The 60,948-nt window shown below is 35.2% G+C and overlaps 5 protein-coding genes across 18 annotated transcripts; 3 read left to right on the forward strand and 2 right to left on the reverse strand.

The window, feature by feature from the left end:
* The first annotated feature begins 7,896 nt into the window (after positions 1-7,896).
* LOC18421440 (YTH domain-containing protein ECT4) lies at positions 7,897-14,797 on the forward strand. 4 transcript variants are annotated; one of them, XM_020669083.2, is made up of 9 exons: positions 7,897-8,447; positions 9,789-9,917; positions 10,060-10,216; positions 10,537-10,613; positions 10,719-11,303; positions 11,793-12,374; positions 12,757-12,969; positions 13,382-13,528; positions 14,126-14,797. In XM_020669083.2, exons 1-9 carry the CDS (start codon positions 8,379-8,381, stop codon positions 14,336-14,338), a joined length of 2,172 nt encoding a protein of 723 aa, XP_020524742.1. In that variant the 5' UTR covers positions 7,897-8,378; the 3' UTR covers positions 14,339-14,797. The 4 variants fall into 4 exon arrangements, with proteins under 4 accessions (XP_020524742.1, XP_020524783.1, XP_006826301.1 ...); XM_020669124.2 differs by having other exon boundaries at positions 10,114-10,216; XM_006826238.4 differs by having other exon boundaries at positions 7,897-8,406; positions 9,841-9,917.
* Positions 14,798-27,224: 12,427 nt separating this feature from the next.
* LOC18421442 (HNH endonuclease) lies at positions 27,225-33,977 on the reverse strand. 8 transcript variants are annotated; one of them, XR_016052024.1, is made up of 7 exons: positions 33,538-33,977; positions 30,984-31,072; positions 30,708-30,782; positions 30,492-30,583; positions 28,358-28,439; positions 27,994-28,077; positions 27,225-27,445 (listed from the first exon to the last, which is right to left on the reverse strand). XR_016052024.1 is itself a non-coding variant. In XM_006826240.4 (7 exons), exons 1-7 carry the CDS (start codon positions 33,870-33,872, stop codon positions 27,320-27,322), a joined length of 849 nt encoding a protein of 282 aa, XP_006826303.1. In that variant the 5' UTR covers positions 33,873-33,977; the 3' UTR covers positions 27,225-27,319. The 8 variants fall into 8 exon arrangements, 4 of the variants coding, with proteins under 4 accessions (XP_006826303.1, XP_011622763.1, XP_088718000.1 ...); XR_016052025.1 differs by having other exon boundaries at positions 27,947-28,077; XM_006826240.4 differs by having other exon boundaries at positions 31,018-31,072.
* A 7,489-nt stretch (positions 33,978-41,466) lies between these two features.
* LOC18421443 (branched-chain alpha-keto acid decarboxylase E1 beta subunit) lies at positions 41,467-48,118 on the forward strand. Of its 2 annotated transcripts, none has more exons than XM_006826241.4 (13): positions 41,467-41,732; positions 42,343-42,454; positions 43,202-43,237; positions 43,438-43,497; positions 44,381-44,438; positions 44,580-44,677; positions 44,972-45,061; positions 45,320-45,388; positions 45,731-45,817; positions 46,540-46,635; positions 46,750-46,827; positions 47,299-47,385; positions 47,930-48,118. In XM_006826241.4, the coding sequence occupies exons 1-13, from the start codon at positions 41,584-41,586 to the stop codon at positions 47,963-47,965; spliced, it is 1,056 nt and encodes a 351-aa protein (XP_006826304.1). In that variant the 5' UTR covers positions 41,467-41,583; the 3' UTR covers positions 47,966-48,118. The 2 variants fall into 2 exon arrangements, with proteins under 2 accessions (XP_006826304.1, XP_020517224.1); XM_020661565.2 differs by having other exon boundaries at positions 45,731-45,796.
* Positions 48,119-51,841: 3,723 nt separating this feature from the next.
* LOC18421444 (NADPH-dependent aldehyde reductase-like protein, chloroplastic) lies at positions 51,842-53,094 on the forward strand. Its single transcript, XM_088861877.1, has one exon. It carries the CDS (start codon positions 52,077-52,079, stop codon positions 52,899-52,901), a length of 825 nt encoding a protein of 274 aa, XP_088718003.1. The 5' UTR covers positions 51,842-52,076; the 3' UTR covers positions 52,902-53,094.
* Positions 53,095-53,356: 262 nt separating this feature from the next.
* LOC18421445 (Pentatricopeptide repeat (PPR) superfamily protein) lies at positions 53,357-58,002 on the reverse strand. 3 transcript variants are annotated; one of them, XM_088861876.1, is made up of 4 exons: positions 57,452-58,002; positions 56,331-57,348; positions 55,256-55,650; positions 53,357-55,124 (listed from the first exon to the last, which is right to left on the reverse strand). In XM_088861876.1, exons 1-4 carry the CDS (start codon positions 57,563-57,565, stop codon positions 55,101-55,103), a joined length of 1,551 nt encoding a protein of 516 aa, XP_088718002.1. In that variant the 5' UTR covers positions 57,566-58,002; the 3' UTR covers positions 53,357-55,100. The 3 variants fall into 3 exon arrangements, with proteins under 3 accessions (XP_088718002.1, XP_020517481.1, XP_088718001.1); XM_020661822.2 differs by having other exon boundaries at positions 53,357-55,650; positions 57,452-57,844; XM_088861875.1 differs by lacking the exon at positions 57,452-58,002 and having other exon boundaries at positions 56,331-57,223.
* Positions 58,003-60,948: the final 2,946 nt, after the last annotated feature.

Here is a 60,948-nt window from a genome sequence, read left to right on the forward strand (position 1 = left end):
GCATTTCAATTACTCGGATTATACTTAGTATTTCTGTTAATAGATCTCCTTTTTGAAAATATTGATATCTTTCAATCATGATTATTTTTAGGATTATGATGATCACTTACTGAGTAGCCAAACTCATCAAACTATGGTAAACATTTTTCAGGATAACTGCGGTTTCATTTGTGTCCTCGTCAAGATCAACTTTGGGAAGATATTGTAGTTTTGCTTAAACTTTCTTTTGTTACTTTGTAAGACCTCGCCACTGTAAATTTGTCCTATCAATAGATGTATATATGTTTTGTCCGTCACATCTCAGGAATAATAGTATTGTAAATTCTTGGGGTGTGATAATTATGGTATCAGAGCAATAGGTTTAAGACTTTTAGGAAATTTAAAAATATTTTTCAATAATCAGGTACACAAATTTAGAGGACTAAATTTCTTTAAGGAGGGAAGAATGTAACAATCCTAAAATTTCAAAAAAAAAAAAAAAAAAAAAAAAAACAAAAGGAGAAAATATGCTTTTAAATAGGTGATGTTCGGTTTGAATATGATGGTCTTTGAGGACCATCACTATTTTCAAAAGATTTGCCTTTGCCTTTATTTTTTTTCTTTTGCCTGATTTTGCCTCCTGCTGCTTGCAGCTGGCAACGTCCTTTAGCGGACGTGGTTTTCATACGATAAAAGTCTGCTTTTAACGCGACACCTCAGGTATGAGGTAGAGCGTAATAAAACAATATAATAATACGTTATAAGAATTTAAATAGGGGATGTGAGCACTCCCACCCTAAAACAAAATTTTGAGATCTCTCTCTCTAGTCGAAACACAGTGAACTTCTCTCTCGAACCGAAATTTTTTATCGGAAGCTCCCTCTCAAATAATTGTGGGTAAGTGACATCGTCTTTCTGAAAAATAGTCTATTTTTAATAAATAGTGACATTTCCGTCTAGGATCTTTATTTTATCAGTTTTGTGTGTAAGTGACCTCATTGTCTCGAAAAATAATCCATTCTTTTTAAAAATAAAATGAAATAATTATTTCTGCTTATTATCATGAATTTTAGGCGCGATAAATTTTATGCGCACGTGACCTCATTATCTTGAAAAATAACCTTTTTAATAAAAATTGTGATATTTTATCTATGTTATAAATTTTGAATGCTGTAAATTAGAAAAATAAATTTATTTATTTTTCTTGTCTATTGTTAGAAATAAATGTGATATTTCTGCTTTTAGTAAAATTGTGATATTTCTTTCTACTGTTTTGAATATTTAGACATTGTAAAATTCATGTGCAAATGACTGCCTTATTATTTAAAAATTGACATTTTTGCAATTGATTATAGTATTGTTGTGAAATGTTTATTTGTAAATTGATATTCCATAAATTGTGATAATTCCGTATTCTTGAATGTTTATAAGAGTTTTTTTTTTCTATACATATTAAATTGACAATTATGCTAGAATGCCTTTACAAACTGCTACCTTTCTAAATTTGAGCCCAAAATATTTGATTGGTTATTTTTGAAATGTTATAGAGAGTGACTGTTATTAATGGTTTAAGTGAAATTCATATTAATGGTTTCAGTGATATGTTGAGTACATGATATTGCTGCTTTCGAATGTTTAAAGAGATTTAGAAATAATTTAAGTATGCAAGTGGACTCATCCGGTTCACCGGTGAGGTATAAGTGGACCTATCTGGGACACCGATAGGGATTAAGTGGACTCATCCGGTACGCCGGTGAGGTATAAGTGGACCTGCAGGGATTAAGTGGACCTATCTGGGACGTCGATAGGGATTAAGTGGACCCATCAGGACGCTGATGGGGTATATAGGTGACCTACTTGAGACGCCAGTAGGGTATTTTGTGAAATCCTTTGAATTATGTAATGCCGTTAAAAGTGTTATAAGCATTTCAATTACTCGGATTATACTTAGTATTTCTGTTAATAGATCTCCTTTTTGAAAATATCGATATCTTTCAATCATGATTATTTTTAGGATTATGATGATCACTTACTGAGTTGCCAAACTCATCAAACTATGGTAAACATTTTTCAGGATAACTGCGGTTTCATTTGTGTCCTCGTCAAGCTCAACTTTGGGAAGATATTGTAGTTTTGCTTAAACTTTCTTTTGTTACTTTGTAAGACCTCGCCACTTTAAATTTGTCCTATCAATAGATGTATATATGTTTTGTCCGTCACATCTCAGGAATAATAGTATTGTAAATTCTTGGGGTGTGACAATTATGGTATCAGAGCAATAGGTTTAAGACTTTTAGGAAATTTAAAAATATTTTTCAATAATCAGGTACACAAATTTAAAGGACTAAATTTCTTTAAGGAGGGAAGAATGTAACGATCCTAAAAATTTTTTTTAAAAAAAAAAAAAAAAGGAGAAAATATGCTTTTAAATAGGTGATGTTCTGTTTGAATATGATGGTCCTTGAGGACCATCACTATTTTCAAAAGATTTGCCTTTGCCTTTATTTTTTTTCTTTTGCCTGCTTTTGCCTCCTGCTGCTTGCAGCTGGTAACGTCCTTTAGCGGACGTGGTTTTCGTACAATAAAAGTCTGCTTTTAACGCGACACCTCAGGTATGAGGTAGAGCGTAATAAAACAATATAATAATACGTTATAAGAATTTAAATAGGGGATGTGAGCACTCCCACCCTAAAACAAAATTTTGAGATCTCTCTCTCTGGTCGAAACACAGTGAACTTCTCTCTCGAACCGAAATTTTTTATCGGAAGCTCCCTCTCAAATAATTGTGGGTAAGTGACATCGTCTTTCTGAAAAATAGTCTATTTTTAATAAATAGTGATATTTCCGTCTAGGATCTTTATTTTATCAGTTTTGTGTGTAAGTGACCTCATTGTCTCGAAAAATAATCCATTCTTTTTAAAAATAAAATGAAATAATTATTTCTGCTTATTATCATGAATTTTAGGCGCGATAAATTTTATGCGCACGTGACCTCATTATCTTGAAAAATAATCTTTTTAATAAAAATTGTGATATTTTATCTATGTTATAAATTTTGAATGCTGTAAATTAGAAAAATAAATTTATTTATTTTTCTTGTCTATTGTTAGAAATAAATGTTATATTTCTGCTTTTAGTAAAATTGTGATATTTCTTTCTACTGTTTTAAATATTTAGACATTGTAAAATTCATGTGCAAATGACTGCCTTATTATTTAAAATTGACATTTTTGCAATTGATTATAGTATTGTTGTGAAATGTTTATTTGTGAATTGATATTCCATAAATTGTGATAATTCCGTATTCTTGAATTTTTATAAGAGTTTTTTTTTTCTATACATATTAAATTGGCAATTATGCTAGAATGCCTTTACAAACTGCTACCTTTCTAAATTTGAGCCCAAAATATTTGATTGGTTATTTTTGAAATGTTATAGAGAGTGACTATTATTAATGGTTTAAGTGAAATTCATATTAATGGTTTCAGTGATATGTTGAGTACATGATATTGCTGCTTTCGAATGTTTAAATAGATTTAGAAATAATTTAAGTATGCAAGTGGACTCATCCGGTTCGCCGATGAGGTATAAGTGGACCTATCTGGGACGCCGGTAGGGATTAAGTGGACTCATCCGGTACGCCGGTGAGGTATAAGTGGACCTGCAGGGATTAAGTGGACCTATCTGGGACGCCGATAGGGATTAAGTGGACCATCAGGATGCTGATGGGGTATATAGGTGACCTACTTGAGACGCCAGTAGGGTATTTTGTGAAATCCTTTGAATTATGTAATGCCGTTAAAAGAGTTATAAGCATTTCAATTACTCGGATTATACTTAGTATTTCCGTTAATAGATCTCCTTTTTGAAAATATTGATATCTTTCAATCATGATTATTTTTAGGATTATGATGATCACTTACTGAGTTGCCAAACTCATCAAACTATGGTAAACATATTTCAGGATAACTGCGGTTTCATTTGTGTCCTCGTCAAGATCAACTTTGGAAAGATATTGTAGTTTTGCTTAAACTTTATTTTGTTACTTTGTAAGACCTCGCCACTGTAAATTTGTCCTATCAATAGATGTATATATGTTTTGTCCGTCACATCTCAAGAATAATAGTATTGTAAATTCTTGGGGTGTGACACCACCTCTATACTTTGCCACAGGATTTAGTTCTGGTGTAGAAAACCTTACAATTGCTTGAAAATCTATGTTCAATCCTATAATTAAATTTAAAATTTCATAACCGTGCATATGAATCGAAACACTTGAAAAATCTTGAAAATAAATTATCTATATAACCTATTACAATATGCACTATTTTTTGGACTTGGATTTTTTTTCTTAATATTGATACATCTCAAGATTGAGATGACCAATTTTAACATTTTCCAACTTCAGAACACTCACTTCTACTAGATTTTTTATGTGCACATTACTTATATGGTATAAAGTTGCAATCTTATATAGACTTTTGTATGTAATAAAATCGAGTTGTGATAAAACAAAAGTATTTTTTATTTTCTAAATAACTATTCTATTTGTGACATGCAATAATATACAATTTTTCATATATTTAATTATTATTCTATTTTTTTATGAACTTATGAGATTGTAAATGAATTCTATCTTTCAGTAAAATTATAAAAATTCCTATTTATGACAATCACTTACTAAATAATTAAAGGAAATAACTCGTGAATTTTAGTTGCTTTATAACTAGCTACCGCCACTTTTACGATAATTGAAATGTGAGGAAATACGTGCATAGAGATTGAAAATATATTTAGTAGAAACTAGAAAGATAGCATGAAATTATAAACTAACTCATTATCAGAGGAATATATTAGGATCTTTCTAGGAAATAAGGTGTTCGATAATCTTAAAAGGAAATAGATGGTATAGGAATTCTAAACAAATTTTGAGTGTGATTTAAAAATAAAAAGTAGGAGCTAGAGATAAAGACACTTTGATTGAATGTGCATATGGATTGATACAAACAATGGAATGTGGTGAAATAGGTGATCTAGTATTCCTAAACTAAATTCATAGTATTAGGGACGATTTTAGGAAAATTAGAGGGAGAATATTATTAATAATGAAATATGAGCAAAAAGATGACTTGGTAATCTTAAAGTGCTCACGGCATCGTACAAATATATCAAGAAAATTAGAGGAAAAATAGTGCATAGAGTATTAAAAAATTACCAATGTATTTATTTAACCCAAGCGGTCGATTTATACATTGCGTCGTCACATCTTTCAAATGTGAAATCGGGCAGCTAGGGTTATGTCACGAAATTTAAAAGTAACTTAAATAGACTTTGTAGTACAGTTGACACACAAATTTCAAATGCGATCGAGAGTATTATGACCTTCTTGTATACTGCTTAGCTTCATCCCTCATATGTGAAATCGAGCACTTAGGGTCATGTTACAAAGTTCCAAAACAACTTTATTGGGTTTCAAGTTCAGTTGACACACGGCGAATCAAATGTGATTAAGATGATAGTGACATTCTTGTACCATAAAAATTTTTTTTGGGTAAATTGTAACATAAGTTAACAATTGTAATCCTTAACATGGCTTGAAAATTTATCTTCACCCATAATAATGAAATTTAAAGTTCAAAATATGATTCTTATCGAGCACATCTATAAACCTTGAGAATATTCAAAATGAACGATCCAAATAATATATTACAAGATGGACTATATTTAAGATTTAAAATAAATTTTTTTTCATGTTCATACATCTAGAAGTCAAGATGACAAATCAGGTGATTTTTTTAGCGTCCTAACAACTTGTTTCTATTAGCTTTTTGAGGGTTGCCTTACTTCTGTATAAAGTTAAGGCCTTATGTAAACTCTCTCCTTCCTATTACTGGTATTATTTTTTATAATTCAACTACATTTTTTATAATTCAACTGCACTATTACTTCTGTATAAAGTTAATGCCTTATGTAAACTCTCTCCTTCAAATTAATAACTACACTAACTAAACTCTGTATCATTGAATTCGTTTATATTTTATGGCTAGATCAATGGAGAAGGGGTCCGTTATCTATAGTAGGAATAGAATTCAAGACGTCATATTGTGGCACTTACTATCCTGACTACCTATGCCTTGAGTCATGCCCTTACTAAATCCACTTACCTGTGCCTTTAGTCCATTCCTTAGTAAATTTGTTTCATTAGGCCAAAGACGTTGAAATCTTCAAATTTTACGATCAAAACCGGATGCAAAGCTAATATAAAAATAAAAAGTTCTCCAATTTTGTAAGGAAAAAGTTTATATAAGGTTGCAACCAATGTGAGACATACAGACTGAGTCAAACCGGACCCTGCTGGGGTACCTAGGATCAGCCCATGGGTGGGTCCAATTAAGCCTGGTTTTGGTAGTGAAGTTCCCAAGTTTGAAAAAGTTCACATAAAAATTAAAAATCCAAAAAATAAGAAATTTATTTCAATATGGTTTATATGTTTTCTCCCTTTTTGACAAATATTGTAAAGTATTTTGGTTCTAAATACTCATTTTTACATTTTAACTTATTTTTTGGATTGTTTTTAAAAGGGTGGGATTTATATAGAGCCGATGCTCTAAACAATCAAAGTAGATCACACCTTCAAATAGTGTTGAGAAATGTCGTTTTAATATTAAAAATCTTTGTGATAGCCTTAAAATATATTTTCATATTTAATTATAAAATTTAAAGCTTAAAACATAGAGTAGATCGAGCAAATCTATGAAAACTTGAAAATCTTGAAAATTTACCGTAAAAAAATGCATTATAAGATGCACTATTTCTAAAACTTGAAATCCATTTTATTTCATGTACATGCATCTTGATGTATAAAAAATGTAAATTTGGTATAAAAAATTCTTTGAGAGGCTTAAGAATCTATTTCTATATTTAATTATAATTTTTTAAACTCTAAAAATAGTTCAAATCAAGTACATTTATAAACACATGAAAATTTTGAAAATGGACGGTCTGTATAATGTGTTGCAAGATACACTATTTTTAGCACATGAAATACGTTTTTCTTTTCATAATCATACATGTCGACATCGAGATAATCAATTAGAGAGTTTTCCGACGTAAAAAATACTCTTTATGATATATTTTTGGAGTGCACGTTAAATCTACATTTTAATGTTGCAACCTTACGTATTTTTTTTTAATATATTTTCTACTGAACAATAAAATGAGGGGAAAAGTTTATATAGAGCCGAGGCTCTAAACAATCAAATTTGAGCCTACCTCAAAAATTTCATTGGAAGAGGTTGTTTTGATGCTTAAATATCTTCAAATTGATTATCTCGATATAAAAGAAAAAAATGGATCTCAAGTGTTAAAAATAATGTATTTTTCAAACGCATTTTTGTACTGTCAATTTTCAAGATTTTTAAGTTTTCATAAATCTATCGATCTACACTATTTTTGAAACTTCAAAATTTAAAAATAAAAATAAAAATATATTTTAAGGCTATGAAAAAGATTTTCAATATTGAAACTACCTTTCGCAACTCTATTTAAAAGTAGGCTCTAATTTGATTGTTTAAAGCCTAAGCTCTACACAAACCGCACCCTGAAATGAGTGAGATAAAGTAGAGAGAGAAAGAGGGGCGGGTGTCCGATACTAACCAAATGTTGAGTGAGGTAAATGAGGAAAGGCAAGGGATGAAAGAATAGGAAGAGAGAGATAAAGTAGAGAGAGAAAGAGGGGTTGCTCGAGCACTGCACGTGCATAGATATATCCACGTTTGCGTTAGGATTAGGGTTTTGCGGGTTTTCTCTGAGTAAAACCATTTTTGAAAATATCCGGGTTTTCTTAGCGAGAGCCGTGGTGCTATTTGAATCACCGCTTTTCCCTGAACAAAACCCTCTCTCTCTCTAAACCCTGCTACGGCGGCTCCCTCTCTCCCCTCCCCTTGAAACCCTAAAACCCAGATCCTCACTCTCGACCCTTTTGCCTTAGGGTTTCAAGGCGTATTAGGTCGCAGGTCGCTCCATTCTAGGGTTTTTTCTGGCCTTATATTGCCTTCCTTTAGGGATTCAGGGGTGACCCGTTAACCTAAACTAGGGTTTGTATCAGGGTGCCCTAGGGTTTAAGGGGGGTTCGATTCATAACGTTTTATCTGGTGTTTAGGGTTTCTCTTAGGGTTTATAGGACTGATTTGTTCCCCTAAACTTAGGTTATTGGATTTGGGAGTTCTAGGGTTTTGGGAGTAACTCTGGTGATTCTTCTGGTTCATTAGGGTTTATCTATTGTAATTTTTTGGGTTGTGTAGTCTATTTGGCATTGGTATTCATAGGACTGATTTACTTGTTTATTATCTCCTGAAGAGCTCTTGGAGTTACTCTAGATCTTGCTCACTAGTTCGAATATGGCGGCCGTAGTTGCACCAGCTGATCGTATCCTTGAATCTGGGTATTTATTTCGTGTGGATTTGTTGGTAATTTTTTCTTTAGTTTGTATATTGATGATAATATTTTATGTGATGTCATTTTTTATTATTTGTTTGCACTAGAAGCTTTTCTGGGTTTCTAGGGTTTGATTAGGGCTCATGTCTAGATGCTATGAATAATATCTGAATTTTATACTATTTTTCGTGGTATACTGATTATTTGTATTCGAGAATTTCATGTAATTTATTTTCACCTTTTATTACATAAGCTCTGAGGTTTTTTTTTTTTTTTTTTTTGCTTTTTTCTCTTGATCTAGGAGTTTGAGTTACTGCTTACGTTGTACTCCTAACTAGAACAGAACTTATAGTTTCATGGAACTGTACTTGGTTATACGTTCAGATATCTTTCTGAGATTGGTTTGGTTTTCTACTTCTTATTCTGATAATTGTGCTGTTCGGGATATGTTTTTTAACCTGGGTCATAGATCTATTGAATTTTTTCACCAATTTGAAGCGCCCCTTTTATGTCATTTTTTTAAAGAAGCAAGTTGTCATGCCTGCGGTGTAAGTTCTGTAATTTACAATTCTTTGGAGCTGTCATGTAAGTTCTGAACTTTGTGATTCTGTGGAGCTTACTTTTTTTCGTTATTTGGAGTGCTTTGTTTCAATACATGTCTTGGATCTGATTCCTTGGTCTCGAAAGTATAAAACGTTATTTAATAATCTTCCTCCTTGATCTTTTGTGTTTTATGATATTATGTTAAATTATTAATATTTTATCTGTTTGAAGATAAAATGAAAATTGTGGGGGGTTGTTTTGGTTTACAAATCAGTACTTAGGGAATCATTCTTTGTGATATTGATGTTTTTTAGTTTTGTTTTCAAATTATTTTACTCGTTCCAGGGATTACTTCCGAGGCAACTCTACTGCATGTTTCTGGTCTATTGGGATGGATGCGATGAGCTTGGTGTTTTATTGATATTAGATTTATGGAATTTTTTTTATTTAGACCGAGTTACCGTGTTTACAAGTTACACAACATGAATGTCTTTGCTTCTTGTTTTCTATATTTTTTTACTGTTCAAAGCTTTTTTCTGGGGTTTTGAATGAGTTCAAAAGATTTGACTTTTTGTATTCAATTTTCGTGATTCATCGATTCTCCCCTTCAATTATTTATTTATTTATTTATTTTTAATGTCGTGTTTGGTTGAATATAGCAGTCTCAGATTTGTTTCACTGATTTGGGCATGAGAAAGAAAATGTTTTTGGTTGAGTATACCAGTCTCAGATTCACTACACTGATTTGGGCATGAGAAAGAAAGTGTTTTCTGTGACATATATTTTCCATTTAATTTTTATATGGAACTGTAATTGCGCTTTTGGTGCAGTATCTCTTGTTTGGAAATACTATTTGTTATCCTTCACCAATTTCCACTATAGAAGCAACAGAGTTATTGCAGAAATTGTCACTAGAGTCACAGGGCAAGCCAAAGGAAGTATCTGAGGCTACCAAAAAGGTACCATATGGAATCATAAATAAATTATTTGCTTGCGTACTTGCTCTGGTTGCCTATATGAGATGCTTGAGTTAAACACACAGGCACCATGTTCTTCGTGGTTTATAGAGACCATTGTGTAACCCTTAAATTTTGGTAACAGCCTTCTTCAGTCCAGTATGGTTCTGTTGATGCTCGTGACATAACCAATGTGCAGATTCCTTCCTCTGATCGTTCAACAACTCCTGTACTTCAGGAATTCATGGATCCTAACATGTGTTATCTTCCTAATGGATATGCGTCCTCATACTATTATGGAAGTAAGTATAAGTTTCAGTACAAGTATAACAAATTCTAGCTAATATGGAGAGCCCTGTTTTTCTAATGGATATATATTCTTCATTGCTGCCTTCTAACCATCTCTATTTTGACGTTTTTTCTCTATTATTTTTTAAATTTTTTGCCCATTTGTTATTTTTCACTGCCCTCAAATCTTTTTTGTTATATGTATTTTTTCTTTGGTCATTTTTTTTTTCAGCGTTTTCCTATGTTTCATGCTATGCTCACAAGTCCTTATGGCTTCAGCAAAATCTGAAATTTGGAAATAATTGTTCTTTTTATTTTCCCCTTGGATTTCCAGGTTATGAAGTTCCTATTAGTGAATGGGAGGACTATCCTAGATATGTGCACCCTGATGGAGTGGATATGCCTCCTCCTGTATGTTCTTTTTTGCACATATTATTTGGGTTGCTTTTTTCTTTTGTAGTCAATTGCTTTAATTGGTTGAATGGTATTTCAATAACATATTGTGTTCTTCTTCAGGGAGTTTATGGGGATATGTACCACCCTGGATATGCATATCCCTCTTATAGCCCGTACCCCCCTGCTGGCTCGCCTGTCCCTACTATGGGACCTGATGGTCAACTCTATGGCCCTCAACACTTTCAGTATGGTGCACCGTATTATCAGCAACCCACTCAACCCAGCGCACCTTATAACTCAAATCAAGCCCCAACAGCACATGGAGAAGTGTCTACCTCTGTTGCTCCTGATCAGGGGCCTATTCCCTTAGAGGGTTCAAATGGAAATTCAAATGCTATTCCAAACGGTACTGCTAATGGGAATAATGGTACTGGTGCTCCTAGGCCAAGTTACTCATCAGCAATGCCGAACTCCAATGGTTCTTACGCAAGGGGTATTTTGACTGGTGGTGTTACTCCTGGTTATCAGGACCCAAGATTTGCTTTTGATGGAGCAAGATCACCTGGACCTTGGTTGGATGGTCCTATTTTTCCGGAAGGACAGTCAAGACCTGCTACTAGCAACTCTGTTTCTTCAGCACTTTCCCATATTAATAGCATGTCTACTCAGAGAAACCAAAATCTTCGGCCTCTGCCCCATCTTATGGTATGCCACCATTGTCATCTGTATTATCTTGGCTTTTGGTGTTCTTTGGTAATTTTCATGTTATGGTTATTGAGTCCACTTCTTGTAAGATGCTCTACTCATCTGTTGATCTCACTCTCTCTTCATGGTTTTATTTCTATCTTGTTTTGCATGTATGTGCACATGTCCTAGGTGAGACTGTGTATTCGTGTGTGTGCACACACTGTTTACTAAATTACTCTATTTGGGTTTATGTATCAATTGATTTCATGTTGAATTGGATTTGGACACTCTCCTGAAGGGCTCCCTAATGTGCACAATGATATGAACATGTGACACAGAAAGCTATGTTCCTTGTAGACATTATGTGAAGAGTTGATGTGGGTTGATTTTTTTTTAATATGAAGTTGGTGTGGGTTGATTCTTCTCATAGCAATGTTTTCGTCTTAGAAAAAGGGTGTGGTGTGTATTGTAAGTTTATTAATCTATGTTTTTGTGGCTCAATTTCAGGGCTTGCATCATCCGAGACCGGCTTCTGGCATGGCTCCAACTCCTGCCTTCATGAACAGGATCTACCCAAACAACAGAATGTACCACCATGGTAGCTCAGTGAGAACAAATGGTGGTTTTGGATCCAGTGGGTATGATTCAAGATCCAATGGACGGGGATGGGTGGCTGTCGATAACAAGTACAAAACAAGGGGCCGAGGAAATGGATCCTTATATGGTAATGAAAACATGGATGTGTTGAATGAGCAAAATAGAGGTCCAAGAGCTGCTCGTTTCAAGAACCAAAGAGGTCTCCAAGCAAACATTACATTAGCTGTGAAAGGACAGAATCTCCTTTCCAATGCCAATAATGAGGATGTAAGCACAATCCCAAACAAAGATCAGTACAATCGACCAGACTTTGTTACGAAGTACTCAGATGCCAAGTTCTTTATAATCAAGTCATACAGTGAGGATGATATTCACAAGAGTATCAAATACAGCGTATGGGCTAGCACACCCAATGGGAACAAGAAATTGGATGCTGCATACAAAGAAGCTCAGGAGAAAACTGGGGGCTGCCCTGTGTTCCTCTTTTTCTCGGTGGGACCTTGGTGCTATCTTCTTTAATTTTTGTATATTTCATAATTTTGTTTTCTTATAATTCTTTGAGGTGTCTATTGGGGCTAGCAGCCGTGGTTGAACATTTTCTCCTGATTTTGTTGGCTCATTTAATGGCCTATTCCTTTTACAAATTTTTTGAGAATATATTCCTTTTACAAATTGTCTCCAGAATTTATTGGAAATGCCTATGTTTGGCTTTTTTGCTATTTGAATGGTTTTCTCGGTTTTTTTCTTTAAATCTATCTTTGACGAATGTGTTCAAGCTATAGCTCGATTGGGTTGCGCCTTATGTTGCAATCCTTGGAGAGTATGAAAATTATTGACCAGGGCTTATTTTTGTATTTGTTTTATGCATTTTCAGGTAAATGCGAGCGGGCAATTTCTTGGAGTTGCAGAAATGGTGGGTCCAGTTGATTTCAACAAGAATGTCGAGTTTTGGCAGCAAGACAAGTGGAACGGTTGTTTCCCTGTAAAGTGGCATGTTGTGAAGGATGTCCCGAACAATCAGTTGAAGCACATCATCCTTGAGAACAATGATAATAAACCAGTGACAAACAGTAGGGACACTCAAGAGGTAGGCTATACTATCCCTCTCTCTATATGCTCTCCATCTCTCATTTTGCTCTCTCTATGCATGTGTGCCTCCTCAAACAATACTTCAATTTGTTTTCTTTTTCTAATAAAAATGAGAAAACCTTCATTTTGTTTATTCATGTTCCTTACAAAGTTGGTATGGCAATTTCTGGGTGTAATGTTTCTTTTAGAGGATTTTCTTGTAAATGACGTCGAATTTGAGTGCTTTCTCTTTCCTTGTTTATTGGCCAATGTACTTTAATGAATTTAATTTGAGTACTTACCTCGTTTTTTTTTCTTATCTGAGGTTTCCCAAATGCTTGTCTTTGTTTGGACCTGACAAAACAAGTTTTAAACGCCTTTGAAATGGTATAAATTTCTTGATCAAAAGCTTCTCAAATTTTCTTCTGCAGGTGAAGTTTGACCAAGGGATTGAGATCCTCAAAATTTTCAAGGAGTATGGCTTTAGGTCATCTATGCTTGATGATTTTGTGTACTATGATGGACGTCAGAAAGCCATTCAAGAGAAACGAGCCAAGCAGCAGCAGTTGCAGAAGCAGGTATAGTTTTCTTCTCTGTCATTTAGCCTTTTGAAAATTATCACTACGAAGCTTCTACTCGGAGTAGGGATTTTTTTTTTCAATTTAATGGATTTCAGGCATGCTTATGTGTGCTTTTTAGAGTTCTTTTTCTTTTGGGGGGGTGGGCGGTGGCAATTACCCTATGTCTTAGGCACAGCTTGTTGGACCCATATTTTTGACAAACAGATATTTCATCTGTGGTACCACTGTCCTGGATAGGCCACCAAAAGTGGAGATTGGCTTCCTACACTTGGTGCATGGGATTGGGACTGATGATCTTTTCCTTCTAATATGTGTTGAAAACACGTGTATTTTTAATAGTAGAACATTTGTTGTTGAATGCAAGTGCCACTTCTGTTGGGTTTTAGGCATCTCTCTTTGGTGATTGACATAGGAATTTTTAAGTTAGACCTCAGCTTCTTGTGTTCTTGAAACTGTCTCAGTTGTCCTTGAGAGGATGTTATGGGAAATTGAGATATAGCGTAATTCCTCCCTCTCTCTCCTTCTAGTGCAATGTAAGAAAATGGGATTTAGATGAAATTGTTGCTAACATATGTTCTGTTTCGGAATGAAAAGGCTGGCGAGGGTGGTGCTGATGACGAGGAAGGTCAGAGGCCAAAGCAACCGAAGGCCACTGATGTCACTTCAAAGGATTCTGCCCCTGTTCTTGTGGACCGCAAGCCTGCCGAAGAAAATGGAGTAGGAAATGGAGACGTCCCAAAGGGAGCTAGTAAGCCATCATCGACCATTGAAAAGAAAGCTTCTGATGCATCAGCAAATGGTTGTTGATTTTGTCGTTATTTGGCGCTAGGTTTTCTCAGAGATTGCCGTTAGAATTCAGAACAGGTCAAGGCCCAATGTTCCGAAGAGCCGAATCTTCGAGCAATAAAAGAGAGGGGTCATGGTCCTTGCTAGAACTGGTAAGCTAGTTTTTTTCAAAGCTTTCGCAGGGTTTGCTATATTCAGTTCTTGTTCAGTCGCTATCAGCTTCTTTTGACCCGAGTTTTTTGCATTTATTCCTTTTTAGAGTGAGATACTCTTGGATTTCTAGTTGTTTGTCTCTAAAAGAGTCTTTAGGGGCGTTGACTTAGTTTTGTTTTGTCTCTCTTTATTTTTCCATTTCTTCTTGTCTTTTCATTTTGTTTTTTTTCCTTCTCCCTTGTAAATGTAGTGGGTTCCTAAGCTTTTGTACCCTCAAAGGACGACCAGGTGAAGTATTGGCCAATAGAGAAAAAAGGTTTTGGGTTATATCTTAGGGGTTGATTCTGAGGATACTCTATTTAATTTGCAATTATAGCTTGTTTTCATTTGCATTGGGCATCTTTAACCAGGCTTTTGTTCTTAAGATCATTCGATGCGGCACCTATTTTTTTGTTTAGTCAGGCAGTGTTGAATCCGATCCCTGCCGACTGCAAGTACATACATTCGATGAGTTATTGTGTTGTGAAGTTGAAAGAACTTGGGCTAGGTTTTCAATTTTTTTTTTTTTTTTGTTGGGAGTTAAGCAAGGGACTATGTAGTAGGGATTTGTGCCCACCGTATCACCACTCACTTATTGAAAGTACATTTTTACTATGCTAGAGTTCCACAAAAATTTTATCAAACCAGACATACATACTGAGATTTCTTTTGTAGGCGAGTTGAATTGGTTAGCCTCGGTTTTTGGAGTGTGGATTGTATAAGGTTGAGGCTCTAAACAATTAGAATAAGGCATGTCTTGACGAAAGATGAATTTTTCAGTTTAAATTTTTTCGTGATGGCTTGAAAATAGATTTTCATCTCTAATTATAAAATTTAAATATTTAAAAAATATTGTAGATCGTGCGGATAAGTTTTATGAACACAAAATAAAAACCCTCCATTCAGCGATAGAAATATCTATGATGGTTCTAAAATAAATTTTGAGGACAGATAATAAAATTTGAAACTAAAAAAATGGTGCAGTTCTTATGGATTTTTTAAGTTTATATTTTAAGTTAAATATACGGTTTAGATGATAAGGATTATAAGTTGTAATATGCATTAAAGATATGGTCTATATTTTTTTTTTGTTTTTGTTTTTGACGACTATGAAGTTCAAGTTGAGATGAACGATATAAAGGTTTTTCAATGCTGAGTTATGAGGTGATGATTTAGTTATTTTGATGGGCTTTAGCTCTATCAATCCATTTTCCTTTTGAAAATACTTAAAATTGATGGCCTAAATAATATATGGGAAAGTATATTATGAGATCCTTTATCTTTGGTTTAAGGTGACCACATTAATTTTGACCTTTGGATGTGAGTTTTGGTGGATGCAATTATTCACTTCAATTTTTTTAAAATTTTTTTTTGAGGCACATCTAACCTATTAAATTTCAAATCAGATGGTTGTAACTAATTATGATCATTTTGTTTTAAAAGTAAACAGATTTAATTTGATTGTTTATGTGCTAATCCTTATATATAAACATCTGCCATTCTATTTATTTGTATAGAGAGAGTTAGAGAGCATGGGTCTCCAATTACCTGTGAATCACTTGAATTGAGTGGTTTAAATGTTAAGAGGACTAAGTATTCTATGGCGGGTGTGGCGTATGGGGAATGCATGCCTTCTTTTGGCTACCTGGATCTCCGCCAACATCTTTTACTTTGAGGCCCAACAAACTGCCTTTTGTTCGCCTTGCACTTGCGCATATCAAAATATTGAATCATGGATTTTATGGATAATTTTTTCTTCGTTAATATCTTTTTTTTATTTTTGAGAGAAGGTATATTTAGATAGTTCTAATAGGTGATAAGATAAGGGTAAGTAGATTTAGTTGAGGTGAGGGTAAATAGATTTAGTTGGGTTAGTAGTGAACAACAAAGATTAAGTACAACACCTATTAAGATGAGAGTAAGTAGATTTAGTTGAGATAAGGGTAAATAGATTTAGTTGGGTTAGCCGTGTACAACAAAGATCCAGTAGAACTCCTATTAAGATAAGAGTAAATAGATTTATCCAGCACAACACCTATTAAGATAAGAGTAAGTAGATTTAGTTGGGTTAGCCATGTACAACAAAATTCCAATACAACACCTATTAGGAAGTGCTAATTGGTTTAAGTGGAAGGCTAAAAAGAAAGGAGTAGGTCTAGAAAGATATGGTGGGAAGTCGTGAGAAAAAATATAGAGATTTATAGCCTCACTAAGGGTATAATTTTTGATAGAACAGAATGACGGACCTGGATTTGTATTGCTAACCCAAATAGTTATTAATAGTTACAATATTGCTGACCCCAGATAGTTATTAATAGTTACAAAAACTTTATGATGAAGTTGACGATAATGGTGGCGATCTCTTAATTTTTTGAGGAACTAAAAAATTAGTTTTAATATTTCACAATCATGATTATATTGTGCCTTTTTTTAGTTTTTTCTATTTTTCACAAATATCCTTGGTTCAGAACTTCAGTTCCAAACTGGAGTATTTGGCCAAGATATTGGTTCTGAACTTGAAGTTCGGAATTGCTCCCTTTGAACTGCTCATTCACGAAGTCGGTTTAGTTCAAAGATCAAGCTGCAAAGGGAGTGATATCTTTTATTTAAGGTGAATGAAGCAGTTGGAAACTCGAAGTTCCAAACCAACCATGCAAAAGTTCAAAGAATACCTCGGCGATCATATTCTCTTTTCAATGGGATATCTTTTATTTAAGGTGAATGAAGCAGTTGGAAGCTTGAAGTTCCAAACCAACCATGCAAAAAAGTTCAAAGAATCCCTCTGCTATCATATTCTCTTTTCAATGTTCTCTTTTCAATGGGTAACTTTACCTGACATGAATCGAAAACATCTCTCTCTACGTGACATGAATCGAAGACATCTCTCTCTACGTGACATGAATCGATTACATCTTCTCCCTGCAATCATATTCTCTTTTCAAGGGGTAATTACGTGACATGAATCGAAGACATCTATCTCTACCTGACATGAATCGAAGACATCGTTTCTCTGCAATCATATTCTCTTTTCAATGGGTAATTTTACCTGACATGAATGGAAGACATCTCTCTCTGCAATCTGGTTCTCCACTCGACGCGAGTAGACTTAATATCATATTCTCTTTTCAATGGGTAATTTTACCTGACACGAATCGAAGACGTCTCTCTCTGCAATCTGGTTCTCCACTCGGCGCGAGTAGACTTAATATCATATTCTCTTTTCAATGGGTAATTTTACCTGACATGAATCGAAGACATCTCTCTCTGCAATCTGGTTCTCCACTAGGCGCAAGTAGACTCAATATCATATTCTCTTTTCAATGGGTAATTTACCTGACATGAATCGAAGACATCTCTCTCTGCAATCTGGTTTTCCACTCGGCGCGAGTAGACTCAATATCATATTCTCTTTTCAATGGGTAAATTTACCTGACATGAATCGAAGACATCTCTCTCTGCAGTCTGGTTCTCCACTCGGAGTGGAGTAGACTCAATATCATATTCTCTTTTCAATGGGTATTTTACCTGACATGAATCGAAGACATCTCTCTCCGCAATCTGGTTCTCCACTCCACGAGTAGACTCAATAAGTGAGTGTATGTGTTAAAGAATCTCTCTGACATGAACCGAAGTCCTCTCTCTCTCTGCCTGCCCTATCAGGTTTAGACTCAATAAGTGAGTGTATGTGTTAAAGAATCTCTCTCTGACATGAACCGAAGTCCTCTCTCTCTCTGCCTGCCCTATCAGGTTTAGACTCAATAAGTGAGTGTATGTGTTAAAGAATCTCTCTCTGACATGAACCGAAGTCCTCTCTCTCTCTGCCTGCCCTATCAGGTTCTCCACCACGCGAGTCGACTCGCAATGTGTGTGTGTTAACATTGGTCTCTCTCTGACTCTCCTTCTTCTTTTTTTCTCTCTGAGATGAACCGAAGTCCTCTCTCTCTCTGCTTCCCTATCGGGTTCTCAACCACACGAGTCTGACTTGCAATGTGTGTGTTAACATTGGTCTCTCTCTGACTCTCCCTTGCCTTTTTTTTTTTTTTTTTTGAAGTGCAAACGATGAGAATGGAGCCTAGTTTGTTATGTTTGGGCTCCTCTCAGTCTAACCACCAGTGCCCCAGCCCCATTCCCTAAAATTACTCTTCCTTCTTCATGTTAACCCGTTTCACTTGAATAGAACTACTTATTTCTTTCTTTCCGTTTTACCGTTGTGTCCATTTGATTTAAGTGGTCCCTATTTCTTTATGTAGTGAACGCCACCTCTTATTACCGTTTTCGTCTACTTTCTTTATTCCATGGGTCCCAATATCTCAATGCAATGAACACAAAGAGTTAAGGTTTTTTTGGTATGATCAGTACATCTCTCTCTCTCTCTCGTTATGTTTGTTTTTTTTGCCATCATTAATACACATAACTGTCTTTCACTTGTCTCTCTAGTGTGTTTCTGTGCTAGATATTTTACTCTTTCGAAAGTATACTGTTCTTTTACTCATTCAGATAAAATTTCACCTAGGATTAGTTTTAGGATCCCAAATTTTGGAGTATAACCTTTTTAACCCGTAGATTAATCTCAATTTAAAAAAAAATAAGCAAAAAGGATGTGGTTAGCATGTGGGCCAAGCCCACACATGTAGAAATGTAAGCCCTTTAAAAAATCTATTTTTAAGATGGTTTTTTGGATTTAATATTTAAAGATATGTAATCTCTAACATGGAAATCATGAATATAAAAAAAATAAATTTTAAGAATTAGAAATAATAATTCTATTAAAAAAACATTTCAGACGGTTAGTTTCAATTGTTTTTAGATGGACCCCATATTTGTATACATGCTTTATACATGTGGATGGCACCGAAGAGAAAACAATTTGCATCCATCTTTTATTTTTGAGAATAGTCGCATTTTATCATTCTAAGGTGATTCAACAAAAACTCGGATTGAAAAAACCCTCCCAGGTAAGATCATTTGACCGAGGGAGTAGAAATAAACCAGCGGCATAGTCCACATGCTCATATATCTCAACACTTGTGTTCCCATGAAAATTTGAGGTCTAGATCCAGTGTTCAGATCTTCACAAGCAAAGTGTGGAACCTAGAAGTAGCAACTCCTTTCTTTCATAGAAAAGCTTAAGCTTAGTCTCTCTCTTTGAGGTGCTACACCATGAATTGTCCTTTTCCCCCTCTCCTTTTTCTTTAGGGTTCTTCCTCTCACTAGTCTTTCATGTGGTGGAGGATATGGTTATGTAGGACAGCTGTAAGCTGTATTTTTGCATTGGAGGGGTGAAAAAGTTTTGAGACAAATATATATATATATATATATTTAATTCCAGGCCCACGTTTTCTTCTTCTCATTTACTATTTTGCAAACTCTAAAGCAAAGGATCATGAAATTCAAACTAAATCTAAAATTACCAAAGTACCCAAGTGGCACAATTCTCTTGTAATTTGGTGAACAGTCATTTGTGCTCCACCACTTTTGTCCTAAAATTTGGTGGCTTCCTATGTTTGATAAATGAGAGCAACTTGGAAAATGAGAGAAATCAAACCGAAATCCCCAATTCGTAAATACGAAAGTGAGGGAGGGGAAAGCTAAAAGGAAACCGAAATCCCTTATTAGTAAAATGGGCATGAGAGAAAGAGAGCTAAAAAGTAAACCGAAATTCCCTATTAGTTAGTAAATGAGCATGAGAGAGATAAAAGCAAACCGACATTCCTCATTATTAGTAAAGATAAATGTTTATATACTTCTTCTATTGTATCGAATATATATATAGTTCCTCCCCTCTAACCGTTCAATTTTGACTGAGAGAGCCACTGATTGTTTAATCTAGAACTTGACGCTTCCGAGTAATTTAGTTTTGATATTTTTCTACAAATTATATGAATCTGAAATTTAGTATGTTCCATCATCTAAATGGGGCACATCTAAAAAAACATTATAACTTTTTTAGTAAAATAAAATGATTAAAATATCCTTGAAACTTTGATGGTCACTTTTGTTATTTTATTTTATTGAGCATATGTTTTTTCTATTTTTTTACATGTGCAAGTTTAAGAGAAGAGTGGACACCCAATATTTAGTGTCAAAATTGTTTGTAAAAAACATTTAAAAATAAAAATATGGACATGTGATATTGTGATTGGGGTCATCTCAAATGTCCATTCAGAATCAACCGTTGGATAGGAAGAAATATAGGAGAAATATAAAAAGCTTGTCCATTGGGAAATGGATATAATGAGATATTAGTCTGAAATCCTGAATCAGTGGATAGGCTTGAGAGTACCGTAATCCCCAATCATTGAATAAGAGAGAGACAACTAAAATTAAACTGAAATCCCTAGTCACTGAATAGGAGAGGGAGAGAGAACTAAAAATTAAACTGATATCCCTTATCACTTAATAGGAGAGAGAGAGAGAGAGAGAGAGAGAGCCAAAATGAATTCGAGGGGTGAGAGAGAGAGAGAGAGAGAGAGAGAGAGAGAGCCAAAATGAATTCGAGGGGTGAGTTGGCGCTTTTCAGAAAATATTGAGGGCATAATCCGTCATCCGAAAATAGAAGATACGGGCCCTTTTCGCATTGAAACGCCGGGAAAGATTTCAAAATAAAAAAGGCCAAAAATAGAGGGAAATAAAAGCAGATTTTCCAAATGACCTTTTTACCCCTCTCCCTCATCCCTGCCGACACCGCGAAAGCCACTTAAGACCACCCATGCCCTCCCTCTCCCCCACAAATCATTTGAACTCTCTCTCTCTCTCTTTCTTTCACTCTCTCTCTTCATTTTTTGGAGGAGCTTTGACATGGAATTTGGCCGGAAAGTGGTGTTTTCCGGCGACCCACCACTGGGATACTCTTTTTCCGGCGAATTGCCAGCAAATAAGGCACCGGAAGCAGTCCCCGTTCTCTCTCCTCAATCTGTATCCGACATTGGAAGCTTCACTTCGCTTGAAGAGTTCTTACCAGACGAGAAGAGCTTTTCTTCAGCTGTAACTTCTTATCCATACTTATTGTTCTGTTGCTTCTTTCTTTTTGTTGCGCAATTTCCGTTTATTTCTCTCTGTTTTACTGGTTATTTAAATTGATTGCAGTTCTTTAGTTTCTGAGATTTTCACTCCATTTCTATGTTTCTCATGGTGAAGTTACATTTGATGGGTATCTTTCTTAGTTTTGCCCGCCTTCTTTTGTTTTTTGTTGACTTCTTTCAACATTTTCCCCTTTTTCTTTCTTTACTTAAAGAAAAAGTTTTAATTTACTGAGTTGTTTTCTGCTTTTCTTTCCCTTTTTGTTCTGTGGGTTTTCCCATTTCTTTCCTTCTTCTTGTATTCTTCCATTTTTATTCTTATTTTGAAATTAAACTCCCTTTGAAATCCGTGCTTTTTTTTTCCCACCATTGAGTCTCTTTCTTCAACACTCCACTGATGTCTCTAAATAGCTACTTAACTCTGCATTTTTTTCCTTTTTCCAAAAAATTGGTTTTTTTTTACTGAGTTGAAGCATTCTTCCCTCTCTATTCAGTATTATTCTTCTCTCTCTCCCTCTTTTCTTAGGGTTAAAGTGAAAGCCTGAATTGTTTTCCCCCCTCTTCCCCACCATTATTCCTAATCTTTTGTTCACGAAGAGAACGGATATTTTGACAGGAAGAAGGAAACATTGGCCTCGAATGGCTATCTGAGTTTGTCGAGGACTGCTTCTCCGGTGAAATTCCGGCCACCCATCCGCCGGTAAATCACTTTCCGGGCCCGTCCCACATGAAACCCCTCCATCCCGTACAAATCCCCTGCAAAGCCCGTACCAAAAGGAGGCGCCGCACCTGTCACCTACCCGTCCCCACCCCGTCAACCGACGAGTCAGCCGCCTATGACCCGCCACTTCTGCACCAAGCCTATTGGCTCGCCGAGAGCGAGCTCATTATCCAAACCAAACCCGAGAACGAGCCATCAAACGGTTCAACTCACATATTGAACGAGTCACTTGATACTAATGACTCGAATCAGCTAGTCACCGAGTCAGATGAGGGTGTCACTGATTTGGGTAGCGAGTCTTTGGATCGAACAAACGAGTCTTGCAGTTCAAGTCAGCCGAGGAGGTGCACCCATTGTTTAGCACAACGGACGCCTCAATGGAGGGCTGGGCCTCTTGGGCCGAAGACACTTTGTAACGCGTGTGGGGTTCGGTTTAAGTCGGGGAGGCTGTTGCCCGAGTATCGACCCGCAAAGAGTCCGAGTTTTTTGAGCTATAAGCATTCCAATTCTCATAAGAAGGTCATGGAGATGAGAATGGCCCTTTGACAAGAAAATGAAACCCTTTTGGGCCTCCAATTTTTTGTATTATTTTTTTCCTTTTGCAGTACATTGAAGGTAGGAAAAATGACTAGATGGTTTCTTGGTAGCTTAGTGAAAAAAAAAGAGAAACGTTTCTTGGTGGTTCTTTTTGTCTTTGTTTTCTGGCGTGCAAGAGCCTAAGGGATAAAAAATAAAGCAACGCATCGAAACCCACCGAAAAATGCAGTATTAGTGTCAAAAACAATTATGATGTTTTGGAAATCTACTTTTGTATTGAAATTTTAATCTTTGAAGATTGTGCAGCTTTGGTGCATATGTGAACACTTTAAATGGTCCAAATAATCTGTTAAAATATATAGTTTGAAATCCATTTTCTGATATCAATAAGTCATGAGGTTAGCATGATCAGTCTAATGTTACCATGATCAGTCTAATGGCTTTTTGGCATCAAAGGTGCAAGATTTGAGTCCTTGCTTAATGCTGCCCCTAACAAATTGTTTCTTTGGAGCTCTGTGACTATTTAATGACACTTTTACAACTTTTTATTTTGAAATTTAAGGCACAAGAATTATTGTGACTTTTTTGTACAAAAGATAAATGGTTTTTGTGTATACAATCCCTTTAGATGGTCATTCCTGTCCCTTAAATTTTAAAATGGGTGGTTGTAAAAGTGTCATTGAATAGATACAAATTTTCAAAAAAAAATTCTCAGACTTCATGAGTCATCTCTAGCCATCCAATAATTAATGGGAATGATTGTGGCTTCCATATACAAAAGATAAATGATATCTTTATAGACAAAATTATAAATTCAAAGTTATTTGATTTTCTTTCTCGGAAAGGCTGGGAAGGCAATCTGGTGGGTGAGTTTTGAAATTTTGGGGGTTGGGGTGGGGACCCACTGTCAATTCAGCTTTTGGACTAAGGTACCTATTTGAAATTCTTTGCTATTGGAAATAACTTAAGTAGATTTTTTGCTTCTTGTTGGGCTCATAAATAACTTCTCCTATCAATTTTAACCCCTACTTGATTCAGCCTCATGCTGTCAAATTGACAAAAGTCATCCAACATTACAAGGAATTTAACCATAGACACATTGAATGTTTTTTAACTTGTTGGTCTTATTGAACGTATGACCTTTGAAAGAGCGAAATAATGAAATAAGATTATTGTAGTCAATTCCAAATAGTTGAGATAAAGCTTGAATAATGATGATCATAAGCACATCTCGTGCATGATACCTTATCCAAGGCCTAAAAATGCCCCATAATATGGACTCATCTTTATTTGGGTCCCAAACTTGTATAATTTAAAATTTAAAGTACCAAGTTTAGTTAGTATCAAACTAAGCATTAAATTGGCCGTCTCCCATATTTGCCTTGTGTTCTTGATAAGGTTAGGCCTTGAATGCCCCTGTCGATTGTTCAAATTTGGAGGTCATTTGTTTTTGCTCCATGCTTAAAATTTAGTGAAATTATCATATATATATATATATATATATATATATATATATTTCTCTTTATTAGGAACGTACCTTTCTTTCTCATTTAATATATCCCTCCGTTTTCTAGTTATTTTTGTATAAAAGATCGTTTTGCCCCCACCACGGATCTATTACATCCTTGGTGCTCTTTAAACAAATCCTTGCCCCTCTTCCTCTCATTAGGAGAGATACAATGTATAACCCTCCGAACCGCCATGGCTCTATTAGAGTTGTGACAACATTTACGGACATGTTATATTTGTGACGGTTTATGGGCTTTTTGACGCCCAAGAAGCTTTCGAGTTGCCATGGGGAGACTGTCACGGACCTGCTATGTTCGTGACGGCATCTAAGAAACCTGGCTGAGGGGGACAAAGTCGGTTTTGGATCTACCCAGCACCACAATTGTGTCAAGTCTGTGGCACCCACCACGAATTTAATAAAGCCGTCACGAGGGTAAAAATGACTTTTACGAGAAAAAGAAGAAGCTAGAAACGGATATAGATATAGTAATCGAAAAATAAAAGTAAGTTTGAGATATAGCCAACTATAAGGGATATATTTAATAATTTTCCTAAAATTTACAAATTAATTTACATGGGGACATTATGTGAATTGATAAAGATCAAAGGACTAAGAATGAGTGGACAACAATGCTATGACATGGTATCAGTATATGATATGGTTTTTCGAACCATTCTCAGTAGTTCAATCAAATGGCTGTTGGTATCCACCATTCAAAAGTCATGTGTATACGCAGCAGTATTTTAAAACCCAGATCAGTAGAGTAGATTGTTTTCCTAGAAATCTATGTCAAATTTTTATATCAGAGACCCGGATCAGGTCTGGATCAGTTTTAAAACCCAGATCAGCAGAGCAGATTGTTCTCCTAAAGATCTATGTCAAATTTTTATATCAGCGACCCGGATCAGGTCTGGATCAGTAAAACACTGATGCAATGCGTCAGAGAAACATTTCCTTGTGTACGTACAAATGCATCCTGATATACATGAAGTTTCCCCAATGGACATATATATCTACATTCTTATCTACGGCACTGAGATTCTTATGGTGCAAAAAGACCAAAAAAAAAAATCTCAACCACTTGTATGCCACAATGTCTCATTCTTGCGTGCATTGCACGTGCAATCAGGCGACCACACACGTGTACTGCATTACACCAAAGTAGCAATATAATGTGACAACTGCAACGGCTCAGATTCGCCAACAATTAGCGAAGATGAGATCCCAACGGTCCATCCAAAAGAGAGGTAGAGGGTCCCATTATTGTATTATTGCACGGCATTTTTGCAAGTTGGCACAATCGTTTGTTGTCCCCAAATTTTCAAAGTGTGAAATGTGTCTTTAAATAGAGAGACAATTTCTAGCCTCCACTTCATTTGCTCCCTAAGTTTTTGTCATAGACATAGTTATTACTTGATGGCTATTTTTCAAAAATTTGAATTTCTTGTTTGATTGTAAATATTGGGTTTATAGTAGAAGGCTGTTTATTTCTATATGTGAGAAAAAAAAAAAGAAGTCACCATCATTCTTAACCATCAAATATAAAATCGGAAGGCTAAAGATGTGTTACAGAATTAAAAAAAAAAAATTTAATTTTTGACTTAAGAGCATGGATTGTTTGAATGACACACCCCTGACCACTTGGTTTCACACCTAACTGGCTTTCTTGTACTAATAAAAATGGCTTTATTTATAATTCTCCATAAAATATTTGATAATAGCAAATTATATAGGTTTAGATTACGATAATGAAAAAATTTCAAATAAGGCGAAGGATTTATGATAAAAAGCAAGGCCACAACTCAAACCTCAACTTGAAATGAAATTTTGGCATGATAAAACCTTCAAATTGATCATCTCGACCTTGGCGGTTATAGATATAAAACAACAAATTTTAAGATCCAAAAATGGTGAATCTCGTGACACATGATCAGACTATCCATTTTCAAGTGCTATCAAAGGAGTTTCAAGTGCCAAAACTTTTTTCTTTTTTTTATAGGTAATTTACTACTTTTTTTTTTTGGGTAATTTACTGCCACCACGACCCCAACCCCTTTTCCAAAAGATAAATTAGTGGGGATTTAAGCCCCTACCCTTTGGTCAGGGTGGAGTCCAAGACATTATTATCGTAAGGCTCGATAGTGCTGCCGCTTAGGCCCCAGCCCCCGAACCTTATGCGAATTTAAATTTTAAATTAAAGGGTACAGCATAAACAGAGAATCATGTTCGGCCGATTCATATAAAGTGGGGATCTCTCTAAACTCTATTAATCCATTGGTGACAACATCCTCCAATCACAAGACGCGGATGGAAATAGGGGTGGACCCCCCCATACATGATATAACCCCATGGCAGCAAACAGTAGCTCCCACTCTGTTCATCACGGTCCAAAGATTGATTGGATGATGATGACCAATAGACCTAAATTTCTTCAGGACTTAAGGTACTATCCCACATGTTCGTGATGGATTTGGGATTTGAAACACATCCAAAGTCATTCTAGAGCCTTTTGGCTTAAGATTCATGATTTTACAGCTCAACAAATAACGCATACCTGATATCTAGACAGCTCAACAAATAACGCATACCCTTTCTATAAAGACCACCAATGCTATAAAAAAGAATACCTAGACAGATAAATTTATTTTTTTTAAAAAAATATAGAAAATATGTATCCTAGAAAGACAGATTCTCGTGTGGGATTGGGACCCACAAAGTTTTTCATTTTTTTTTTGTTAGTAAGAAAAAGTATATATAGTTATAATGATCCAAGTGTTAAATTGAGCCCATGAATTAACCTGAAATATATTTGCAATGATCCAAGGTGTCAAAAGGGAATAATTTTATTTTTTCGGAGGGAAAAGGGAAAATAAATTTTCTTTCACGACAAATAATAACATTTTCCTCGTGCATGTGAACTCATATAGGTGCTCGATGAATATCACCTGAACCATTATAAAAGTTTGTAAATATACAGGATCCATGAGACAATACAGTATTTGAGATATATGTAGTATGGTTGGTCATGTATCCGAAGCCGGCATGGATAAGTATTGCCTCCACTCATTTGGCATCCCTTTCCTCATCCTCAACATTTTAATGGCTGAAGTTGTAAGAGGAACAGCATGTATTTCAAAGTCTTTTGGTGCCTGAAAATACAAATAGCAAATAATTCACTTCCCATCAAGAAATATTTCCTAAACATTTGCTTCTCAGATGGGTAACAAACATAGCAATGTGCATCCAATATAGAGATTGGTTCAAAGAATTTTACTAAGTAAAGGTCAAAAGGCAGAAGTACCTTATTTCTTTGAAAATGCCAAAAACATTTTCCAACCCACCAGTACCCACCCTTTCTCTGAGTTCGGATGTGTGTGTGTGTGTGATGTGTGTGCATGTGTGTGATGTGTGCGTGTGTGTGATGTGTGTGTGTGTGTGTGAGAGTGTGTGTGTGATGTGTGTGTGTGTGTGAGAGTGTGTGAGTGTGTGTGATGTGTGTGCGTGTGTGTGCGATGTGTGTGTGAGAGAGAGAGAGAGAGCTAATCAAGTTAAATAGTTGAAACCATCTCTTCAACTGTCGCTGAAATGTTTTTCTTTTTCTCCATTTAGAAATAATTTTTGTGTTGTTAAATCTGTCATGCAATTCATACCACTGCAATTCATGAGGTTAGGATGGTGATGAATATATGACAGAGACCTTAGGAATCTTTATCAGCTTCATTTTTGCTTCCTCTAAAGTTTTCTGACCTTTTTTTGAATTGCACTTTGAACATGCCGTGACCTGCCATAAATAATATTATGAAGTCAAGCAAAGAGAGAGGGATATGGATTCAAAATAAGGGTAGAGAGAGAGAGAGAGAGAGTAGTCTAGTTTCAAATGAGTGTAGAACAAAAGCATTCGGATCCGGGTCTCATCATAATAAAAGGATATAACGATCTCTTCCAGTAAATAACATTTAATACTGAACATTGTAAGTGGTAATCCATGACCAGCACCCGTATGATGCATATGCATATAAGCATTCATTTAATTATCGATATTTGTAGGAATCAATGCTCACCAAATTTTCCCATTCCCATTCACCACCCCGTGAAATTGGCAAAACATGGTCAATGGTTAAGTTCTCAGTAGAAGAGCAATACCTGTCCAAAAAATAAAAAGGGAAAAGGTGTCAACCGGGATTAACGAAACATTGATCAATGGTTAACTATTTCATCCTTTTTCTCCTATAGGCATCCGACTCTACAACCCACTGTTTCAGTAAGCAAAGAAACTAGAAGCAAGATTTTTTTCGCCAAACTTGCGAGGGGTTTGAGCGAGCCCCAACCCTTGTACTAGTGGGTGAAAAAGGAAATGTACAAGAATAATAATTACAATGATCTCGTTGTTTACTCTCTCCAATCTATGTACATAAAAACCTCACTACCATGAACCCCATGTCACTCTGTGCTAAAGAGTCCCATCTTTTATGAATGGTTATTTCCCTTTCCCTCTTTGGTGGGACAAAGCTAGTTTCCAGGATCGTATTCTTGATCTTCCAGTTACCTCCTTTAGAACCCTTTGAAAGGATTGCTCGTGACCTTCTTTTGTCTTCCAATTTCTTTCTTGCCAAATTACCCATATAATGGTGAGAAGTGAGAAATTAGCTAATTTAGGATTTGTCAAAATTGTTGGAGTTGATGGAGAATATATTTGTCTGTGGATTCTTTAGTAGGCCAGTGAATTACTGGATGTAGTAAAGGGTGCGATTAAGGAAATGGTAGGACTGATAATTGGTATTTGCAAAAATGAGGTCCTCATCGAGGCTATGAGATCACTGAACACCTTTGTGTCCTAGTCTACATAAACTATCATATGTCAATTTTATTCGTCAGTATCAACATTCACATGTTGTTACAAATATGCTTCCTATAAGAAGACCATTTCTATCTGATTCTGGCCAACCAAGGATAGGTCCGACATATGATCTCTGCAAACATGTATGTCCATATCGTTTATAAAGCTGAACAGTCTCTGGAATTACCCAAATAGACTTGACTCAATCCCCCACCAAGATTCTAAACAAGAATAAGACCCTGCAGTATCTCGATATTTTTTTTCGTTATTTTTTTTCTGAAGGTTGGTCAAGTCTAGTCAAGACACAATGAGTGGATTCAGTTTGCCCAAGCCAATGGTGAAGTTTGAGCTTTAGTTTTTCCAAATTTGCAAAACTAAGATCAATGACTTCATAAAGTGAAGCATTCGCAAAAATCATTGTCTCATCAACGCAGAAGCCGCACTGTGAGATATAATGTAACAAACTAGGGAAAGGCTTCCACAAGCTTAAGTCGATCTCAAGGAAAATGAGGTGGAAGAGACTTGGGAGGTCTCTGAGCTGATGACTAGCAGCATTTAATTCTCAACAATAACAGATGTGATGGGGTATAAAACAGTCTTTATTGGATTTCAGCTTTAATGATATTAACAAATGTGAGAAGGCTCAAAAATCAAAAAAGTTCCCAAGATCAGTGGGAGATGGGGACAGCAAGAAGCGGGGTGGTAGGGAGGGGGAAGGGAGGGCGGGAATGTGTGTTTGTGTGTGAGAGAGAGAGAGATGCACAACCTGAAAGAATTAATTGGCTCACACGAAGCACTAAAGGTTTGAAAAGTACTGGGAGGTATAACTAATTTTCATATTAGAATAGCAAATGGCGAGACCATTCTAGGTAAAATACACATTTTAGGTGTAAGGTCTTCTCAACTTTGATAGCTTTTACATAAAACTGGCTTCGTCATTTGCATTTAAAATTCTTATTAGACAAGAAATAATAATTATCAGATATAAATAGTTTCATCGGTGAATATGATTGTTCCATAAACTAACAGAGTAAAGGAACAAATGTAGCTTTTTAATCACTTCAATGCAGGTACTTTTCCTTAGTTCATATCAGTTTCTTTGATGATCATGGTCAAGTACAGTTGACCAAGCCTAGTTAATGTTATAGGATTCACATAACGATTAATTTGATGGAATTATTAGAAGATGAGAACTGAACTTTGGATTGAAACCTCTGGAGACTATGATATAAATAGACATTAAAAAAAAAAAAAGGAATTAAAATTTGATACATGGGCTTCTGATAATTATCAAAAGATAAAAAAGAGTATAAATACTCAGTAGGTGTTAACCTTCTAGATTTATATAGAATACTTACTGACAAGCAAAGGAGTCTCTGTAAAATATATTTTTCCGACTAAGGGTGTGCTTGACTCTTCTTTTCTTGACAACCTGCAATAAATGTGGAACCTGAAAACAGTAGAGACATTAGTCTAGGAAAAGAAACCAAAATATTAACTCACAATCAATATGTCAAAAAGAACTTTCATAAAATACAAATGGACAGCCAATCAATACATCATTAAGTGAATACCCTCAGGACAGCTGGTATGTAATATGATCCACTGGGCGAAGAGACAGTCTGATCATAATATTCCAATACATCAGCCTGAAAATAAACAAGAGGGACTTAGGCATAATATTCTCAAGATCTTTAAATACAATAGAATACAAATTCCCAAGGAGTCTATTATCTCACTTCCATTGGCAAAGTAAGGGAAGGGAACAGAATAGGGCTTTCCATTTTCTATAGAAAGAGAAACAGAGTCTAAAACTTTTTACCGAAAATGGCTACATTTCTTGAACATACTTATCAGTAACGTCAAGCATAGAGCCGGTCTAACCTTATCCATGAATTCCAGACAGATGGCACGCTGCCAGCCAACGACATTGATAGGCCTAACACATCATATGATGGGAATCAAGCACATTTTAATGAAGGAACATCACGTTTTCCCAAAGAAACCATGCTCAAAATTCAAACAGATAAGAAGATGATCTACGAAATAATGCCTTAAAAGTAGCTATTAAGATAATTTTTCTAATGATAGATTAAAGACCTGGGTTAGATTTAGAAAGTACAATTCTATAATCACAAAAAGCACCAAACAATAGTTAGATGCACAAGCACAACTAATAGTGAATAGGCAATCAATATGGCTAATGCATCAGAACACACATGTGCATGAGAATGCTCCTTATTTTGCACCACGTTAGCATACAATTGAATTTGCAAACATTATGAGACAAATGTCAAATAAAAATTAGTTAATTTGGAAATTATGCTACTTGAATATAAATTTGGGAGAACAACCCTCAGCTATATGAACAGACAACCAAAGAAAATATGTAGAAGCAAGCCTAGCACACCCAATGTTGGGCAGTAGTTGAAAGTGGATTTCAATCTTGATATTGGATGATAAGCAAACTGAAACTGCATTAAACGAATCCTTCTTGTATAAGTAACACTACTTGCATTTACACTGCACAAATATACATCCACGTATGCTATAACTGAGAAACCCATATGGTCATGGAGCTTGCATCACACTTTGGCTAGCTGACTGTTATGGTGGTGGCCATCGTCGACTGTAACCTGGAAAGTAAATCCTATTATTTCCAAAAAGGTGGAACAGTCTATGCAGTTTTCATCCTAATTTGAGTGGTATTATCATAATTGGGGATACAATGGTGTATTATGTTATTGAAAGAGATATTGGAATCCACATGGAGTCTAGTTGAAATCCCGTCAAGCCAATAAATTTAAATTCATCTCATCGGCCTCTCTGCAGTTCGAATCTCATAGAGCCCAGACATGTATGTTGAAAGAGATATTGGAATCCACATGGAGTCTAGTTGGGATCCCATGAAGCCAATAAATTTAAATTCATCTCATGGAGCCCAGACATGTATGTTGGTGAATTTATTTTTTTATCTCAAAGAACTTCAATAAATGTTCTTTGCAGTTGATATGGTTTGAGGAATTTCCCTGTTCCAATGTTACAAAAATGCAATCATAAATGAAAATAGGGTATTGGAATTAGAAAAATAAGATAATCCAATGCAGCCCTTAGTTTACTGGTCCTTTTTGCAGACAAATCATGGGTCCCTGAGATTTCTATTTCTATGCAAAAGATACATAAGTATCATATCATATCACAATAGCATTCAAAAACTCAGTGAGGTACTTGGACTTGGCCCCTTGCTGAGCCGAGTACTTGGGTAAAAACTTGATAAAACAAAAAAATAAAACAAATCGCAAAAATTATTAAATCAATGTATAAATATTTTAGTTATAATTTTGATGTTTTTGATGATCTGTGAGTTTTCTTGTCATATGCCCTAATCTTTATTTTTTTATTTTTTTTTATTTTTTTTAAGCCCTACCTTGTGGACTCGCCCAAATTATCGGGCAGGGCCTGAGCCCCGAGCCCAAAACAAGTAAATGCACCTTGGCTAGCAAAAACCAGGATGCATTTGTAGAAAGGTAAATCTTAATTTCTGGGGGGATGAAAAAAGCATGAATTAAGGAACCTAGGTATCTTTACTATTGCCTTCTTCCAAAATTCTCCATCTTTTCTAGTGCGAGATGTTATTTTCCTCTTTTCTTGATAATATCACTATCGAATTCGGCATCACAAAAAATCAAGAAAAAAGAAAATGGAAACATGACCAGTCTGCAACTATGTTCATTCACCAAATGAGAGAGAAATCATATCAAGTTTATATATTAATAATGGAAAAAGTTTATATAAGGTTGCAACCTTAAAATGTAGAATCACAGATGCACCTCAAAAATCCATCGGAAAATGTTGTTTTAATGTTGAAGAACCCTCTAATTAATCATCTCAACATTGAAATGTATGAATATAAAAAATAAAAAAAAAAAGATTTTGAGTCCTAGAAATAGTGCACATTATCTAGACCGTCCATTTTCAAGATCTTCATAAGTTTATAGATCTACTTGATTTTAACCATTTTTGGAGTTTAAAACTTTATAATTGGATGCGAAAATAGATTTTGAGATACTCCTAGGAATTTTTTACACCAAAATTACATGGTATGATAAAATTTGGAGGTGCGCCTTAATTGGATTGTTTAAGGTTGCAACCTTATAGAAACCCTATGTGAAGTTTAATTGTATCGAACCCATTTTAAGCATTGAAGAATACAAATGGGGTAATCAAAGAGAACAAGATCATAACCAAAAACAACAATCAAAAGAATAACCTAAAACCACAAAATTTAAATAGGAGAAAAACATTTACACAGTCATAGAGTTCAAAATGAAGCACCCCATGTACATAAAGAGAGAAAGAAGAGAAAGAAGCTACAGAAAATAAGAATAAGAAGAAGAGAGTGACCTGTAAGAGATGTCTAAGACCAAACCCCTGAAACAAGACAACTCATCAGGAACCGGCCCATCATCGATGTCTTCTTCTCCCATGGCTTCTTCTGAAGCAAAATGCCTCCACTCTGAACCATGAGAATGAACTCTCCCGTACCCACAAAATCTCAGCTTTTTACTGTGACTGAAAAATGGGCGCCCTTCAAATCTTGACCCAACGTTCTCTGAATACAGAGTAAAGGACACCCTACCGCCATTGCAGAGGACCTTGATTCTATCATGGTCAGTAAATAGTCCACAAAACGAAGGCCTGGTCCCCTTCGAAGACGAAGAAACTGGAGGACACTTCATTTACAATTCTCACTCCCCCTCCCTCCCTCTCTCTCTCTCTCTCTCTAGAAGAGAACCAATGGGCTCTCTGCCTTTCTCACTCTCTCTCTCTCTCCTCTCTCTGCGTTACTGTGTGGGGAAAAAAAAAATTGAAGGAATCAGAGTGAAAGGTTGCGAACCACTCGTTGCTACACGGGTGCGCAAAAAAATATCAAGGGGACAAACCCAAAGTTTGAACTCGCAAGGTGCCTCCAGAATCTATGGAAGAACAGTATACTGTGTTGCTGTAGGATCATTTTGTGCGTCTACTCTGTCACTGCAAAAGAGGTTTTAATTCTTTCTTTTTCTTTTCTTTTTCTTTTTTTTTTTTCTTCTTTTTTTCAGTGAAATTTTGGGGATCAAATAAGCATCACTTGACGACTACTTTGAAAACAAAAAGTTCGAATTTTAAGTTCTTTTTTACCCTTAGGTCTTGCCCTTCAAAAAGTGAACAAAATCAATCTTGAGACTTTTTTTTTTTTGAAGTGAATAGATAGTACAAAATTTGAAATTGTTTTTACTCAGGAAGTGATCTAATACAATCGGTTGTATTATAGTATAATGTAACCACACTTCTAAAAAATGATGTTTGTGGTATTTGTATGATTCAAAAATTTGCATACACGCTCTCTTCATTTCAATAATCAATCCCAAAAAACATAAAATTCAATTTGAACACTAGATATGGTCCAAATGAGTCCCCTACAACAACAAATCTAAACCATTCATTTGGTGAATTTCAAGATTTTAGCCTTACAAACTCAAAAAATAGCCATACAATAATGATGGGGGTAATTTGGTTATTTTAAATTATTAAATATATTTTTTTTACATTTTTATATAATGCGTAAAAGTATTAGGTATATACACCCATATTTTTATCTTAACCATATTTATTAAAATTAAAATTAAAATTAAAATAGTGATATATATTTTAAAAGTGAACAGTTATTTTACCTATAAGAAAAAATGAACAGTGATTTTATCTACCCTCATTACCGTCTAAATTTCATCGCATATTCACGATTGTCCAGTAGTGTTTCATTTTTCATTTTTTTTCTACAAATCTGAAATTTAAAGCGTGTATACATCTTAGTAAGGCACAGCTAATAAAAATATAAGAATAATAATAATTTGTAAAACCTATTTGACCAAAATACCCCTGAAAATGTTTGGGGGTACTTGGTCAATTTATTTCATGTAAAATATTTTTTTGATATTTTTCATAGATTCACTTATTTTTTATGAACACACTCTCCAAATTTCAAATCATTCAGATTTGAAGAAAAAAAAATGAAAAATAAAACACTACCGGCCAATCATGACTTTGCAATGATCTTTGGACGGTGATGAGCATAGGCGAAATCACTATTCATTTTCGCCTATAGGCATTTCATAGTATATTATATATATATATATATATATATATATATATATATATATATATATATATATATATATATATTTATGACAATAGCCCAGATTGAATCTGCGCCTATCAAACGATCACGGATGCCCGATAGTATTTGAATTTTGAAAAAAATATTTCACATAAAAAAAATGACTAAAATACCTTCGTAAATTTTTAGGGGTATTTTGGTCATTTTAAATTTTTAGATTATTTTTTTATGTTTTTATTAGGTGCTGCTTGATGAGAAGAACATTCACCTAAAATTTTAAGTGATTTTGATTTGTAGAAGAAAAAAATTAAAATTAAAATACTCTCGGGCGTCAGATTGACCCATATTCAATCTGAGCTATTGGGCTTATACTATTATGTGAGCTAGTTGGCTCTCTCTCTCTCTCTCTCTCTCTTTATATATATATATATATATATATATATATATATATATATATATATATATATATATATATATATATATATATATATATATATATATATATATATATATATATATATATATATATATTTATATAATATTGAGAAATTATCTAATACAACGGTTTTATAATAGTATAATGCAACCACACATCTAGAAAACCATATTTTTGGCATTTCTATGACCCAAAATTCTGCACACGCATTCTCTACATCCCCATAATCAATCATACGAAAAAAAAAATTCAATTTGCATCCTAGATATGGTCAAAATTAGTACATATCCAACAATGAATCTCGACCATCCATTTGGTGAATTTCAAGATCTAGGCCTTAACAAATTCAAAATCACTTCTTTCCTTTTCATCATAATTAATCTAATGATGATAATACTATATAAAAAAATTGGGAATAAAGAAATATTTATGAGGCTTATATCTAATCATCTTAATAAAATGGACGGCTTATATTAATTGAGCTAGAATAAAAACTTTCTAGAGTATTTTTTCAAAATTTTATTTTTTGCAATTGTTCTTTAGAATGAAAATAGTGGACATTTAAAAATTTGTGTCAAACAAATGTCTTTAACATGGTATTTGAAGATAGTTGCATTATACTACTATACAACCGTTGCATGAAATCATTCCTCATTTATATTATATATTTATATGAGAAAGGTTTTTATGCTTTCCCTATAGCATAAAAGTTATATCATCCCCCTACTATCGAGAGGTCCAATTTTGATCAAGAGAGCCACTCACCGTTTGATCTTCGATCTGATGTCTCAAAGTATTTTATTTTTAGTTTTTTTTTATACAAATTGTATGAATATGAAATTTGGTATGTACCATCTTCTCATTGGGGTGCACCTATAAAAAATATTAAATTTTTTTTTCGTTAAAATACAATGATCAAAATACCTCTTGAATCTTTTAGGGGTATTTTGGTCATTTTATTTGATTGAAAACATTTTTTTTTATATTTTTCGCTAGTGATATTTTAATAGAGGAATGGACATCCAAAATTTGGTATCAATATAGCTTATGGAAAAAAAAATAAAAATAAAATAGTGTAGAGACATGACATTGTGATTGGGGCAATCTTAACCCTCCATTCAGAATGGACGGTTGGATAAGGGGGAGGAATAGAAAGCTTGCCGTACTTATATTTAGGGTGTGGTTTCTATAAGGTTGCAACCTTGAAGATTCCAATTAAGATGCGCCTCCAAATTTTATCATAACATGTAATTTTGTTGTAAAAAACTCTTAAGATTATCTTAAAATATTTTTTTATATATAATTAAAATATTTTAAACTAAAAAATGGTTCAAATCAAGTAGATCTATGTCACACCCCAAGAATTTACAATACTGATATTCCTGAGATGTGACAGTCAAAACATATGTACATCTCTTGATAGGACAAATTTACACTGACGAATTCTTACAAAGTAACAAAAAAAAAAACTTAGACACAACTACAATATCTTCCAAAGTTGCCCTTGACGAGTACTCAAAATGAATCCGTAGTTATCCTGAAAAAATGTTTACCATAGTTTGATGAGTTTGGCTACTCAGTAAGTGATCATCATAATCCTAAAAATAATCATGATTGAAAGATATCAATATTTTCCAAAATGAGATCTATTAATAGAAATGCATCAACAATTTCACTTTCAATAATTGCATAATTAAGTATAATCCGAGTAATTGAAATGCTTATAACACTTTTAACGGCAATACATAATTCAAAGGTCACAAAATACCCTACTGGCATCCCAAGTAGGTCACCTATATACCCCATCAGCGTCCTGATGGGTCCACTTAATCCCTATCGGCGTCCCAGATAGATCCACTTAATCCCTGCAGGTCCACTTATACCTCACCGGCGTACCGGATGAGTCCACTTAAACCCTACCGGCGTCCCAGATAGGTCCACTTATACCTCACCGGCGAACCGGATGAGTCCACTTGCATACTTAAATTATTTCTAAATCTCTTTAAACATTCGAAAGCAGCAATATCATGTACTCAACATATCACTGAAACCATTAATATGAATTTCACTTAAACCATTAATAACAATCACTCTCTATAACATTTAAAAAATAACCAATCAAATATTTTGGGCTCAAATTTAGAAAGGTAGCAGTTTGTAAAGGCATTCTAGCATAATTGCCAATTTAATATGTATAGAAAAACTCTTATAAAAATTCAAGAATACGGAATTATCACAATTTATGGAATATCAATTTACAAATAAACATTTTACAACAATACTATAATCAATTGCAAAAATGTCAATTTTGAAATAATACGGCAGTCATTTGCACACGAATTTTACAATGTCTAAATATTCAAAACAGTAGAAAGAAATATCACAATTTTATTAAAAGCAGAAATATCACATTTATTTCTAACAATAAACAAGAAAAATAAATAAATTTATTTTTCTAATTTACAGCATTCAAAATTTCTAACATAGATAAAATATCACAATTTTTATTAAAAAGATTATTTTTCAAGATAATGAGGTCACGTGCGCATAAAATTTATCGCGCCTAAAATTCATGATAAAAAGCAGAAATAATTATTTCATTTTATTTTTTTAAAAAATGGATTATTTTTTGAGACAATGAGGTCACTTACACACAAAACTGATAAAATAAAGATCCTAGACGGAAATATCACTATTTATTAAAAATAGACTATTTTTCAGAAAGACGATGTCACTTACACACAAAACTTATAAAATAAAGATCCTGGACGGAAATATCACTATTTATTGAAAACAGACTATTTTTCAAGAAGACGATGTCACTTACACACAAAACTTATAAAATAAAGATCCTGGACGAAAATATCACTATTTATTGAAAACAGATTATTTTTCAAGAAGACGATGTCACTTACCCACAATTATTTGAGAGGGAGCTTCCGATAAAAAATTCGGTTCGAGAGAGAAGTTCACTGTGTTTTGACCAGAGAGAGAGATCTCAAAATTTTGTTTTAGGGTGGGAGTGCTCACATCCCCTATTTAAATTCTTCTAACGTATTATTATATTATTTTCTTACGCTATACCTCATACATGAGGTGTCGCGTTAAAAGCAGACTTTTATCGTACGAAAACCACGTCCGCTAAAGGACACTGCCAGCTGCAAGCAGCAGGAGGCAAAAGCAGGCAAAAAAAAAAAAGTAAAGGCAAAGCCAAAGTTAATCCAAAGCAAAAGTTTTTGAAAACAGTGATGGTCCTCAAGGACCATCATATTCAAACAGAACATCACCTATTTAAAAGCATATTTTCTCCTACTCTTTTTTTTTTTTTTTTCTTTTTTTTTTTCTTTTTTTTTTTGTTTGAAATTTTAGGATTGTTACAATCTATAAACATATGAAAATATTGAAAATGGACGGTCTAGATAATATGTTGCAAGATGAACTATTTTTAGAACTCAAAAACTTTTTTTTTTCATATTCATATATCTGAATGTCGAGATGATCAATTAGAGGGTTTTTCAACATTAAAACAACCTTTGCGATAGATCGTTGAGGTGCATCTGTAATTCTACATTTGAAGGTTGCAACCTTATATAAACTTTTTCCTTATATTTATATTATAGATGGGTAGAAATGGCAAGAAGATATTGGGATATCAATTTTATATTAATAATATATACTCCTATTATATATTTCTATTATATATAAAAGATGAGAAATTATCCTATAAGACCCTCTCCCACCCATGTGTGTAGGACCTCAAAGGATCACCATTAAGTTTGGCACGAATCTCTAAACAAATAAAGTCTTACACCTATGTGATAATTATTCTAAGGATCCGTACCAAATTGAATGGAGATCATTTGGGATCCTACACACATAGATAGAGGAAAGTCCTATAGGATTATTACTCATAAAGGATATATGCTCTCTTTGTAGACAATCCATATACAAATATATTTGTACATTGTGACCTCCATGATAAATGGTCTTTTTTTTTGTTTGGTAGACAATCCGAAGGATGCAGTTTGTATAGAGCCGAGGCTCTAAACAATCCAAGTAAAACACATCTTTAAATAGTATCGTGAAATGTGGTTTCAATACTGTAAATTTTTATGATAGCCTTAAAATATATTTTAAACTTTATTTACAGCATTTAAAACTTTAAAAATAGTGTAGATTGAGCAGATATTGAAAATCTTGAAAATTGATGGTCAAAAAATGCGTTACAAGATACACTATTTTCAAAATTTGAAATCCATATTTTTCTCATGTTTATGCATCTAGATGTTGAGCTGTTTTAGGTGGTATCTAATTTGATTGTTTAGAGCTTTGGCTCTATATACACTTTTTCCTTTAGGTAATTTGTAGTTTTGTACCATGACATCAAGATTACAAAACTGCCCAATACGAGATTTTAATGAGAAACACCTATTTTCCCGGATTGAACTGGTAATGAGAAGGTGTACTTTCATAATTTGGTCGGGCCCGTTAAGCCGAATGATATAAATGACATGGCTTGTTCCAGTTTTTGTAACAAGCGGTTCTAATAAAATGGCATAATTCAGGTTTGGAATATAAGTTACTCGACTCTGGCCACTTTACAAAGATTTGAAAACCCTTTTTTATTGGTTATAGCATCGGATGTGGTTTGTATAAAGTTGTAACCTTAAACGATCAAATTAAGGGGCACCTCCAAATTTTACTATAAATATAATTTTGTTGTAAAAAATTGTTAGAATTGTTTAAAAAAATATTTTCATCCCTAATTATAGAAATTTAGACTCTAAAAATAGTTCAAATTAAGTAGATTTATAAACACATGAAAATCTTGAAAATTGAAGGTTCAGATGATTTATTGTAAAATACACAATTTTTTGGATTTAAAAATCTCTTTTTCTCTCCGTAATCATGACGACGTAGGGATATCAATTAAAGGGTGTTCCAACATCAAAACAAACTTTTTATGATGGATTTTTGTGGTGCACCTCAATTCTATATTTTAATGTTGAAACCTTATATAAATTTTTTTTCTGTAGCATATAAGTTGAAGAGGCTATATGCTTATATCCCAATATTTGGGGTCCTAAAAATGGAAAAGTTTTCTATATTTTCCTACAACATAGAAGTTATATCCTCTTTTTTATCCAACCGTCCATTTTTTAATGGAGGGCTAAGATTGCCCCAATCACAATGTCACGTCTCTACATTTGTTTTATTTTTAATTTTTTTTAGAAACTGTTTTGACACCAAATTTTAGACATCCATTATTTTATTAAACTCGTATTAATGAAAAAATATAAAAAAATTATTTTCAATAAAATAAAACGACCAAAATACCTCTGAAAGTTTAAAGAGGTATTTTGATAATTATTTTTTATCGAAAAATTATTGTTAATATTTTTTATAGGTACGTCCCAATGAGAAGATGACACATACTAAATTTCATATTAAAAAAATTAAAAATAAAACACTTGAAGACGTCAGATCTAATATCAAACTGTGAGTAGCTCTCTTGATAAAAAAAAAAAAAAGACACCTGGATGGTAAAAAGGAGATAGAACTGGTATAGACCCTATGGGGGATCATATGAATTCCCTTAAAAATACCCGCATACTAGATTTTGCCCGAGGGAGTAAATAGACAGTATGCTCCCTTAGAAGCACATGCGTTGGACGTGCCGGGAAATCCTCAAACTCTGGTTTCCCGACCTTCGTCTTATCCTTTTCCCAGTTTTGCGGTTATAGCGATGCAGAACTGAGCGCTCTTTGTCTCTCTCTCAATATCGTTCACAATTCTTCTTCTTCTTCTTCTTCCTCTCTCTCTCTCTCTCTTATTTTTCTGATTAAATATTTCGACGATGAGGAGCATAACTATGGTACAAAAGCTGGGCAAGGTTCTAACAAACACGAGACGTTTCTCTTCGGCGAATTCCATCAGCTCTAAACCAATCAATCTCTTCTCTGCAATCAACCAGGCCCTTGATCTCGCTCTGGATACTGATCCTCGGTTTATTTACACAAAACTCACCTTACTTTCTCTTCAAGTTTGTTTAAGTTCTCATTTGTAGAGCCATAAAGCTATAATTTGCTGCAGTAAAAATTGTATTTCCTCTTTATCCTGCTTCGGAATTAAATGACTGTTTCTGGGTTTCACTGTAAAATTTGAGTGTTCAATTGAATTATTCATGAGAATATATATTACTTATCAGTGGAAAGATTAAGCAAGACAAATTGGGTGCTGCTGTTTAGTAACTTTAGTTCAATTATTGATTGATTTATGGGTTCATTTTGCGCGTATGTCTCCCACAGAATGATTTTACAGTTTTTACTTATTGTAGTTTTTATTAAACACCCAGAGTTCATTCGAAAAGGAATCCCCATTTCCTCGGTTCGATTAAGTTTGAGCTGGAAAAATGTAGTTCTTCGAAAATATTGTGGTGCTTCTTTTTGGTGAACTTATTTGCAAAAAAAGCCTGAGTTATTGTGCAACTCTCACAATGGGATAAGTTCCCATGTCCTCTCCGGTTTCATTGAGTATTGATCTGGTTCTTTCCGAAATATTATAGTTCTTCTTTTTGGTGAACATATTTCTCAAAAAAACCTTGAATATTGTGCAGCTCTTATATTTTTGGAGAAGATGTGCGCTTTGGTGGTGTCTTTCGTTGTACGATGGGTTTGGCTGATAAATATGGAAAACACAGGGTTTTCAACACCCCCCTTTGTGAGCAGGTGGTTATACCTCTTTCATGAGATTTGTTTACAAGTAATGTAGTGAGGTGGTTAATGGGCTATTGATTGTCCATTTGATATGTTTCTTAGAACTATAATATACTCTTATAGTCTATAACAAGATATCAATTTAGTTGATTTTCCATACCATGTTCATTCTAAGAATTATCAACTATTCAAATGATTTATTGATACCGTCCTAGTAAATTAACTCTCCTTAGAGTTGTTAGGATAGCTCAATTTCTTCGATGGTGACTTTCATGCCTATTTTGAATTTTCTGAATTTTCTTAAACATTTGCCAAAATATTCTTCATGGTTCTCTTTGAAGTAGAAGAACACTCTAATCAGGCTAAGTTCTTGATGATTTTAAAATGGGGAGTATATTTATGCTTGTAGTGGTTAATGTATCAGTATTGCTGATTTGTTTGTGGGGTCTCTATTCTACATGAATGGAAATATCTTTTTTTTAAATCTATTTTACTGATTTAATCTCTCAAAAAAAATCTATTTTACTGATTTAACTTAAGCAAACTATTTTTGCAAAGTTTATGAGGTGAAGATACACAGATACACAGACACGATGGTTAAGAGCTTTTTGGAATTGGGTATTTGCGACATATAATTTGGCAGTTAAACTCAAGACTGAAATTTTATTTATTTTTTGCATTTCTCTTGATCATTTTTGTCTCATGCCATTGAATAATTAGTAGACAAGAGTGAAAATTATAGAATATTTCTTTATGCAGGGGATCGTTGGATTTGGCATAGGATTGGCTGCCATGGTGAGGATGTGAGATTGGTATTCTTAGATTTATGACCACTCTTTTTTATCAATCTTTTTACAATCTACACATTCTTTTATTAGGGAAATCGGCATTTCTCTTGATTATTTTCATTCGAAGTATTTTATTATACTTAAACTCAGAATTCCATATGACATGAATTCTATACTTAACTTGGGATTTCATTATTCGTGTTCTAGGGAAATCGGGCTATAGCTGAAATTCAATTTGCAGATTATATCTTTCCGGCTTTCGATCAGGCATGTTTCCTCCCATATCCCTGAGTATGTGTATGTGTTCTACAAGGTTTTCCATATTTGTGTTATAATCCATGTTTCCAGAATGGTCATTGAACCTTCTTCCCAATGGCCACAATATTATAAATTAGTTAAAACAATATGAATGCTCTAAATTTGGGAAAGGTTATCGTTATGGAGGTGGACATGTTTTGTTAGCATTCTGCAGGTTGGGATATTGGAAGCATTGTGGTATTTAGAGTTGTAAAAATATCCTTTTAGCATATTATGTAATAGGTGCATTTTTGTTATTGGATTAGGTCTATGTTTTTGCTACTTTATTGCTTTTCTTTTTATTAACTAGATTAGGGGTGGGAGCCTAACTTTGCTTTCCTTCTAGGTTCGGCGTGGTGATAGAGCTAATACTGTTGGGGGGGAACAGTATATGGGCACATGATAAAACCATGGCTGCAGAACAGGGTTGGGACTGATAATAAAATATGATTTTAATATAATTATTACTGTCATTCTTAAGAGAAAATGATGAAAGTTCACTTGGACAAAACGATTCCCTTTGCCCTCATTGCTTCTCATGGGTGTGAAATTAGCCTGTGATTTATTACATCTCTCTTTTATGGATTTCCCATATACCAGGAGTGGAACTTCATTGAGTATTGTTGTCACATCAATAACCTGATTTTGGACAAAAGAACTTGGACGTAGCATTTGATACGTTTTATTTGATTCCTTTGCTATTGAGCTCTGAACCTGGGCTTCTGGCCAAATTTTGAATAATTCTCCCAATCTTTGACTTTCATGGATGTTTTTTAGAAACCCTAAATTTTGAATCGTTCTACCAACTGTGGAGTTTTACTTTTTTCAATTCAATTGTAATATTACTTTATAGATTGTCAATGAAGCCGCAAAGTTCAGATATCGAAGTGGAAATCAATTCAATTGTGGAGGTACATCTTTTCTGAATGATCCAATATTGGAAGTTGAATTTTGTTATGACATTTGACAAACTCTTTGATAATATAGATATTTTGTTATTTAGTCTTGCATCAAGCAATTGTGGCACTGTGAGTTGCATATGATTTCCTCAGGTTTAACAGTACGAGCTCCTTATGGAGCTGTTGGGCATGGTGGGCATTATCATTCACAGTCACCTGAGGCATTTTTCTGTCATGTCCCAGGTCTTAAGGTCATCGTCTTTTCTTTATATGTATAATCTTTCCATTTATGATATCAAAGAGATAATGCTTATCTATTTTTTCCTTGGATGAGTGGTATGAGATAATCATTAAATAACTCAAATCACTGAGTTACAATGCTAGAAGCAACAATATTGATCACTTCTTTCAAAACTAAAGGAATAGGGGACATATTGCTAGGCTTAAGTTCCAAATGAGATTTATTGATTTGTTTGCATTCAATTGTTGCATCTTTTCTTCTTCTTTTTCTCCCTTTTCTTAACAAAGGTTCCTTCTTGTTCCAGGTTGTCATTCCTCGTGGCCCAAAGCAAGCCAAAGGTTTGCTTTTGTCCTGTATACGTGATCCAAACCCCATTGTCTTTTTTGAACCCAAGGTACCTAGTTCTTTACATTTTGTTTTTTTTGCAATTCATTGAACTCCTCTATTTGCAACTGTCTCCTGACTGTGGCCATCTATTTTTTCGAAAGGTGCTTTCTTTTTTTAATTTTTTGCTTCTTATTTTGATAATGTTGTTTGATAACATGCATTTCATATCTAGTTTATTGTAATGGAAAATAGAGGAGTCATTCTATGCAGTTGTTAGTTACTCTGTGTCATCGTAATTTATTTGTTTGCTCATGCTAATTTACAGTGGTTGTATCGTTTGGCTGTAGAAGAAGTTCCTGAAGATGATTACATGTTCCCCCTTTCTCAAGCTGAGGTTTTGAATCGCCCACCACCATTATGTTTTCAGAAAATAAAGATTAGGAAATTATGCTATACTCAGTGAACTTGGAGTCTATAGGGTCATCTCCATCTAATGAAATGATGGTCGCTGATGGAGAAAGAGTGGGATCCACCATGACCTATTTTGGAGAGTCCTACTCTCACTCTCCATCAATTGTCCATCATATTCTTTGGGCAGTGATTGCCCCAGTGAACTATTACTTCCAAAGTCCTTTGAATTATAATCTCCCAAAAGATTATTAGTCTTTGTTAGTGGTTTCAAAAAGATTGCTACAGTTAGTACTCTAATCTAATGCCTTAACCAAAATGTATTCAGGTGATTCGTGAAGGCAGTGACATTACACTGGTGGGGTGGGGAGCTCAGCTTCAGGTTATGGAACAGGCATGTGTTGATGCTGCACAGGCATGTAGTTTCCACTAGAAACTGTACTGCGCCCTGTTATCATCCAGTGATCATGTTGTAGAATTGTTTCTAACAGCCTATTGTTTCTTGTTTATATTTAATTCAAGTATCACATATGGAATTGTTTCAAAAGCAATTCTTAGAATTCACGATAGATTTGCAGCAATCACTTATTCATTTAAGATTTAGGAAAATTCAAAAAAAAAAAAGGTTAAAAACTCGGATATATATGAAAATGGTGAGATTTTTAATTGAGAAAAAAATCTAAATTTTGGATTTGACTCCCACCTGAAATTGTTGAGTTTAAAATTCCGAGCCTTACTTAATAAACATTAGTATGTTTTAGGATGGACATGTTCTATATCCCTTAAAACCGAATCGTGCTCTTGGATTTTCTTTTCCAAGGTCATGTTCTGTTGTTAAAATAAAAATGAGTATTGATTCATGAAATTAGAATAAAAAAATGTGAGGATGATATGCTTGCAAAAATTAAAGAATGGAAATTATGGTTGCTGCTGAAAGTTAGGCTAGCATGGTGTGAACTGCTAAACCAGCAACTGTAGCACTCAGCTGGCCGATGGTTGGCATTGTATACTATGAACTGAGCTAAATGAAGTATAGGCCATATCAGAGTAATTTATGTTGATTCCATTACCCGCAATTACAGTCATTGTTTCATAATGATCATTGTAACCTCATCTCCTATGGGAGAAACTTTACAGGAGGGAATCTCTTGTGAGCTTATAGATTTAAGAACTTTAGTACCTTGGGACAAAGAAACAGTAGAAGCATCTGTCCGGAAGACTGGGAGACTTCTTGTAAGTTGATTTGTTTTCCTTTAAATAAGATTTATACTATGTTAAATGCAATTATCTTTTTACTAATACCTTTCGAGGATCCCTACTGATCTCTTATCTGTTGTTAATTGGCAGGTTAGCCATGAAGCCCCAATAACAGGGGGGTTTGGTGCTGAGATATCAGCTTCTATTGTGGAACGATGCTTCTTAAGGGTAAAATCAATGTCTGATTTTGTATGATGCTTTTGTGTGTGAACTTGTGCCTGCAATTGTGTGATTTCTGATCTGGTCGTTTTCCTATCCAAAAGAGAGGGTTTCTTGTGTGTTCATGTGCGTACATGTGATTTCTGATCTGGTCATTTTTCTATTCCAAAAAGAGGTTTTCTTTCCTATTCGGTTCATGCTTTGCTTTTAATAGGTGCATACCTTCTTCACTTTTTTTAAGTGACAAAAAGTGGCCTTGATTTCATTGACATGGTTAACCTCTTCCTGTCTTCTGGAAAGGTCCACCCCCGACCCCCGCGAGTAATTTATTAATCATGATGGAATTACTTGCAATTTGATGAACTCTTCTAATTTTTATTACTAATCACGTGGTCTTAGTATACGATATTTATACTAAACTAGGTGCAGAACTTTTTGCCACATACTAAAGCTTTATACATATGTACTGGGGTTTTGCAGTTAGAAGCTCCAATAGCGAGAGTTTGTGGCCTCGACACTCCTTTCCCTCTGGTATTTGAACCCTTTTATATGCCAACCAAGAACAAGGTTCGTTGGAAGGAGCTTCTGTTGAGTATTTGTCAATTAATACATTCTAAGTCATGCTTTGAATCTTGGTAAAATATATTAGCTTCTCCTTTCTATCATGTACTTAGTGCTATATTGCTAGGTAAATGTATCATGATATGAATACTTAATAATCCAGATAAATAAGTCCTTTCTGTTATTATCACATCTCGTTGTCACTACAAAACGAATCCCTACAATAGCAAAAATGGCAGTGTTGCAAAAGATTAAACAAAACCCTCACTTGCCTAGGATGAACAAAATCTAGAAATCATTATCAGTAGCTTGCAAAATCAAGACGAGAACAGAAATAAATGAATTTGAAACACAAATGAACGTCGTTTTCTCAAAAAAGAAGTATGTAATTTCCATGATAAAATTGAAGGATAATTACACAATGATCATTTACATTCTTAGTTACAATAAATTCTGATAAACACACTAAAGTTACTTTTTCTGATGATATCCTGAATTCCTGATAACATAATTTGTCTCTAATCGAAAACATATTTTCTCTTTCATGCAGATCTTGGATGCAATCAAGGCCACTGTTAACTACTAGCTGCGAGTTAACTATTGTTGAATTAACTCAAGGGTTAGAGGTCGTAAACTCCCCTATCATCCATGAGAAGTAACAGTGCTTATGTATATCTGTTATTTGAAAATCATAATAAAAGTCCTTTGAAGGCAGCCTGTGGGTTGTGACTTTTAAATATTTCTCTTTGTTTCAGAGTTTACTCTCAAAGCTTATGGGTTTCTTTTTAGTTATTATGCATAGGGAAATTAATGAAATGTCATTGATTTCATAATATAGTATTGAAAGCAACCCCTTTTCTTTATTAGGATAAAATGGCATTCAAAATAATTCCAAAGTCCACCAAAGTCAGTATTTATTTCCTTACCCTATTGGTGATAACAGAAGGGTTACTTGAAGAGGGGGGGGGGGGTGGGGGAAAGGGAAAAGAGAGAGAGAGAAGAGAAAAATTTTAAAAAAATCAAATGAGACAAGAAATACGCATGAGATGAGTCTATATTTAAACAAGGATGATCTTTTTTTTACCACAAATTTATGTCATTGTTACGAAAGAACAGGTACTAAACTTCATTGGCCTTTGGAGATCACTACTCTGCCTCTCTCCATGGTGAGTATTGGGGAAACTATACAGTTAGACTCTATACTTTGGTACAAAAAAGTCGCATTTCCCCCCTTACTGTAAGATTTTGAAATATGTGGCTGGTGTACTCTTGATTGTGCTCAAAGTTTGAGAAAATAATCCATAAGAGTACTATGGAAAGATGACACACACCAGCCATCCGATCTTGAGGTGTTTGGGGCATTTTTGCAAGGAAGGTAACAGTCTCATTGTATTTAATCCCTTAAATGCTTCATTCATAACATTTCTATCTGTTAATCAGATTGTCAAAAAAAGTATTTCTTCATTTTTGATGCGGGTATTTCTACGAGGTGATGTCTGAAACTTATCAACATAACTAAAAGATTACCCAAATATTGTCATAAATTGCAAATCTGACACCAGAAAACCCTTAAATAGATCACCTCACCTTGACAAGGATATGCAGAAAAAAAATAAACAAATTCAAGAACTTAAATTAATATTTCTTGTACTACTTTATTTGGATTGTTCATTTCCAGGTGTTCATAGTATTGGCAATTCTGCACTGCCTTTAAAGCTCAAAATTCGTAAATCTTGAGTGAAAATAATTTTTAGTCCATCATAAAGGTCTGCTGTGCTGGTACATTTTCCAAGGGAGTTTGTGCAGGAACTGCATACTCCATCTACTGTGCTGGTACTTTCTCCAATGGAGTTCTAAAGTGTGGGAACTGCATTTTCCATTGGGGTTAAGGTGCTGCGGGCTTGCGCCCCCTTGTGTAAAAGACAAACCAACGAGGGAGGAAGCTTACTCATTATACTAGGCCCTTTACTATCTCAGTAGGCTCAGCTCACTCTCTCTCTAGTCTCTATGAAGTTTCTCTCAAGACTTGGTATCACGCACCATCACATGTTAATGGCAGACTTCTATATCATGTCATTCATCAATTCAAAATCCAAAATCCAAAAAAGGAAAAAAGAAAATTGCAAGTAAAGTCGCAGCGTAGCCATTTCCTGGTTGCATCGGATGGCTGATGTGATGTTTGTTTTTTCTATGTTTCTTTTTTTTGAATGTTTGTTTTTTCTTTGTTTCTTTTTTTTGAATGTTAACAGTAAATTTTATTAACTAAAGCTTCCTAGAAATCGAGTAAGATTTACAAGTTAAAAATTAAACAAAAGTTGCCTAAACAAAATACTAAATGCTATGTACACTCCTGTTTCTAAAAATGAGTTTTGCTGAAGTTCTTGCTTCACCTTCTCTCTTTTCTTGCTTCACCTTCTCTCTTTCTTCGCCCTTTTGTGTGTGTGAGTGATTATCCCCATTCTTATGATGTTTGTGGTTCCCCTTCATTCAAAATAATCTCCGGAGCATCCTTCTGGTCTCTGCCTTGGCCAACTCATCAGCCTGCCGATTCCTTTTTCTATGTATCCATCAAAACCTTGGCTTGCTCTTTCGCAGATTTTCAACGGTTCAGGGCCCGCAAAGATTTTCAGCGGAGTGCCATCCACTTCACTTCTAACCACATCCAGGATCAGAGTCGACAGCTAAGGAACCTTATGGATATTTGTACACCAGTTGATTGCAGTGCCGAGTCGCCCTCTATCGATTGCCTTTCTTTGCAGTGGGGAAATACATAAAACTCCTTGCCTGAGGGACTCAACACTGCTCCATTGGGCTGAGGTTGCTTGGATGGCCTCAAGAAAGTCAAAGAGTATCCCCGCTTTCGTCCTGAAACAAACCGACTACATGACCCATGCTTGTATTTGCTTTTACACACTATCAAAACTAACCTGGATCTGACCCTGCAGAGGTGGTAGCCAAGTGTTTGGCTTTTGAAACTTATTGCCCCCCTTTGTGCCACATGGTTCATGTTAGTAGTAGAATCTTTATTTTCCACTCCCTTGAACTGCTTTCTTGCCATGTCCCAAGTATCAATGCTTGTTCATATCTTCCACCTGACATAGCTCCACTCATTAACAATTTCATGACATGCCCTGCTGTTTCCTTTTCTAGGAATGTGCTAAAAGGAGTGATTAAAGGTTGTTGTGATGACAATTCTCTGCAGCGATAACCTATTTTGGAGGATGGTGGAGAAAACCACCTCTCCATAAACAGCCTTACTGGATGTGACAGCCCAATTTACTTCGCCTTTTATCCAGTCCCACGAAGGCCTTGTGAATGAACAGTGAAGGTACATAGGGTCATTTGTTTCCTCATTGTTTGTATAGAAGGAACGTATATATATGGGCCGATCTGTCAATTCTAATCAAACATATGGATATCTCACTGTGAACACACCTTAAGGTGTTAAATCCTAAATGACCGAATCGACAACTTGTTGGTGAGTAGAAAACAAGGCTTAGATTTTCAAGTGGCTCCATGTATTGATCTCTTGTAACATCTATAACTCTCAGATGTTTCCACCTAGTGTTTCTTCCCTGCACCTGAAACAAACTCTTTCAATTTTATGCTGCACTTTTGATGGCATGTTCCTAGCCATTTTCAAGCCCAAGACGTAATCTTTGCTCCATCACCAACTTGCATTCTACTGTTTCAGATAACTAGGGTTTTACAATAATCATCATCTTTTCAGATGGTGGAGGAAGAGTATCTTGAAGTGAGCTTCTGTATAATGCACTTATCCATGTCTAGCTCATACTTGGATTGGAGCATTGTCCTCCACTGCTGGGATTGGTTTGAAGCCACTCTCTTATTATGAGAACGTGTTTGATGCGTCAAGGAACTCATGAGTCTCTTAAGCATCAAACATCCAGCTTTAAAATGGATCGTAGAAAAGGGAGCTCAACTAAGCTTAAGACCAACAATGCAAAAAAGAAACAAAAAATGTCACTTTCAAAGTTCAAAATGTATCATTTTTTCATATTCATCGTGCCAGTGTTCTAGATTATGTATCCGTGAAAATTTGGATCCAAAGTCTCATCCCTGGAGGGATTTTGGAGAGAGGACTCACACAGATGAGTTAGCATATTCATATGTACTGTGATGTTATTTATTTGTGGTACAAGAAGAAAATTATTATTAACTATTAGATGTGATATTTTTATATGGATGGGGTTTTTATGAGTCAGTGGATTCATATGTACACGTGCGGCTTTTCTCTAAAATTCATCTTAAATATGGATTTTTTATCTAAAATTTAAGGAATTCATCATCTAAACGAAGGTGATATAAAAAAAAAAATCATAATGATTAAATTTTAAAAAGTGCTTTTTTGAGATGTTTTTGGTACTATCCATATCTGATTTGACCTGTTGCAACCACTACTAGCTATTTCCTTTTTATATTATGGGATTGTTTAGAAAGAGACCATTTATCTAGGGTTGTCTAAAAAGTCGGAGTCAAAGACAGGGCAAACGATTTATATACAGGCACCACCCTCAACAAAGAAACCAACCCATCTCTCTCCCTCTCTTGGCTCACCGGTTACACCAGGGACATCTCTCGCTCCTAACGTCTTCTCTTCCAGTCATACAAGTAGCACTCTAATCTCTTTTTGAAACCTCCCTCTCTCTCTCTCTCTCTCTCTCTCTCTCTCTCTCATGGAGAACCCCCGGCCCATCCCAGCCCCTCAGCGCCTGCATCCTCTAGCAGGCCGTGTGGCCATCGTCACTGGCGGCTCCGGCGGCATCGGGGCCGCCGTGGCACAGCACCTTGCCACCCTCGGCGCTCAAGTCGCGATCACCTACTCCTCCTCCCCTGGCAAAGCCGACGCCCTTGTCCAATCCATTAACTCCGATTCAGAGACCTCTTCCTCTCCACCAACAACCGCTCAGCCTCGAGCCACCGCCATCAAATGCGACATCACAGACCCAGTTCAAGTCCAGTCCCTCTTCGACCAGGCCTCCCAAATCCTTGGCCCCGACATTCACATCCTTGTGAATTCCGCCGGCATCCTTGACCCCAACTACCCGACCATCGCAACGACCCCTCTTGAAGACTGGGACCGCACATTCTCGACCAACACACGAGGAGCATTTCTTTGCGCTCGAGAGGCGGCGAGGAGATTAGTGAAAGGAGGAGGTGGTCGCATAATTATGTTTACGAGCTCGGCAATTGGGGTATTAAGAGTGGGTTTTGGGGCTTATGCAGCGTCAAAGTCTGCAGTGGAGACGATGACAAAGACATTGGCGAAGGAGCTGCGGGGGACAAGAATTACGGCAAACTGTGTAGCGCCAGGACCGGTGGCGACTGAAATGTTTTTTGCGGGGAAGAACGAGGATCTGGTGAAAAAGATTACAATGGAGAATCCATTGGAGCGATTGGGGGAGATTGGGGACGTGGCACCAGTGATTGGGTTCTTGGCTAGTGATGAGGGAGAGTGGATCAATGGTCAGGTGATCAGGGTCAATGGGGGGCTGGTTTGATATGAGAGAGAGAGAATAGAAGTGATCTTGATTTGATGCTTCTATCTCCTTTTTCTGAGTCAACCGTGTGCCTTATGTTTCATGAAAGATGAAATGATTAAGTATAGTGCTTTCATATTCAGAACACATCTACTTTATAGTCTCTATTACTTTTTTTTTATAATGATTTATGGTTTCTACTTCTTGCTTGAAAGATTTAATAGCTGTTTCTTTCTCTCTCTTTTATTTTTCTCTGTATTTTGATACGATTCATTATCAGTTCTCTCTTGTTTATTAGGTCATGCTGCTTCCTTTGCTCTCTCTTTGCACCTTTGAATAGGTCTGATTATAAAAAACACAGCTTAGGTGTTGTCTCTTTTTTTCCCTTGCTTTATCCATTCTTCTCTCTCTCTCTCTCTCTGTACGCATTGTGTGTGTTGTATGTGTGTGCAATCGTACATAGAAATGTATGAATATTGAAGAAAGAATATACAAATATTTGATAATGAATATACAAATACATGATACAAAGCTCACTTTCCTTGGTTCAGTAACCAGGATAAAGAGTGAAAAGAATTCCATCCCCCAAGAAAGAACTGATCTACAGTATTTCTGGTGCTTACCAGGTCCAGAGATCACCAGTAATCCCCACACGAGCAAACCCCTCCCTCAAAGTGATGAAACCGATTTGCATCTCTCACTATAACAGCTCGCCCACTAACACGTGAAACAAATTTCATCCAATTATGGCAGTCATTGCACACGCGAAGGTTCTTAATCACTCTAACAGGGACCAGAGGAGCCAAACCCATGAGCCCAAAACTAACAGCCAGCTTCTCACTATGCACAAGTGTATCTGGGTCCTTGCTTTCTCTTTCTACATCTTGTAAGAGACTGTTTTTTTCAGGAATGTATCCAATTTCCTCAACCAAGCTGTTCAAATCCTTTAATTTTTCGTATATCTCATCTGCCTGCGGATGCAACCGATCCCCGACAAAGAATGAGCTCACTGAATGAGCAACCTCTATCCAACTTTGCCCTGGCTCCTTTCTCACTCCTTTCTCTCTCATCAGAAGCCTAATCTTATCTCTCTCATCCCATCTACCCCTCTTTGCATATGCGTTCGATAGCAAGACATAAGCTGCGGAATCATGTGAGTCCAATTCCAGAAGACTCTTAGCTGCAGCCTCACCAAGCTCCAAGTTCTTATGCACTGTGCAGGCACTAAGAAAGGTCTTCCAAACCATAGCATCAGGTTCAATAGGCATGTTATCTATGAACCTTTTTGCCTCCAATAAGAGACCAGCTCGGCCTAAAAGGTCTACCACACATGCATAGTGTTCAGGACGAGGAGAAATGTTATGATCTTTGGCCATGGATTCAAAGTAGCTCAGACCTTCTCGCACTAGGCCCACATGGCTACAAGCTGAGAGAACACTCACAAATGTAACATGGGTGGGTTTTAAGCCTTGTTTCTTCATCTCTCTAAAGAGCTTTAAAGCATCTCTCCCGAACCCATGTTGAGATAAACCTGTGATTATAGCATTCCATGAGACTTCATTCTTTTGAGGCGTCTCCCAAAATACTCTCCTCGCTTCTTCGATACTCCCGCACTTTGCATAGAGAGTAACGAGCACATTTTGGGTCTCAGTTTCACTCTCATAACCTGTTTTAATAATCTCTGTGTGGATCTGTTTACCCTGCTTAAGGTCAGTCATGTTTGCACAAACACTAACAGAAGAACAATAAGTGAAAAGGTTGGGTTTGAACCCTGACCTTCTCATCTGCCCAAAAACTTTCATCGCTTCCTCAAACTGCCCAAACTGCCCAAACCCTGAGATTAAGGCATTCCAAGATATCTCATCCCTGTTTCCAATGCATCCAAATGCTTTATATGCTTCTTCTATAAGACCCATTTTAGCATACAAAGTAATGAGTGAATTTCCAATAGAAATATCGGAGAAATAACCGCAAACTATCGAACGAGCATGGATTTGTTGCCCTTGTTTAATGGCTTGAAGCCCTGCACAAGCGCTGAGAGCACTAGCAAACCCTATATTATCAGATTCGATCCCTTGGGCCTGCATTTCTTCAAAGAGCTCTAGAGCCATTAGATCACAGTCTTGCTGACCATATCCAGCGATCATGGCCGTCCATGAAACTAGATCAGGCTCCTCCAGCCTTTCAAGTATCATTCGAGCCTCTTTAAGCCTCCCACATTTAGCATACATATCTATAAGAACACTGCAGACATAGACATTAAGCTCAAAACCCATCTTTATAATATGAGTATGTATTTGTTCTCCAAGGTCAATAACTCCAAGAAGAGTACAGGTTCGAAGGATACTGGGATAAGTGTATTGGTTAGGGAATACCTCTCTAAGCTGCATATCCTGAAAAAGCTTGAGGGACTCTGTTAAGTTACCCAACTGGCCATAGGCCACGAGCATCACATTCCAAAGGACGATATTGCCCCTGTCAGTGGCCTCGAAATGCTGATGGGCATCTTTGATTTCACCGCATTTTACGTAAAAATCAAGCAGGGAACCTTCTACTATGATATCAGTTAAATGGCCAGATTTTATCACAAGACTGTGAAGCTTTTGGCCTTTCTGAAGCTCCCCAAGTGTGGCGCAGGCGCTCAGGAGGCTTGCTGAGGTTACACAGTCTGCTTTGAATCCCGAAAACTGCATTTCTTTGAAGTATTGAAGGGCTTTCTCACTATTCCCTGACTGAGCGTGCCCCGAAATGATTGAATTCCATGTAATACCTGTTGAGATACTCATTTTAAAGCTCAATATAAGAGATCACCTAGTAAACCATCCAATGCTTTCTTACCAAGTGGTTTAATCCTCTGATAGGCATCGAAAAACAACACTCATAAACAAAACATCTGAGATAATGTTATAATGAATAAGTATGTGTAATATTTTCAAAAAAATAACTATGTGTAAGTGTACATCATGGATTTGTCTGTATGTATGTAAACACATGCATGTGCGTGCATGTGTTGTTTGGATGTGCTTTCATATCTATTTATGTAGGAGCATGTATATTTCATTCCTGTACAGAAAATCTCAAGCAATTGCATTCAAAGGACTATAGTTGTTAAAATCACAAGAAACTCCAAATATGGGCAATAAATAGGAGTTAAGACTAACAGAATTTCCACTAAGGCTCCTTATAAATTAGAGGATGGGATAATATATACAGCATAAACCAATGGGCTATATAAGATAACCGTAGTCCATTGAGTCACCATCATCCATTGATATAACCGACGGTGATATAGAGAGAGTGAGATCCAACCGAACGGAAGAACCTGAATGGTGGGACCTACTGTATCAACAGTCCCAACAATCGTTTCATTAGATGTTGATTAACATATAATTCTAGAGCACTTGAAAAAAGAAATAAAAAAACGCAACAACATATGCTAACAAATCATACCATCTTTACAGTGCATTTCTCCGAACATCCTTTCGGCTGAGGCCACATTTCCACACCTTAAATATAAGCTCACGAGCGCATTGCCCACAAAGGTCTCTGAACAAAAGCCAAGCTTGAGGACATAGCCATGGAGCTGCTCACCTTGCTCAAAAAACTCAATCTTGGTGCAAGCACTTATAACACTGGAGAATATGTATGGAGTAGGAAAGACCCCTGAACCCAACATGTGAGAGAAGAGGAGGAGGGCTTCTTGGCTATGGCCATTCTGAGAATAACCAGAGATCATGGCCACCCATGAAACACTATCTCTCCAAAAAATCTCATCAAAGATCACACGAGCAGAATGAAAATCTCCAATCTTTGCGTATAGATCGATTAGAGGGTTCCCAACCATCGGATCAGCCTCAAAGCCCATTCTGATAGCCTTGGCATGAACTTGGGTGATAAAATTTAGAGATTTGGCACCATTACATGCTCTTAAAACACTCGAAAAGATCGACCCATTAGGCCTAATTGCCTCGGATATCATTCTAGAGAAGAGTTTAAGGGCCTGAGCATTGAGCTTATCTGTTACATAACCTGTAATTATACTGTTCCATGAGGTTACATCTCTATCAGTCATTCCATTGAACAATTTTCGTGCTTCGTTCTCTTCGCCTACGCTTTTATATACATGAATCAATTGGTTCTCAAGTGTCAATTCATGTTCAAAACCAGCTTTTATAATCCTTCCATGGAGTTTTCTAGCATTCCTCAAAGACCCATTTTTCAGAGAGCCCTCTAAAAGCCATAGGTAAGTTTTATGGTCAGCGCTTACGCCTCGCTCTTCCATTGTGTAAAGGAAGTGGAAACCATCTTTCTGGTTTCCCAATTTAAATACATTAGTTATGGAATTATTATAACCAAATTGTTTCCCTCTGAGTTCATCTTCAAAGAAATCGTCCACGGCATGGTTCAGAACAGAGTAGCTGAGACTGAGACAATTGAATTTCACTCTTCCACCATTCGAAGAACAATACTGCAATTTTGGAGAAGAGCATCAGATAGAAGAGTATACTTGAAGTTTAAAAATCAATTTAGTATCGAGAGAGAGAGAGAGAGAGAGAGAGAGAGAGAGGTACCTTGTGAAGCTCGTGGTAAGAGTGAGAAGTTGAGCCGAAGGAAATTCTGCGTTGGAAAGAGGGAATAAGGGAAGTTGAGACTGACCCAAGTACAGAGTGAAATGCGGGAGCCATGAAATTGTTATGGAAAAGTTAGAGAAACATTGTGAGGATGAAATGGACAGGAAAATGTGAATAAGCAGGAAGAGGAGAGATGCAATGAGAGGGGATTTAAGAAAGAAATTATGATGGGTAATTTCATCATGAAGCACTCTGCCATTAAAGTTCTCCTCGACCTTTCATTGGAGAGAGAGAGAGAGAAAGTTGGAGTGGCCAACTGAGTTTCAAAGGTTTTCTTGTGCTTTTGTAATTTGTAATCGGTTTGGACAGTGTAAAAAAGGGAGACACCTCAATAACCGTCCATTGTTTACTTTTGACGGTTAGAGATGTGCTAGTAAATTGTTTGAGACGGAAATGACCACGTAGAATTCTCCCCCAAATACTATTTGCCACTGTTTTCGGGTTATTGTTCGAACCATAATGACATGATACCAAATCAATCCAAGTCCAATGGAAACCAGTTTTATTGGCCATGGAATATATTGGAATAGATTTTTGTCAAATATAAAAATAAAAAATTTACGTTAAAAAAAATATAAACCATATTAAAAAAAAAAAAATTCTTATTTTTTTTTTCTTGGTTGAACTTGTCAAAACCAAATGGTTATCGGGAAATCCCCTACAACATAAAACTTATATACTTCCCTTTATCTAACTGTCCATTCTGAATGGAGGACTAAGATTGTCCCAATCACAAAGTCCCATTCTGAATGGAGGACTAAGATTGCCCCAATCACAAAGTCACGTCTGGACATCCAATCCTCTATTAAACTTGCACTAGCAAGAAAGACAAAAACAATATTTCCAATAAAATAAAATAACCAAAATACCCCTGAAAGTTTTAAGGGGTATTTTGATCATTATGTTTTATCGAAAATTTATTTTTAATATTTTATTATAGGTGCACCCTAATAAGAAGATAGCATGTACCAAATTTCATATTCATACAATTTGTATTAAAAAAACTAAAAATAAAATACTTTGAAACGTCAGATCTAAGATCAAACAGTGAGCGACTCTCTTAATCAAAATTGGACGGCTGGATGGTAGGGGGAGGATAGTTATTTTATGTTGTAGGGGAAGTATAGAAACCTTTCACATGGTTTCAATGGCTAATTTGTCAAACACTTACTGTTATTAGTTTTTCTTTAGTAAACTAAGTTTTTGCTTTACATTGGATAGGCTAAGGCATCAGTTAATGGTCCGACCGAGCAGTTCAGTCTGGTCTTAATAACTGTGATGCAAACAGGTCAGCAATTCATACATATTGGCTCAACCGACTCAACCAAATTTTTAAAGGGATTGTATATCACTTTTGATACAAAGGAGGTCACAATTATACTTAACCAATGGATGTACAATCCAACAGCTTAGGTATGTCATAGAATTAAAAAAAAATGTTTTGAATTTTATACTCAATCAATTATATACCCCCAACCACCCTTCACATCTAATGATCAATGGTGATTGTGATCTCCTTGTGCAAAAAAATAAGCGGTCTCATTGTATGCTTTTCTATTTTTTAAAAGAAAATATAAATAAAGGTTTAAAAGTGTAAAATGTTATGGGCATGATTTAGGAATCTCTATCGTCCTAAAAATTGATTTAATATTATATTAAAATTATTTTAAGAAGATAAATTTATCAAAATACCCACTACTTTTCAATTATTTAATATTTTACACTTTTCTACTATTCCAACTCCAAATCACGCGTATTTTAACGGGTATGTTAGAATTAAATCAAAATTGATGGGTAAAATATTTAATAGCCAATGTCAAATTTCCCTTTTCAATATAGTTTTAAGTTGAAAAGATCCAAGTCTCCTTTTTAGTGAGGGACCCTTATTGATCACCAGGTTTGAGTTGAACTAGTTAAATAGGTAGTCTCAGATCCAATTTTGAAAACTGTGATTATTATCCTATATCCTATGTGCTCCCCTACTGGTGCATACTGTAGATTAAATTTTCTTGCTGCAACAAACGCTTCATTTGACCTGACCCTACTTGAAAACGGTTCACTAATTAATCCATAATGCATAGAAAGGAAATTTAGAGAAAGTTTGTTTATTTTTTTTATGAAATTTAAAAACAGTCCTATATTTCATATTTTGCATTCAAATCCTCTTTTTTTAGAGTGTACAATGTCTCATTTTTCTTATGTTTCTATACATTGGATTCTGCTCACATTTCTTACCATTAGCAATTTGAAATTAAACTAAGAGATACAATGATATGTTAAGGGGTTATATACAATGAGAACATTTACTTTTGATATACAAGGAGGTCACAAATACTTATAACCACTCGATGTGAAATTTGATAACTTTGGTGTGTCATAAAGTTCGAGAAAATTTCGTTTGAAGTTTGAGCTTGGTCAATAGAATAAATGCAGCCACCTAATTTCACATCAAATAGTCAAGATTAATTATGACCCCCTTGTGGCAAAGATAAATGGTCTCATTGAATACTTTTCCATATGGTTAAATAGTTTAATTCCTTATGTATGATTAGATACAATTCCCTTATTCAATATTACATTTTAAAAAAAAAACTTTATTGAATATTACTATTTTTTTTTTACAGAACTTATAAACCTTATTAATACTTCCTTACAAAAAGGAGATTATAGTAGAGGAAACAGAAAGAGATGACAGAATTGCGCCTCCTTTAGCAAGATAATCTGCCAAAGAATTGGCCTCCCTGTAAACGCGTAGAAAGACGGCATAAAATTATAGTTTTGTGCTTAGCACCCATGCATGTCCTTAAAAGGCATGAATAGCTCACATGCACCTTCCATGATAGGTTTTATTCTCATGGGTTTGAGATAGCAGTTGAGGTTCTGTATAAAAGTTCTCTTATCTGTCTTTTAAGGAAAATTTATCAAGAGATAAATTATTTAACATTTTATCCTCATTCCATGTCACAATCTTGTGTATTTTTATTGGTATTTTGCAATTAAATGAAATGATATAAGTAAAATGTTAAATAGTTCATATCATATGGTTATTTTTATAGATTTCCTGTCCATGAATGATGGTTGGTGTGAAATGAAGTTTCCTATAGAACATTTGTTGCACTTATTGGATATATTCCTCAGTTAGGTGAGGAAGAATTTTATGGTGAACTTTATACTTTGTGCTTGTTTTTCTCATGCATAAAATACTTCCTTGTTCGCATGCCAAAACCACAAATATTTATAAATAAAAAACAGAGTACAGTTATCTCTTCTATTCATTTTTCTCAATTAATAATAGAAATGGTTATCAAAATCTACGACTATTAAATATTGATAAGTCATTGGAGGAGATTGATTGGGTAACTCAAAAAATAAATAAATTTATTTAACCTATAACTCAAAAAATGAATTAATTTATTTAACCTATAAATATCTACATT

This window comes from Amborella trichopoda, chromosome 3 (genome assembly GCF_054954075.1).
Source record: "Amborella trichopoda isolate Santa Cruz 75 chromosome 3, AtrichopodaSantaCruz75HAP2 v2.0, whole genome shotgun sequence".
NCBI lineage: Eukaryota > Viridiplantae > Streptophyta > Magnoliopsida > Amborellales > Amborellaceae > Amborella > Amborella trichopoda.

Excerpts from the sequence above, each read along its gene's own strand:
- LOC18421445 (XM_020661822.2), bottom strand. The coding sequence starts at position 57,565 with ATGGCTCCCGCATTTCACTCTGTACTTGGGTCAGTCTCAACTTCCCTT. Across the intron at positions 57,349-57,451 it reads CTTACCACGAGCTTCACAAG|TATTGTTCTTCGAATGGTGG; the intron begins GTACCTCTCTCT and ends CCAAAATTGCAG. Across the intron at positions 55,651-56,330 it reads AGAAATGCACTGTAAAGATG|GTATTACATGGAATTCAATC; the intron begins GTATGATTTGTT and ends GTATCTCAACAG.
- LOC18421442 (XM_006826240.4), bottom strand. The coding sequence starts at position 33,872 with ATGAAGTGTCCTCCAGTTTCTTCGTCTTCGAAGGGGACCAGGCCTTCG. Across the intron at positions 31,073-33,537 it reads GTCTTAGACATCTCTTACAG|GCCTATCAATGTCGTTGGCT; the intron begins GTCACTCTCTTC and ends ATGATGTGTTAG. Across the intron at positions 28,440-30,491 it reads AGAGACTCCTTTGCTTGTCA|GTATTGCTCTTCTACTGAGA; the intron begins GTAAGTATTCTA and ends TTTTTTGGACAG.
- LOC18421443 (XM_006826241.4), top strand. The coding sequence starts at position 41,584 with ATGAGGAGCATAACTATGGTACAAAAGCTGGGCAAGGTTCTAACAAAC. Across the intron at positions 43,498-44,380 it reads TCTTTCCGGCTTTCGATCAG|ATTGTCAATGAAGCCGCAAA; the intron begins GCATGTTTCCTC and ends ATTACTTTATAG. Across the intron at positions 44,439-44,579 it reads AAATCAATTCAATTGTGGAG|GTTTAACAGTACGAGCTCCT; the intron begins GTACATCTTTTC and ends TGATTTCCTCAG.
- LOC18421440 (XM_020669083.2), top strand. The coding sequence starts at position 8,379 with ATGGCGGCCGTAGTTGCACCAGCTGATCGTATCCTTGAATCTGGGTAT. Across the intron at positions 9,918-10,059 it reads TATCTGAGGCTACCAAAAAG|CCTTCTTCAGTCCAGTATGG; the intron begins GTACCATATGGA and ends TTTTGGTAACAG. Across the intron at positions 10,614-10,718 it reads GAGTGGATATGCCTCCTCCT|GGAGTTTATGGGGATATGTA; the intron begins GTATGTTCTTTT and ends GTTCTTCTTCAG.
- LOC18421444 (XM_088861877.1), top strand. The coding sequence starts at position 52,077 with ATGGAGAACCCCCGGCCCATCCCAGCCCCTCAGCGCCTGCATCCTCTA.